The sequence below is a fragment of the Schistocerca americana genome, chromosome 2 (genome assembly GCF_021461395.2).
Source record: "Schistocerca americana isolate TAMUIC-IGC-003095 chromosome 2, iqSchAmer2.1, whole genome shotgun sequence".
NCBI lineage: Eukaryota > Metazoa > Arthropoda > Insecta > Orthoptera > Acrididae > Schistocerca > Schistocerca americana.
The window spans coordinates 188,312,621-188,384,709 of NC_060120.1; positions in this window are offsets into that span (position 1 = coordinate 188,312,621).

Consider the following 72,089-nt stretch of genomic DNA (forward strand, 5'->3'; position numbering starts at 1 on the left):
ACGGTGAGAATGAGTACCAAATTTCACTCACATCCGATCATGTGTTCTGGGTGCTTCACCTTTTTTTACCACGCAGCGTTCTGGTCGACTCCAAATTTAAACGGTCTGGATTTCGTACCACACTGGATTCTTGAAATTAGAGATAATGGCCAGTTCCATAATCATACTCAACGTGTATTCTTGTAATTTAACAGAAACTCCAGGTTCAGTTCTCGATAACCAACTTAGATTCCTTTTGTAAATTTGTTGAGGCCAATTGTGAATCCCGGTGACAATAAGTTTTGAGACTCATACACAAGGTGCCGAAGTTGTATCAAACAACAAGCTCTTCACACGACATGAGATTCATTTATCTGTGACCAGTCATGAAGCTAATATGCAGGGTGATTCACGAAGATATGCAAATGTTATTCTACAAGTAAAACTAAAGAAAAAAGTTCATATAAACACAGGTCCGAAAATGTTTAGGTACGGCTAGCAAAAGATTTTGCCCGAAATTTAGCAACTTCACTAATATGAAGCCATCGCAAAACTGTACGAGGTTAAATTAAAGCACGATTTCCATTTATTTTGTTGTTATTGTTCTGGTAAATTTAATAAAATCTGTCCAAGACGTGTATCTGCAGTAGTTTTCCGCCCGCATCTCGTGGTCGTGCGGTAGCGTTCTCGCTTCCCACGCCCGGGTTCCCGGGTTCGATTCCCGGCGGGGTCAGGGATTTTCTCTGCCTCGTGATGGCTGGGTGTTGTGTGCTGTCCTTAGGTTAGTTAGGTTTAAGTAGTTCTAAGTTCTAGGGGACTTATGACCACAGCAGTTGAGTCCCATAGTGCTCAGAGCCATTTGCAGTAGTTTTCCAGAACATGCAGAGAAGCGAAGATTATTGTAAAAGTCAATTTGTTTACTTTCCATTAAGAATGTAGAAATGTTTATGTCATTGTTGGCAACCGTTAGTGAGTTCTTTCAGTCGTCTCCTAACCTTGAAACGACTTAGTTTTCTGTATTGTATGTCCACTGTACAACTTCCTTAACAGTGAGCTTTGTTTTTTCCGGTTTAACATGAATTCACTTGTGCTATGGTATTAATAAGAGCGGGTTATCTGACACATTCATACATTTCCGTTAACGTTATTACAATAACTTTTCCGAAATTAAATTTTCTATAACTCCTGTTGAAAACTTGGTGCAATTCTCTGGAATTTAAAAAATGAATTGGGCAAAGTTGTTAATAAATTAAAATTGTTACGAAATCTTTCTTTGCTTCTACATCTACATCTACATTTATACTCCGCAAGTCACCCAACGGTGTGTGGCGCAGGACACTTTACGTGCCACTGTCATTACCTCCATTTCCTGTTCCAGTCGCGTATGGTTCGCGGGAAGAACGACTGCGGGAAAGCCTCCCTGCGCGCTCGAATCTCTCTAATTTTACATTCGTGATCTCCTCGGGAGGTATAAGTAGGGGGAAGCAATATATTCGATACCTCATCCAGAAACGCACCCTCTCGAAACCTGGACAGCAAGCTACACCGCGATGCAGAGCACCTCTCTTGCAGAGTCTGCCACTTGAGTTTGCTAAACATCTCCGTAACGCTATCACGCTTACCAAATAACCCTGTGACGAAACGCGCCGCTCTTCTTGGGATCTTCTCTATCTCCTCTGTCAACGCGACCTGGTACGAATCCCACGCTGATGAGCAATACCCAAGTATAGGTCGAACGAGTGTTTTGTAAGTCACCTCCTTTGTTGATGGACTACATTTTCTGGAAAACTTGGATGTTCTGGAAAACTACTGCAGATACACGTCTGGGACATGTTTTGTTGGATTCACCAGATCAATAATAACAAAATAAATGGAAATCGTGCTTTAGCTTAACCTCGTACAGTTTTGCGTTGGCTTCATATTAGCGAAGTTGCTAAATTTCAACCAAAATCTTTTATTAGCCGTAACTCCGTAACTAAACATTTGCGGACCTATGTTTATCTGAACTTTTTTCTTTAGTTTTACTTGTAGAATAACATATTAAAATATTTGCATATCTTTGTTCAAAATGGTTGAAATGGCTCTGAGCACTATGGGACTTACCTGCTGAGGTCATCAGTCTCCTAACTAACCTATCGCACACATCCATGGCCGAGACAGGATTCGAACCTGCGACCGTAGCGGTCGCGCGGTTCCAGATTGTGGCACCTAGAACCGCTCGGCCACTGCGGCCGGCGCATATCTTCGTGACTGACCCTGTATAGTACAAAGTTTTCGACTTCACCTTTACCTTTCTGCAAATGAATTTTTCACAATCGTTGGTGCACATACAACGTACAACCAAGAAGCTAGCTTCGGTCATAAAGTTCACTCCAATCACTTTTACTGATGTTGGTGCTATGATTTTTACAATCGTCGCTGGTAGTTACTTTTTTTTCAGGTCCCCAGTAAACCTACCCTTCGTGGTCGCCATCTGCCTGAGGCTTCGCTATAAGCGCCACTGACACCGCCCGTCTGGGCCTGGCTCTGGTCACCTGTATACAAGGTTGCGCAGCCAGCCAGCCCAGAATAGCGGAACGGCGGGGGCGTCGGCTGCGGGCGCTCCGCCGGTTGGCGAAGCAAGGCGTCTCGCCTTGGGGCAGACCCGGAGCGGGCTCAGTCTGTCGGCCACGCTCCTGAAGACGGGACTCGGGGCGAAACATACCCTTCTAGAACTGCGTTACAGACCTCTCAAATCAAAAATCCCTAGTTCACGGGGCTGAGTCATAGACCCCGGCCGCCAGCAAGATCGCATGAGATGCCGACGCACAGGCCTAAAGCCGAACTGCCAGCCACTCATCCTGCACAGCACTCGATGCGCAGTCATTCTGTCAGCCAACAGTTTCTCTAGTAATTTTGCAAACAAATCGAACAAGCAGATCAGTCTGTATTATTTAGTTTCAACCGGGTCTTTATCAGTACCTTTTTTAATGATTACAACATTTGCAACTTTTCAGATCTTAGGGAATTTTTGCTGTCTAAGACATTCCGTAAAAATATTGGAACACGTGAGGCAATACTGACCTTAGAAAATAGATTAAGGAAAGGCAAACCTACGTTTCTAGCATTTGTAGACTTAGAGAAAGCTTTTGACAATGTTGACTGGAATACTCTCTTTCAAATTCTAAAGGTGGCAATGGTAAAATACAGGGAGCGAAAGGCTATTTACAATTTGTACAGAAAACAGATGGCAGTTATAAGAGTCGAGGGACATGAAAGGGAAGCAGCGGTCGGGAAGGGAGTGAGACAGGGTTGTAGCCTCTCCCCGATGTTATTCAATCTGTATATTGAGCAAGCAGTAAAGGAAACAAAAGAAAAATTTGGAGTAGGTATTAAAATCCATGGAGAAGAACTTTGAGGTTCGCCGATGACATTATAATTCTGTCAGAGACAGGAAAGGACTTGGAAGAGCAGTTGAATGGAATGGACAGTGTCTTGAAAGGAGGATATAAGATGAACATCAACAAAAGCAAAACGAGGATAATGGAATGTAGTCGAATTAAGTCGGGTGATGCTGAGGGAATTAGATTAGGAAATGAGACACTTAAAGTACTAAAGGAGTTTTGCTATTTCGGGAGCAAAATAACTGATGATGGTCGAAGTAGAGAGGATATAAAATGTAGACTGGAAATGGCAAGGAAAGCGTTTCTGATGAAGAGAAATTAGTTAACATCGAGTATAGATTTAAATGTTAGGAAGTCGTTTCTGAAAGTATTTGTATGGAGTGTAGCCATGTGCGGAAGTGAAACACGGACGATAAATAGTTTGCACAAGAAGAGAATAGAAGCTTTCGAAATGTGGTGCTACAGAAGAATGCTGAAGATTAGATGGGTAGATCACATAACTAACGAGGAGGTATTGAATAGAATTGGGGAGAAGAGGAGTTTGTGGCACATCTTGACAAGAAGGAGGGACCGGTTGGTAGGACATGTTCTGTGGCATCAAGGGATCACAAAGTTAGCATTGGAGGGAAGTGTGGAGGGTAAAAATCATAGAGGGAGACCAAGAGATGATTACACTAAGCAGATACAGAAGTATGTAGGTTGCAGCAGGTACTGGGAGATGAAGAAGCTTGCACAGGATAGAGTAGCATGGAGAGCTGCATCAAACCAGTCTCAAGACTGAAGACCACAACAACAACAAAAAAAGACATTCATTGCATAAATGCGTGAGTTGTGTTACCAGCTGAGGGGCTAAGAATTGCACCACCTCCGTCACAATGCCGTCTGGCCTGGGGGCTTTTCCTTTCTTTAGCGATTTAACGTTGGCAGCCACCTCCTCTTCAGAAAAGGGTTAAACTGCCCTATCACTAATATATCTCTCAAGATCATCATTTCTTAATTGGTGCTCGCTTTCGGTATCCCCATACACATTGTCGTCAGGCAGTAGGGTCCGGAGGAGGACCTCAGCAGTTTCCTGCTGGGTTTCCGTCATCCTGTCCCCATGCCTGACTGTGTTAATATCACCATTGGAGAGCAGATTTTTTTCTCCCTTGGATCTATAGCTAATTGATTTAGTACATAGCTCCCCAGCTCTGTACCCTTACCACACGAAGTTCATTTTGGAAACTTTCCTTTGCCTCCCGGTATTGCTGCAACCATCTTTGCCTCTCCCACCAGACGACACTGCTCTGGTAGTGCCGTCTCAGCCTTCTGACAGAATGGCATATATCCTCTAATTCAGCTGACCATGATGGCGGAGAGGCCGCCATGGCCTTCCTCCTAGTTGGTACGGCTGCCTTCGCCGCTCGAGTTATCGCACTCACTAGCTTTTCAGCATAATCGTTCACGCCTATGTCATGGTGTAAGTCACCTTCTGGTTGTGCACTGTCTCGCTAAGCGCTCCCAACCTGCTTTTTTATAGTTAAACTGAACCTCCCACCCCATGGCCCAGTCGCACTCTCTGTCGCCTAAAGTGAAAGTGATGAGATTATGATCGCTTGTGCTGGCGTTATCTTCGACCTTCCAATTTTTTATGATGTTGACGGTGTTAGGTGTAGTTAACGTTACGTCGACGTTTGTACCTTGTTCCCCTCCCGCTATGTAGGTGGGACGGTTACCAGGCTTGTTGGCCACCACAAGTTGCAATACCATCATCGATTCTTCTCATTTTCCTCCATTTGTGTCTCTTGCGCCACTGTACCATAGTGGGGACTTCGCATTTATGTCTGCGGTTACAATTACTTTTCGTCCCTGCAACGCCGTGATTGTTCTTGTGAGATGGTCTAAGTGTAGCTCGATATTGTCTACATGTTTTAGAAAGTTAATACTGTTGTGTTGGCAGAAGAGCCAACACCGTGTTACTAGTGGAGGCCGAAATGCACGCGTTTTAGCTCACGCAGGCTGTCGTGAGGAGGGAAGGACTATACTGACGTGAGGTCTGGAACATGACAAGGAATTAGAATTCAGAAAGCGGACGTAATTAGTTTGATACTTAACTTTAATCCATTAATGATGAACGTCGCTCTTGACGGTACATGACTCACAATATTATCTGTTCAGACTACATTCATAGAAGCTCAATATGGCGCCTTGCTAGGTCGTAGCAAATGACGTAGCTGAAGGCTATGCTAACCTGTCGCCTCTGCAAATGAGAGCGTATGTAGACAATGAACCATCTCTAGCAAAGTCGGCTGTACAACTGGGGCGAGTGCTAGGGAGTCTCTCTCGACTAGACCTGCCGGCGCTCGGTCTGCAATCACTCATAATGCCGACACACGGGTCTGACGTATACTAACGGACCGCGGCCGATTTAAAGGCTACCACCTAGCAAGTGTGGTGTCTGGCGGTGACACCACAAATACTACTGTTGGAGGTTGCATTTCCACGATGTTGCAGTGACTGTTAGTGTACTGTGAGAGAGTCGTTACTCGCAATGATTTATTCGTGATTATTATTGCCGCTTTTGGGTCATCCCCGTTGCTGACAATTTGCCATGTTGCAGCTGTGAAGGCTGTTCTCGCAGCTTGAGAGAACGGCTCCTGCAGGCAGAGTATGTCTAGTCTGTTCTCCTCCACCACCTTACGTAGCTCCTGCATCTGCTGTTGCGAGTGTTTAGTTGGCCAATGGCTAGTCTAGGCGTTATGGGAAATGTGTGTGTATTTGATCATCTGGCCAGTTCATCCTCCAGCCGAAGGCGATGCGACCATTTGCCAAAACTGACTGTGTGTAAATGTCATCGAGATTGAATTTTTCGCCTCGGCTTTAAAAGAGTTTCTTAAGGAGATCCCGCATGGCTCCGAAGTCGGTGGGGAGATTCATCGACTTGAGCTGTATTCTGTCTATAGCCTCCATTACCGAGAAGGTGACCTTTTTAGCGTATTTATGCCCCACCCAGACCACATGTCGCATAGCAGTGGTCAGGGTAGCCAGCTGCTAAAACCTTGCCAATTGCATGGTGTGTTCTATATTTGGATACACCCTTACAGGGTCAGCAGGCTGCATTCTGACCATGGTGGTGTCCTGTGTACATGGAAGCACATTTGTGCTTGTTACTGTGTTTTCTTGGACTGGATGTTGTTCCGCTGTGCGCTCTGTCACTGGTGGGGCCACAAACAGAGGATGCCCTTGCCACTTCAGGTCTTTTGTCGACCTAATTCTCCGACTTTGGGAGGAAGGAGCTGCAATCATCAGGGGGAGCTCCGTTTGTATCCAGATATCAATCATTTAGATTTCATGGGTGCTCGAGAGCGACCTCAAAAATTCACTAGACGTACTTGCCCTCATAGCGTCCCTACTCCTTTTGGTCGGGGATTTTCGCTTTGGCATCCTGTTCCTATTACCGTTATCAACCATAATCTATTCTTGAAATAAGCCTTTGCTCAAGCATCCTGTACGTCGGGCAATTCCGACCAGTGGCTCCCCATGATTGTTTGCCTCTTTTCTTACGTGGGATACATACCCCTGCAGCCTTGCAATCCTTGCGGGTATAACCTTCCTCACCACATTTGGAGCACGCCAAACCCCTGGTACAATGCTTGAGAATGTGGTCAAAGTCACCACAGTTGTGGCAACGAGGTACCACGAGATAATCCCTAATACTGACCGTGTGGAATCCTATATAAAGTTTGCCCATTGTTATGACTTTCTTCCACATTGCCCCGGTGACCTCCGCAACGTGATGGAAAACATCACGTTCCCGAGGCTCCGTTTTGAATCTCAGCTTAAAACTCTTTTTGAACTCTTCATCTTCCATCTCTTCAAAATTTTGTCGTTTCTTTGTCTCAACAGCTCTTCATCTTTCATTAAAGTAGGTACACAGTACAGTATACCTAAGGGATTTCTTTTCTTAGGTGGCTCACATTTTACTACCTTGCTTAGTGTTTGATTATTTAGAAGTTTTTCTTTGTCTTTCTCAGTGGCTACGTCTACAATTATAACATTTTTGGCAGGTTTCACTTTATTAATATTTATTTTGTCTTTAACAGGGTTGACAATAGTTGTAAGAAGTTCTTGGACTTTTTTGATGTCTTGACCAACCAGGGGCTTGAGAAAGGCCGCCTTGTCGGGCCGCTTGGTTACTTTTGCTGTTGTATCTTTAGTGGTCTGTGTCTTGGATGGCGCTTGCGTGACCACTCTCACCAAGATCTTAGTCAGATGTTTTCTCAGTCTCTCGTTTTCTTTCTCTAAGTCTTCAATGCAGCCTTCGAGTTTGGCAATGGCAATAGCCCATACAGCCAACTCGTTTTTAATAGCAATGCCGCTTGACTAATTTTCCCATTCCAGAATGAGATTTTCACTCTGCAGCGGAGAGTGCGTTGATATGAAACTTCCTGGCAGATTAAATCTGTGTGCCGGATCGAGACTCGAACTAGGGACCTTTGCCTTTCGCAGGAGAGCTTCTGTGAAGTTTGGAAGGTAGGAGACAAGGTACTGTAGGAATTAGAGCTGTGAGGACGGGGCTTTTGAGTCGTGCTTGGGTAGCTCAGTTTGTAGAACACTTGCCCGCGAAAGGCAAAGGTGCCGAGTTCGAGTCTCGGCCCGGCACAGAGTTTTAATCTGCCAGGAAGTTTCATAATTTTCCCATTTTTGATATTCTGCTCCAAGAGCAGCGTAATCCTAGCATGCCTCTGCATAACATTTTCATCTGTCGCCTGTCCCAGCTCGTGCTACAGAGAGGGGTCAGACATCATAGATGCCCATGAAGGTGCACTCACATCACCCATTTCTATTTCAGGCACGAGTGATAAATGGTGGTAGCCCGTCTCTTACTCCGGACTGGCTCCTCTAGCATGAGGGGGGGGGGGGGCGGGGGGGGGGGGGGGAGACAGACAGATGCAACTCGCCCAGTTGCCGACTTGACAGAAAATCCTAGGAAGCTCTGGTCTTACGTTAAATCACTAAGTGGCTCGAAACAGCATATCCAGACACTACGGGATGATGATGGCATTGAAACAGAGGATGACACGCGTAAAGCTGAAATACTAAACACCTTTTTCCAAAGCTGTTTCACAGAGGAAGACCGCACTGCAGTTCCTTCTCTAAATCCTCGCACAAACGAAAAAATGGCTGACATCGAAATAAGTGTCCAAGGAATAGAAAAGCAACTGGAATCACTCAATAGAGGAAAGTCCACTGGACCTGACGGGATACCAATTCGATTCTACACAGAGTACGCGAAAGAACTTGCCCCCCTTCTAACAGCCGTGTACCGCAAGTCTCTAGAGGAACGGAGGGTTCCAAATGATTGGAAAAGAGCACAGATAGTCCCAGTCTTCAAGAAGGGTCGTCGAGCAGATGCGCAAAACTATAGACCTATATCTCTGACGTCGATTTGTTGTAGAATTTTAGAACATGTTTTTTGCTCGAGTATCATGTCGTTTTTGGAAACCCAGAATCTACTATGTAGGAATCAACATGGATTCCGGAAACAGCGATCGTGTGAGACCCAACTCGCTTTATTAGTTCATGAGACCCAGAAAATATTAGATACAGGCTCCCAGGTAGATGCTATTTTGCTCGACTTGCGGAAGGCGTTCGATACAGTTCCGCACTGTCGCCTGATAAACAAAGTAAGAGCCTACGGAATATCAGACCAGCTGTGTGGCTGGATTAAAGAGTTTTTAGCAAACAGAACACAGCATGTTGTTATCAATGGAGAGACGTCTACAGACGTTAAAGTAACCTCTGGCGTGCCACAGGGGAGTGTTACGGGACCATTGCTTTTCACAATATATATAAATGACCTAGTAGATAGTGTCGGAAGTTCCATGCGGCTTTTCGCGGATGATGCTGTAGTATACAGAGAATTTGCAGCGTTAGAAAATTGTAGCGTAATGCAGAAAGATCTGCAGCGGATAGGCACTTGGTGCAGGGAGTGGCAACTGTCCCTTAACATAGACAAATGTAATGTATTGCGAATACATAGAAAGAAGGATCCTTTATTGTATGATTATATGATAGCGGAACAAACACTGGTAGCAGTTACTTCTGTAAAATATCTGGGAGTATGCGTGCGGAACGGTTTGAAGTGGAATGATCATATAAAATTAATTGTTGGTAAGGCGGGTACCAGGTTGAGATTCATTGGGAGAGTGCTTAGAAAATGTAGTCCATCAACAAAGGAGGTGGCTTACAAAACACTCGTTCGACCTGTGCTTGAGTATTGCTCATCGGTGTGGGATCCGTACCAGATTGGTCTGACGGAGGAGGTAGAGAAGATCCAAAGAAGAGCGGCGCGTTTCGTCACAGGGTTATTTGGTAACCGTGATAGCGTTACGGAGATGTTTAATAAACTCAAGTGGCAGACTCTGCAAGAGAGGCTCTCTGCATCGCGGTGTAGCTTGCTCGCCAGGTTTCGAGAGGGTGCGTTTCTGGATGAGGTATCGAATATATTGGTTCCCCCTACTTATACCTCCCGAGGAGATCACGAATGTAAAATTAGAGAGATTAGAGCACGCACGGAGGCTTTCAGACAGTCGTTCTTCCCGCAAACCATACGCGACTGGAACAGGAAAGGGAGGTAATGACAGTGGCACGTAAAGTGCCCTCCGCCACACACCGTTGGGTGGCTTGCGGAGTATAAATGTAGATGTAGATGTAGACCCCACCCCTAGGCCAAGGGCACTGGGGCACTTCCGATCTGCTGGTTTCAGCACGTCGTCACCAACGCACTGGTCCCCTCGGTGGCCCCGTCATCGATGGTTTCACCCAGCGCTCCTCGGCAAGTGCACCCCGCACTCCGGAGAAGTGGAGGCATTCCACCGCCTGCTAGCCCGAGCTTCCACCTCTAGGCCAGGGACCCACTCCTAGGCAGATAGTGGCCCAGTCACCCAGTCGCTCAGCGGTCTGGACCCATTTAAACTGGCCCAGACGATGTCACCACCTCCTTGGTTTGGCAGAACACGCCCCGGTTACCCAAGGGCGCGGCGAAGCGTCCTTGCCGACTCGCGCCGACATCCCACGCCGACAAACGAGGTCGGCGGCATGGAGAGCAACTGGTGTTCGGAGCTCTGCGCAGAGAGGGAGAGGAGCAGCAGCCGCCCAGCGCAGAGGGGTCGCACACAGAGCGAGCAACACACCCCGCGGCCTAGCAGCCCCACTCAAATCTCGCCCCCCCCCCACCCCAAGGGACAGATCTTCGGTCCCTGGACACATGTACCCTTCGCTTTTGCATCGGATTGAGTCGCAGCTCTCCCTTTTGACGCAAGGCAACATCCGGGTGGGCCTGAGAAATGCCGAGCTTGACGTCTGGCACCACAGGAAGGAGGAAAGAGCCATTTGGAAAGGAGAGGCTATGTATGGCACATCACTCTCCCAAGTAAGGTCTGTCGTGGGCACGCCCGACCAGAAGCGATACGCCCTAGTGCGAGACTCCGTGCCTTACGGCGCGCCGGTGAGGGGCTGGCACGCACCAAGCGCACCGTCAAGCATCCGAGGAACTGCGAGCTTGCACCCGTGCTCAACTCATTCGACCTCACGCCAGACGAAGAGCTGTTTATTTGAAGAAGGCATATATTCAAACTTCCTGGCAGATTAAAACTGTGTACCGGACCGCAATTCGAACTCGGGACCTTTGCTTTTCGCGGGCGAGTGCTCTGCCATCTGAGCTCCCAAGCACGACTCACCCCGCGTCCTCACAGATTTACTTCTGCCAGTACCTCATTTACTACGTTCCAAACTTCACAGAAGCTCTCCTGCCAAGAAGTGGCGCTGTGAGGCTGGGGCATGAGTGAGTCGTGCTTAGGTAGCTCAGATAGTAGAGCACTTATATGACTACGAAGTCTTTCGCGATGGAGTCCTTGCATAACAAGTTCTCGGTTTACTTGCCGCGTCAAATTTGGATAAAATCCCAAGCTTTCAATGACTACCTCCGTCATCTTCGTCAGGGGTAAAACTGACTGTCGTGGACCGGTGAGGCTTCCGCTTTTATAAGCAGTGGACGGCTTCTCATTGGCTGGATGACGTCACGGTGAAACCGATACGTACTGAGGTGGCGGCCTCTATATCCATAGATTTTGTTTGCGCGCTTTATCCAGCTTTGCTTGCAGCGCCATCCATCGCAACAGGCGGAGAACTGCGAGGAATGTAAGAAGTCTCCCTCTGCGCTCTTTCTATATCAATTGCGCGCTTCCATGCATTGCTGAGTGCATAACCGGAATCTGGAATATGGATTTTATATGTCTTTCAGCAGTTCCGTGGTATGCTCCTCCCAAGCGAACTTATTATCAAATTGTAATCTGAAGAATCTGGCACTCTCAACCTCTTCTATTTGCGCTTCTTCATTCATATATCATACATGATGGATAGATCACCTGATTCGAGGGTTGGATTCCCTCACTTCCTCATCGAGGACTCACACTGCCTGGGCTACTCTCAGGGTGTATCTTCGACGTGGAAGAGCCCCACCCGTGCTTGTCGCGTTGTTGCCCGTCTGCACGCCGTCACTGCTGCCCGCCGCCGCCGCCGCCGCCGCCGCCGCTTGGTCGCCGTCTGTAGGTGCTCGCCGCTTCCTCTTCTGCCGCCGCCACCTGGTCGCCGCTTCTTCAGCCGCCGCCGCCGCCGCCGCTGTCGCTGTCTCTTGGTGCTCGCCGCTTCTTCTGCCGCCGTCTCTCGGTGCTCGCCGCTGCCGCCGTCTCTCGGTGTTCGCTGCCGCCTGCGATCATGGACGCCCCAACTACCACCATCATCTACACCTCTCCTTCACCTGCCCCCACTGTAACGTCATGGAGTGCTTCCTCTGTGATTCACCCGTCTCATGCACCTCCCCTACTCACAGTCTCCTCCCCATCTATCTCCTCTCCATCGATGTATCCCCACCTGTACGTCACTCCTGCTCCTCCCCCTGCTACTGCCCCTGCTGCTTCTCCCGCTCCTGCCTCTGTCCCTGCTGCCCAACCCCCCTCCCGCTCCTGTCGCCCGCCGAGACGACTTTACCCCTCTCCCCCCCGCGACTACCGCTGCTTCCCCTGCCAGAGTCTCCGCCCACCGTGCCACAGTCGCCGCCACAGAGCGCCCTACCCTCTCATCCGGTGCTACTGCCTCACAGGAGGGCCCTGCCTCCCACCACCTCCCCATCCATCCAGTCCCTCATCCCTCCTCCCAGGCAACACCCGCCAAAAAACCTTCCAAACGGCCCAGTGGCGATCTCTCCTCGACTCCTTCCTCCAAAAAGCCACTGCCCGCCCCACCTCCCACTGACCCCGCTATGGATACCACCCCACCTCCCTCCTCTCCAGCCCCCTCCCAGTATACCTTTGTCCTAGCCAACCCTGATCCGAAATTCCTGGATGCCCGCACCCTCACCTTTGAAATCCGGAAGTACATCCCCAGTGCACCCATCACCCAACTTATCCCTCGCAGAGACTCTGTCCTCATCAAGTCTCCCTCTCCGTCCTTCCATACTGATCTCCTCCGGCGCCTTCCCCGCATCACCTTTGGGCCCCACGCATCCCTCACCCCATTCCTTACATCCTCCTCTCCTCGTCAACCCCAACCGCCTCGTCGTCCGCCGACCCTCACTGCCGTCATCACAAAACACAGCCCTGTGGTCACGGAGGCTGAGGTGTTGGCGGAACTGAATGCCCACCCCTCCCTGGAAGTCCCCGCCGTATTTACAACTCCTCTGGCCCTACTTTCCTCATGCGTATCTTTACAGAGTCCGCCTCCTCCATTGACCACCTCCTCATTCAGGGAGCCCTGATTTTCAACCGCCGCCACCCTGTTGACCCGTCCCGTTCCCCTCCTCAATCCTACCGCTGCCAGCGTTGTCTTCTGTACAATGACCACCTCACCCAAAACTGCAAGAACCCACCCACCTGACCCCATTGTAAAGCCTCCCACTTCCTCAAACAGTGTCCCAACCTCACCTCCCCCACATCCTGCAACACCTGCAATGAACCTCACCCCACCTATTCCTCCAAATGCAAAGCCAAGCCCCCTCCCACCACCCCTGAACTCACTGTCCCCGTTCGCCCCATTGACCCCCCTATCCACCCTAACAATTCCCTCCGCCCTCCCCCTACAGCAGAAGACATCATCCGGTTCCTCACCGTCGTCCTGCAGAACATTCACCCCTTCCAGCGCCCCCACACACTCCAGCAGATTTCCCTCGCTGCCCGCTCTGTTTTCCACTTAAACACCTACGCCACATACTCCCACAACCAGGCCCACTTTACCTTCACCCGCCTAGACACCCTCGTTTAAGCCCCTCTCTCCCCTGCCCGCACCCTTCCCACACCCATGGCTCGTCAACAGTATCGTCTCCTCTACCTCAACATTCGCTCCCTCCCTGCAAACAAATACGTCTTCATGCATACCCTCTCCCAGCACCAGGTTGACTCCTTCATCCTTAATGAAACCTTCGCCGGCCGAAGTGGCCGTGCGGTTAAAGGCGCTGCAGTCTGGAACCGCAAGACCGCTACGGTCGCAGGTTCGAATCCTGCCTCGGGCATGGATGTTTGTGATGTCCTTAGGTTAGTTAGGTTTAACTAGTTCTAAGTTCTAGGGGACTAATGACCTCAGCAGTTGAGTCCCATAGTGCTCAGAGCCATTTATTCTTTATTTTATTTTAATGAAACCTTCCTCCAACCCCACCATGTGGTCCGCCTCTCCCCTTATCTCCTTCACCGCACTGACAATCCCCTTCCCCTAGCTCGAGGCGGGGCCGCTGTCGGCCACCTCAGGCATCTCCCTGTCCGGCCACAACCCCTCCTCAATGACCCAACCGAACACTTTCTCCTCAGCCTCTTTTTTCCCTCCCTCACCGTCACCTGTGCCACTATCTATATTCGCCCCGCAGCTCCTCTCCCCTTTGACTTCATTTCCCATGTTGACCGTACCTTCTCCACCTATGTGATCGCCGCTGACCTCAACATCCACAGCCGTGACCCTGCCACCCTTTGGCGGTGGCATCAGTTCCTTGCCACCCTCCATGGTGACCTTGTTCCTCTCCCACAGCACACCCGTCCTGAAAGTAACTCCACCCCCGATGTTATCCTCGCTTCCCCCAACCTCCTTGGTCGCATTTCCGTTGGTGTCCTCGATCCCATCGGTAGTGACCATCTCCCTGTCCTTCTCACCATCTCCTCTACCCATCCTGCCACTGCAGCCACCCGCCCACCTGCCCCTCCAAAGTCTGTCCATGACTACCACCGTGCCAATTGGGATGCCTATCGGGAATCCATTGCCTTACAGGTCGAAAGCCACCCCCTCACTTTCCACCACCCTGATGACATCACCCATGCCTCTTCCTTCCTTCAGAAGACCATCACTGACGCTGTGGAGGCTCATGTCCCTACCAAACTCATCCACCCTCACCGCCCTACGCTTCCTCCACAGGCCGTCCTTCTTCTGCATGAATCCCGCAGGCTCTACCGCTCCTTCCTCCGCACTCGTGACCAGGATACTCTCACCCGCCACTGGCAATTACAGCGACATATCCGGAACCTCCTTACAGCAAAGAAACGCCGGGACTGGCGTCAGACATGCACATGCCTCAACTCCACCCTCCCTGTCAACTCCTCCAAGTACTGGTCAGCCTTCCACTGCCTACTGGTAGCCATCCCACCCCACATTACCCCATCCTCCATGATGATCGACCCTTTCCTGACAACCTCAGTAAGGCTAACCATTTTGCTTCCCACCTGTCCGAGGTCTTCTCCATTCCTGCCGATCCCCATTTTGATTACTCCCTCTTCCCCACTGTCCTTGACCGCACTGACACCTCTGTCCCCCCGCTCGCCCCTAGCTTCCAGTACTTGGATCAGCTACCCCCCTCCGACATCAACGCTCCCATCACCATGCAAGACATCACACTCGTCCTCCGCTCCAAATGCAACACCTTCCCTGGTCATGATGGCGTCACCTACCGTCACCTCAAGGAATCCCCTCCATCCTTCCTGTCTGTCCTTGCTACCCTGTACAATGTCCTCCTCTCCACTGGATTTTACCCTGACCTGTGGAAGACTTCCCGTGTCCTGCTGTTCCCTAAGCCTAACAAACCCCCCTCTGCTACCTCTTCCTACCGTCCCATCTGCCTCACCTCCGTGTTCAGTAAGGTCTTTGAGGCCATCCTCTCTCGCCGTCTCCACCGCCACCTTAACCAGCACCGCCTCCTTCCTCTTACCCAATGTAGCTTCCGGCCTTCCTTCTCTGCTGACGACCAGCTCCTTAACCTTACCCATCTTCTTTCCCTCCAACTTAACTCCTGTCGCTCTGCTACCTTTGTTTCCCTTGATCTCCAGAACGCCTATGACCGTGTCTGGCATCCCGGGCTCCTTTTCAAACTTCAGACCTATGCTCTCCCCATCAACTTCGTCCGTCTCGTTGCTTCCTTCCTCTCCCATCGTCCCTCCTATGTGACTATCCACAATTCCAACTCCCGTACTTTCTACCCCTCTGCCGGCGTGCCCCAAGGTTCTGTCCTTTCCCCTCTCCTCTATCTCTTGTACACTGCTGATATGCCCAAACCTCCCCCTCCTGTTCATCTTCTCCAGTTCGCTGATGACATCGCCTTCCTAGCCCTTTATCCTACCCTTCAACGGTCCCAACGTACCCTCCAAACCCACCTTGACCAATTCACCGCTTGGTGCAACCAGTGGTTCCTCCGTGTTAATCCCTCCAAGACCCAGGCAATCATCGTAGGCTGCACCACCCGCTCCTTCCGCCTCCATGATTTCTACCTCACCATTTACGGCCGTCCTATCCACCTCACTCCTACCCTCAAATACCTTGGCCTCACACTCGACCGCCACCTCACCTGGACTCCCCATCTCCTTACCATCCAAAACAAAGCTCACAACCGCCTCCGCCTCCTGAAACTCCTGTCCGGCCGGACGTGGGGTCTGCATCCTTCCACCATCCTTCACACCTACAAATCCATGATCCGCCCCATCCTTTGTTATGCCAGCATCGCTTGGATTTCCACCCCTCCCCGGTTCTATAAAGCCCTCCAAATCCTCGAACGCCATGCACTCCGCCTCGCCTTCCGCATCCGCCTTCCGTCCCCCACGCGCATCCTCTATGACCTCATCCCCTTCCCCCTTCTCCTTTTCCTTGAACACATCTGCACACTCTATATTGTCCGCCGCCTTGATCCCCCTCACCCCCTGGTGTCTCCCTTCCTCTCCACTCCCAACCAGTTGCCGCGCCTTTACCTTTGTGTCCCTCCCTCTCTCCATCTCCACACCCTCCATCTCCTTTCCCAACACAACTTCCACTGTCTACCACTCCCGGATGATGAGCTTCGCCCTGACATCTACCCTTCCTACCAACTCTAACCCCCTCTTCCTGCCTCCTTCTCAGGGCTCCCTCTCCTCCCCCTCCCTCCTTCTGAGCGGATTTCCCCTCCTACTCCCCGTCCATCTCTTGTGCCTTCTTTCAGTGTCTCTGCGCTCCCTCCTGCCCTGTCTTCCCTTTTCCTCTCCCGCCCCATGTGTCTCCTGCCTCTTCATGAACCCACGGTTGCCCCTCCTCTCTTCATCCCGCCGCTTCCCCAGCTGCCCCATGCTCTCCCCTCCTTTTCCATCCTCTCTGACCTTTCCCTCGGCAGGTCCCGCCTGGTAGTTTTATTCTTCGTCGTGTGTGCTCCAAGTGAGTTTTAAGTGTGTTGTTTCGGAGTGTTTTTAATACTGTGGCCAACTTTTAACCTGTGCATGCGCATCCAGTGTCTTCTGTGATTTAAGAATCGCCAACTGTGTTTTTTAACTTTCTGGTGACTTTTTAACTGTCCCCAATGAACGTCTACATGTCAGTGTATTTTTACCTCAATTTTCTCCCCTTACTCTGTTTTATGTTCCCCTTTTTTACCTCCTTATGTATGTATTATTTTATTCTTGTTTTAGTTGTCATGTCACTCGGCTGAAGAGCGGCGGATTGTGCTGCTGACAGCCCTCCCCTGCCCATATAGGGCAGGGGCATGAAATCACAATAAAGAAAAAAAAAAGAAAAAAAAAGATAGATCACCTCTGCAGAACTCTTACACAAATCATCCGATCCGCATCGTCGTATCAAATCAGTTCCCATCTGTGGCTAGGCAAACGAATGCACAGCTTTCGAGAGTATGCCGCTGTTGTGCCTTCACATACAATTCGTGTCAGCGATTCCAAGCCTCACTGGTCCACGACAGTCAGTTTTACCCCTGACGAAGATGACGGAGGTAGTCATCGAAAGCTTGGGATTTTATCCAAATTTGACGTGGCAAGTGAACCGAGAACTTTTTATGCAGTAGAGCACTTGCCCGTGAAAGGCAAAGGTCCCGAGGCGAGTCTCGGTCCGATACACAGTTTTAATGCGCCAGGAAGTTTCATATCAGCGCACACTCCGCCGCAGAGTGAAATTCTCTATCTGGAAAGATCTCGCAGGCTGTGGCTAAGCCATGTCTCCGCAATATCCTTTCTCCCATGAGTGCTAGTTCTGCAGGTTCGCGGGAGTGCTTCTGTGAAGTTTGGAAGGCAGGAGACGAGTTACTGGAAGAAATAAAGCTGTGTGGAGGGGTCGTGAGTCATGCTTGGATAGCTCAGTTGATAGAGCATTTGCCCGCGAAAGGCAAAGGCCTCGAGTTCGAGTCTCGGACTGGCACACAGCTTTAATCTGCCAGGAAGTTTCACAGCAGTGCACACTCCACTGCAGAGTGAAAATCTCATTCTGAAGGCATATATTGGTTACAACAAATTCTGCTGAGGGATAAATATACTGAGAAGCAAGAGTCAGTATATCCAGTTCCTTGAACACACTTTTATACGATGTTCGTGAATACACACGCAAATAAGGCATGTTACCCACTTTTTGGCTTGGAAAACTTCTTACTTGAAGAGTACCACATGAAATTACGGAAAGAAAGTAAGCAAAATACAGCAGCTTTCTTATTTTATGTCACTTATGTCTGATAACATTGGCATTGCAATTATGGATTTTATATGTGTTTCAGCAGTTGCGTGGTATGCTCCTCCCAACCGAACTTATTATCAAATTGTAATCTGAAGAATCTGGCACTCTCAGCCTCTTCTATATGCGCTTCTTCATTCATATATCATGCATGATGGATAGATCACCTCTGCAGGCGCGTCAGAACTCTTAGACAAATCATCCGATCCGCATCGTCGTATCAAATCAGTTCCCATCTGTGGCTAGGCAAACGAATGCACAGCTTTCGAGAGTCTGCCGCTGTTGTGCCTTCACAGACAATTCGTGTCAGCGATTCCAATGAACTGCACACGCTTATTGACGTTTGTCGCATAACAAACGATATGCATACCAAGTACTTGCAATGTGAGTTAAAAATGTGGAAAGATGCTTTATCCACTGGTATGTGTCATTTATTTGTATGTTTTGTAGTTCGCGTAGTCGCCATTTGGAACCCAGTGATACTTGTGAACAATGCTGTTTATCCTCATGAGTTCAAAAATGTTCAAATGTGTGTGAAATCTTATGGGACTTAACTGCTAAGGTCATCAGTCCCTAAGCTTACACACTACTTAACCTAAATTATCCTAAGGACAAACACACACACCCAAGCCCGAGGGCGGACTCGAACCTCCGCCGGGACCAGCCGCACAGACCATGACTGCAGCGCCGAGACCGCTCGGCTAATCCCGCGTGGCGATCGTCATGAGTGTTACATCATAGTTATCCGCCTTTGATAAGAAAACCAAAGTCACAGACCCCATTTACAAAATCTACCTACAGCCCAAATATACAAGACAGTAACATTAGCCGCCTTCCAGTGAAATTAAATGTTACTACTTTAGTCTACTAAAGTCGACGTAATCATCTTGAGAGATTCAGCAATTGCTTAGATAATTAAGATAGCTCTCATTTATTCGTCCGTCTCAGTTGCACATTTTTAATTAGATTACATGTTTCGATCACTCTGGATCATCTTCAGATCCAAGCAGTTGGGCTAGGAACCCGTCTTCTCTACTCAGAACCACATATTGTATGTTTCCCACAGTCGTCTTCTGAGACCACAGAGGTACTTATGAGGAACCATGTACTTTTGGCAACTATTGGTACACAGCATTAGTACACATTTCTTTTATCATCAGATGGTGCTTCAAATGACACTATGGCAGCAACGAACTAGTGACAAATTTAACAATAAGATGAAACCCTTCAAAAGCCTCAAGTGTTCATTTAAGTGTCCATTCATACCCTCGAAACAAACAGTACAGCAATATTGAAAACCAGCACTAGGCAAACCTTTTTCGACACAAATTAGGTTTATATTATAAGTAAAGTTTAAGCACGTGACAAAGGTGTTACAACAGTCATTTGAAAATTGTTCGTAGTGATATTTTCTGCTACACAGTTAAGTAACTTTAACGTTATTTCACGCAAATTATGGAACCAGACAAAACATTGTCATTGGAAAGTTCATTAAACTGAAGGCGTGTAGTCTATTCAGCTTCCAAACGACAGACTAATAAGGATATCTTCATTAACAACAAATCATCTGCGGTGTTCCACTCTTTTTTTAATTTTGGGAGGTTCATCAGTCTTCTGAATGGCTTGATGCGGCTCGTCACGACTTCCTCTCCTCTTCCAACCTCTTCATCTCAGAGTAGCACTTGCAACCTATGTCCTCAGTTACTATTGTTGGATGCCATTCAATCTCTGTCTTCCCCTTCACATCCCTCAGGTATCGTCCACGTTATTCTTCGGAGTCTTAACATGCTGTCCCTTCCTTTTGTTAATGTTTGCCACCTGTTCCTCTTCTCGCCGATTGAGCGGAGAACCTCCATTTCCTATCAGACGCCCTGCAGCTCGAGTTACGTTACTTGGCATTTGACAGCGGGAGGATAGGGCTGCAACCGCCAGCAATATACCAGGAGCACCCTGGCTTAGTCCGATCCCACACTGTGCGCGAACTACGGCCCTCTGAGGTGTAGCGCTTCATATCGCGCTTATGCTAAGTGACAGACGGTAGCGGGCACACAGTTTCAGACAATGAGTCATTTGTTATTGCGTGGCAGATGCGCTCTGATCCAGTACCTAGCTGCAAGTAGTTAAAACAGTGGCCTACAGGTATCAGCTCCTTACGGACCATGAAATTATGGTTCAAATGGCTCTGAGCACTATGGGACTTAACAGCTATGGTCATCAGTCCCCTAGAACTTAGAACTACTTAAACCTAACTAACCTAAGGACATCACACAACACCCAGTCATCACGAGCCAGAGAAAATCCCTGACCCCGCCGGGAATCGAACCCGGGCGTGGGAAGCGAGAACGCTACCGCACGACTACGAGATGCGGGCATGAAATTATTTAGTAGTTAAATTTAAACAGTGGAAAATCCAGCATGGAATAATGACAATATTATGAAAAGGATAGTTACTACTCACCATACAGCGGAGATGCTCAGTCTACATCTACGTCCACATCTACATAGATACTCCGCAAGCCGTGACGGAGGGTACCATATTCCACTATAATCATTCCCTCTCCTGTTCCACTCACAAATAGAGAGAGGGAAAAACTACTTTCTATATGCCTTGTATGAGCCCTGATTTCTCGTATCTTATTTTCTTGGTCCTTACGCGCAATGTTTGTTGGCGGCAGCAGAATCGTACGGCAGTCAGTTTCAAATGCCGGTTCTCTAAGTTTTTCCAATACTGTTTCTCGAAAGGAACGTCGCCTTCCCTCCATGGATTCCCATTTGATTTCCCGACGCGTCGCTGTAACACTTACGTGTTTTTCGAACCTACCAGTAACAAATCTAGCAGCCCACCTCTGAATTGCTTCGATGTCTTTCTTCAATCCGACCTGGTACGGATCCCAGACACTCGATCAGTACTCAAGAGTAGGTCGCACCAGCGACCTATATGCGGTATCCTTTATGTGTGAGCCACTCTATCCTAAAATTCTCCCAATAAACCGAAGGCGACCATAGTTCTCACACGCTGGTTCCATTTCATATTGCTTTGCAGCTTTACGCCCGGATATTTAAACGACTTGACTGTCAAGCGGGACACTACTAATGTTGTACTCGACCATTACAGGTCTGTTCTTCCCACCCACCCGCATTAACTTACATTTTTCTACATTTAGAGCTAGTTGACATTCATCACACTGATTAGAAATTTTGTCTAAGTCGCCTTGTATCTTCCTACAGTCACTCAACTTCGACACCTTACCATACACCATAGCATCATCAGCAAACAACCGCACATTGCTGCCCATCCTGTCTACCACATCGTTTATGTGCATAGAGAACAACAGCAGTCCTGTCACACTTCCCTGGGGCACTCCGGACGATACCCTCGTCTCTGATGAACACTCGCCGTTGAGAACAACATACTGTTACTTACGAAGTCTTACACACACACACACACACACACACACACACACACACACACACACACACACATACAACGCATGCGCGCGTGCGCAACTCACCAGTCTGCCAAGACTGCCTTGGCGACCAGATGCTGTGGTCTTTTGTGTGTGTGTTGTGTTTGCGTGAGTGCGTGCGTGTGTTGTCTAATTCTGATGAAGATCTGTTTGGCCGAAAGCTTTGTTTGACGGTGTTATTGTTGTGCCTATCTGCGACTCAGTATCTCCGCTATATGTCTAGTAGTTAAAACGTATTTTGGAAACGAAACTGTAGTTATCGCGAGTATTATGACTCATTAATTACTGATAATTTGTTTACTACTGTGAGTGATGATGTGAATGGAAAGCAAGATATTAAATGAATTTTGTTATGTCTATCAACTGAGAACACGTCAGTGTGAGAACTGAGACTGTACAGGAAAGTGAATCATATTCTCAGGGGAATTTTGTAATGTACAACTAGCCCATTTAAGTGCCTGGTGAAACAAAAAACATTTTACAATAATTGCGTTATTTAAAGAGGGAGTTATTTTGATATTTTTGGAGTTTTTAAATTTGTTCCTTTAGTAAACTGCGGGCCGTTGTGGCCTAGCAGTTCTAGGCGCTTCAGTCTGGAACTGCGCGACCGCTACGGTCGCAGGTTCGAATCCTGCCTTGGACATGAATGTGTGTGATGTCCTTAGGTTAATTGGGTTTAAGTAGTTTTGAGTTCTAGGAGACTGATGACCTCAGATGTTAAGTCCCGTAGTGCTCAGAGCCATTTTAACCTTTTTTTGTTTAGTAAATTGTTCATAATAGCTGTTAAGTTATGATTGGTCAAATGTAAAAGACGATGGATAGCGTGGTTTAATACTAATATTGGATGGGCTGTGATGTGTATCAGCCAATCAGAGGACAGTACGTTCACGCGAATTTTGTGGGCTAAATAACCGCTTTGTGAAGCCTGCAGTTCATCATGTTCGGATGCGGATATAAGGAGCTGTGAATAGCTGTGATAATTTTGCAGAACGAACGAGTGAGAGAAAACGAACACGTGGAATTCAGGCTTTAATATGTAAACTGTGAATTTTGAATAACCAAAATTAGCATGGCAGGTTATACAAGTGGTGAACGCAAACTGAACGTTCCCAGTGATCAAGTTGTGGAATGTCTGAGCACACATTCTGTCACAGGTAATCCATTTGGTAATCCTTTTGGTAACGGATTCGGCTAGTTACCATAAGCAAGGTATTTCGAGTAAGTAACTGTGATTATGTGTGAGTGTTGAAACTATAACTTAGGTTTTTCGCAGGCTTGGCAGCGTTTTTATATAAAAAAAGTGCAAATATATCAAAGTTTTCACTCACAAACAACCTTTCAATCAATCGCTCAATTAACCTGATGCTGAAAACATTTGTTGCAGCTGTTGGGTTCGTATAATGCTACTATTTCTACTAATAGGGGAGACATATGGACCAGAATGCAGAAGAGGAAATCATGCCAAGCTAAGTAAACATTATTTCAGTAGGATGAGCACATAGAAACCGCACGGTTGCACCTGCGTCATAGGCCATGAGTGTTTATTACATGTTTATCGTGCTTTCCTAATAAGTGACGGTGCCAGTCACGGCTACAAATTTTATTTGCCTCTTTTATTAACTTCTAGGGGCCAGATCAGCATGATGATGAGCATGACAATCGAAATCGGTCACCGAATGAAGCAGCTATCATAGCGTTTGATTTTTACGTACTGTGAAACACTGAATCGCCATTATCTTCAAGGTGACCATGTCATCCCTACTTAAGTACTGAGGAATGATGAGGTGCGTTTGAAGTTCTCTAAAGCTGTGCATCCAGCGCTAATGAATACCAAAGTAGGCAGACGAGTCGAAGAGGAATCGACATTTTCATAGTATGAGGACGTTATTTAAAGATTCGATGAATATCCGTCTTGATAGTTGTATCTTAAGCCAAAGAGGGTTGCAGAGTCTGTGTTTGGTTGTGGCTCTTGGCTCTTGGTGACGTCTATGGACAGTAGATGGCTGGCAGACATATTATTTTGTCAAAAGGCTGAAGAGAGTTTGGGAAGTGTTTGGTATATGTTTGCATAATAAATAACAACATCAAGAAAATCAACACAAAAAATTTCTAAATTTATTTGCTTCGTGCCTGTCATTAGTGAAGAATTCGTATTTCAATTTGAGCGCCGCAGAAGAAAGTTAACATGCCTTTTGTGAGGTCTTTTAAATTATTCACATTGTTTGTACGAGGGTTTCCCAGAAAGTAATGCAGCGCATTTTTTTCTTCAACAGTTCTTTATAGAACATAGTGAGAATTACACACACGAAAGAATGGTGTTTTATCTACACAACCTGTTTTTCCACGTAATCTCCATCCAGTTGTATGGCCTTCCTCCTGCGCGAAAGAAGGGCGTGTATGACATGTCGGTATCCTTATCCTGGTGGCGTAGCCAGTGCTTCACGGTGTGAATCACCTCCTCGTCGTCCTCAAAATGTCTTCCGTGATTGGCATCCTTTATGGCCCAAACAAGTGGAAGTCCGAGGGGCCTAGTTCACGTGTATCAGGTGTGACAGCCGTGGATGGTCTCCCCTGCGCTGCAAATCGTGGAGCTCCGCCGAAACGCCTTCTCCGTGCCCATCGACTAACTGTGCATCTGTCGACAGCAAATGCTCCATAGACTTTGCACAAGCATTTGTCAATATTCCCCACAGTTTCTTTCTCTGGAATGATAAATTCAATGATGGCACGTTGCTTGTAACGAACATCCTCTACAGACGCGATTTTGAAACTGTCTTGCAGCTACGCTGTCTGTCGAAAGTGACGGAAACTTGGCGCGCTCACTCAGGAGACTTCAAATATTTATCGAGATAATTCTTAGTTACATAATTACGTAGTATAAATTTAATAAAAATATTTCAAGTTATACAAATCAAACATTACAATTTTAAGTTGAAGCTTACATCTATACACAAATTCTGGTCTACCCGAGACTTAAGTATTTCACTATTTTATTGGTAGAGAGGGTTAGGCCCGCTCCTTAATTATTTCATGAGTTACCTAGCTGTTCACTCAATTTCGCGTTAGGCACGAAGCTTATATAATTCGACTTATTGCTAATATCCGCGTTAAGCGCGGGAACCTAAGTATTTCCGACTGTATTACGGTTCCACGTTAAGCGTGGTTGTCTTAATTATTTCAGGGGATGTATTGAGTTATTTTTTTTTTTTATCACAAGAGGTGGAGCCCCTCCACGCCCACACCGGCATGATGGCCAACACAAAAGGTCTACTGCCATCTCTGCATAAGGGTTAGTATTCACTAAAGTGAGGTGTCGCAGGATGTGGGTACTGCGATGTTTGCGTACGTCTGGTTAGGATTAACCATTAATACGCGCTCATCTGGAGATAGATTGGTCGAAATCTGACGAAGGGTAGCGGTTTGAAGGGCAGAGGAAAAAAAGTGCCAAGGCAAGAGCCAAGGGAAAAAAACCTCTGCGAAAGTTATACTACTTGGGTTCTATTTTGTTTTTTTTCTCCCATGTCGCCATGACCACCATTACATACGTAACGTTTCGCATTTGTTTTCAGCTGAGAAACGAAATGCGGTGTAATACTTTCTGGGCTATCCTCGCACTACGTGGCAGGGCCTTACACAAGGGCGTTTATGTGTCTACAACGTGCGGAATGGAGGGGCAAAAACAAACATGGAGCGGGAAGCGTTTTTGCTGGAGATGCATTTCTGACTACAGAAAGATTTTCGGATCAGGAATTAAATAGTTTTTTCTCTCCCTCGTGGAGAGGGTTAGACCTCTTGTTGTTTACGTGGTAATATCAGGGTGAAAAGTATTGGATAGACTACAGTAATTCAACAAACGCGCGAAATGCATGATAGTATACATTTACCTGTTCCAATTTTAAGTTATTCAGGCCAACACAAAACTAACACTGTTTTACAAGAATAAATCCATCTAGTACAAACGTTGGATTATAGTATTAATTAGATTACTCATCAGTGTGGAAAAGCACGTACAGTAAAATCGTTCTGCTACTGTGCGGATTGTCGGATTAATGGATGTGTCGAGGCCGGAGGGATGAAGGATTACGGAGACTGTGCGATGTTCACGCTATCTCTTTTTTTCTTTTACGTCACTCTATAATTTCCGGCCGCTCGAGAGCGCTGTATTGTTCTGAGAGAGTTGCTATGGTTGACAACGACTCGCTGGAAATATCATTTCCAGTCGCACAGCTCTGGAAGCAGTTATGAACGTGTCGGCGGTTTTAATATTTAGTGCTACTTATTTGCAAGCCAAAAAAATCGCTCCACTGAGAGGGATCCTACGGAGAAGCTTGCAGCTACTTTTTTAAACGAGTGTTTCTATCGGTTCCGTGGTAATCATGCGACATCATATCACTTGCCTTGTTAGAAGGGTTGTCTGTAGTATCTTAGGTAGCAATCAGTTCAAATGGTTCAAATGGCTCTGAGCACTATGGGACTTAACAGCTGAGGTCCCCTAGAACTTAGAACTACTTAAACCTAACTAACCTGAGGACAGCACACACATCCATGCCGGAGGCAGGATCGAACCTGCGATCGTAGCGGTCGCGCGGTTCCAGACCGAAGCGCCTAGAACCGCTTGGCCACAGCGGCCGGCTGCAATCAGTGGTATTTGGCGTAACTAGACAGCGCAACTCAATTACAGGGTCACTTTTTCGAAACACCGCAAGTGTTCGCTATTGAGAGGGAGAAGTTTGAAATTTGGCTCAAATGTCCTTACAAGCTTCGTCTGTAATGTTGCAAAAGCGTGGCGCCCTAACAAGTCATATACGTTCAAATGTGTGTGAAATCTTATGGGGCTTAACTGATAAGGTCATCAGTCCCTATGCTTACAAACCTAAAAAGGACAAACACACACACCCATGCCCGAGGGAGGACTTGAACCTCCGCCGGGACTACCTGCACAGTCCATGACTGCAACGCCTCAGACCGCTCGGCTAATCCCGCGCGGCCCTAAGAAGTCAACCTCGGAATATCGTGACTATTACGTCGTTTACATTTTCTTGAATGTCAGAGACAACTACCAAGAATCAAAACATATGTTTAAGACAAAATGTACGTATTTTTTACGTAGAATCTGATTCTGCAATAAATAATGGGAGTTCCCACTTGAAATTTTAAAGTGCCTCCCGCCCCACTTCCAAGGTGCTGGGGTGGCGGGCTAATTTCAGCACCAGCAGATGTCCCCCTCGAAAATAATCAACTTTGGATTCTACACTTTTTTCGTGTGAAGCTTATTTTTCGAGTTATTCTGGTTTGTCTACTTAAAATTTACACCCTGTGTATGTATATTTGCCGTTGACTGTAGAAATTATTTCACTACTGCAGTTTCGGCTTTTGGGCCATTTTCAAGTGGTACTGGAAAAGATTTTGTTTCAGCACACGCAGCAGGATGATAAAGTCTGACATGTGCTGAAGCAAAATCTTATGCAGTACCACTTTAAAATGGCCGAAAAGCCAAAATTGCAAATAGTGAAATAAATAATTTCTACAGTCAACGGCAATTATGATATCCCTTAAAAAACTGTTAAGAACGTCGTGCTGTAGCTCATTGCACTTCGAACTGTCGTTGGTGACCGCGAAATGCGAGAGAGTCAACGCACCAGACGGAAGGATGGTTTCATTGACTCCCTTTACGCCACCCCCTGGGGGCTTTTCGTGTCTATTCTGAGCGGCGGTCTATCTGAAATGTTTTCCTAGGCCTCTCAGACGAAAACCGCTTGCTTTAAAAGCTGGACGTCGCAGTTCTGACTTCCATCCGAGAGGCGTAAAAAAAGGCCGAAATGTGGGTTACAGGAGGTGTTATGAACTTCCCATCGGTGACGCTTCCACAATTCAAATGGCTGTAAGCATTATGAGACTTAACATCTGTGGTCATCAGTCCCCTAGACTTAGAATTACTTAAACCCAACTAACCTAAGGACATCACACACATCCGTGCCCGAGGCGGGATTCGAACCTGCGACCGTAGCAGCCGCGTGGTACCGGACTCAAGCGCCTAGAACCGCTCGGCCACAGCGGTCGGCCCCTACCACTGTGGCGTTGAGCACAAATCTGGTGAAATTTGGTGAGAATGTGACAGCATTCACCCACGTTACACCTCAAGTGATCTTGTGCCACGCTTTTGCACCATTGCATAGGAAAGTTGGAGGCACCTTTCAGCGAAATTTCAAACGACCGCGTCGAAATGGAATACAATTACGAGCTTCCGAATTTTTTTTTCCGCAGTGCAGTAAAGTTACCTGCTCGTAGTGCAGCGCGCTATCTTATGGTACTGTTAGACGAACCACACACGAATGAGTTCTGCGCTGCGGATTACCAACAGTGAGCAGTGCGTTGACAAGGGACGGGAAGAAAAGGACCGATTAAAACCGACACCGATATTTTAGTTGTGGATACCCTGCATTTGGGAAGCGACCTCCGAGTTTCCTTTGCTACCGTGAGACCATATCAAATGAAGTATTCACTGAACTCGGAGTTCTGTTATAAATTCCCCCAATGCGATTCTTATGTGCTTAATGACATCTGACTATGCAGCACAGGCCTCTGTTAAGGAATCAGATTGGGTGAGGTCGCTTGCCCCAAAGAAAGTAGTGATGCTGTAAACTGTTAACATCTGGTTAAATCCACCGAAAGTTTTGACTAGGTTGTAGGACAGGGTTAGTGTGTCAAAATGTGTAATGTGAAATATCGGGAAGCATAATCAGATTTATTGCATTTGACAGTTCACACTCACAAATCGCGTTAATGAGATGATACCTCTAGCTTAATATCTTAATAAAGAGAAAGGTTCAGAATGGTTCAAATGGCTCTAAGTACCATGGGACTTAACATCTGAGGTCATCGGTCCCCTAGACGTAGAACTACTTAAATCTAACCAACCTAAGGACGTCACACACATTCATGCCCGAGGCAGGATTCGAACCTGCGAGGGTAGCACGAGCGCGCTTCCGGACTGAAGCGCCTAGGACCGCTCGGAAAGAGAAAGAAGTAGAACACATATCTACAAGTCCTAGCAATGCGGACTGGCACTTATCATTAACCGAACAAGAGCACAAGATTCTAGGTCACGTTCTTTCCCTCAGTATCTAGTCACAGAAATAATGCGAGAATCTGCTGTAATACTCCATGGGTAAGAGCCCGCGCATTTAACTTCTATGAACTGCAATGCTGATATTGCTGTGGCCGGAGCCGCGTATATTACCTATTCTACTCTTCTACTCCAGGACACGGTCCCCAGCCGGCTTTTCTCATCGTGCTGTTTCGCCGATCAGGTATGATGTCGCCGCAACCACAGTGCCGCGCGTATACCACACAATTCCGCGAAATTATCCGGAGTTCCTGGTAAGGTACGCAACTACTCCGCACTACATCCGTACCGCCCGGTACAGAGTACTGCGTCATTGTTGGACAGACGCTAAAAGACGAGTGTCTCTTTTCTATCAAAATCCAGCGCGGTTTGCCACTCGCAACATTTTAACAAATTTTTCACCAATGATCTCTGCTCCCGCTCGACTATGAGTGCGCGGGAAACAATGCTTGCGTCACATCGATCTGGCCAATCGTGGTAGCCTGTTAGAGTCTCCGTTCGTCTGAAGAACTTCCCAGACGCTCCCTTGGCTGCAGTGTCTGAAAAGACACATTCCGCTCCTCTGTCCCACGGTCAAGAAATATGGAGTGGGGGATTCGCAGACGTACATTCCTTGCTGGTAATGTCACCCGCGACGATTTTGTGAGCCCAGGGGGACAGGTGCCGAGGGGGAGGCAGCGTCTCCGTGTGTTATTCACTTTGGGGAGACATTCTGCTAGCCTCGCAGTGCTCTGCCGAAAGCGCCGCCTGCTGTCTGGCTGCATAAAAGTCCGGGCTCTGGAGGCCGGCCTGACGGGGCCAGCACCTCCAGGGTTGCTGCAGGTTGTAAAATTCGACCTTCCGGCTAACGCGCTGCTGGCTTCATGCCTCGGGATCGACGAGTAAAGGCCCGTACTAAACTCTGTCTGCAAAAATTATTTGCACTTAACACAATCCAATTGCTCATCACTTAGCCACAGCTGTTGGCGTAGCACGATCAACAGCCAATTTGTTCACAGCATTGCTGCTACTTGTCATTGCTACCCCAAGTAATTATTCATAAAAGCAAAGTTGCATTTGTTGTGGATCTTGCAGTCCCAGTGCATGGCCCATATAGGTTGCCACCTTGAATATTTGTTTGGTCTCGGTTATAACAGGTTTTTCAATATTTTTGCTAATCACCGGGTAAAAACCCTTATATGAATTTGCCACAGCAGCAGAGCAAAAATATTTTTTTCGTTTTTAATGAAACTTCTTTTTACAAACGATTAATGTTTATCTGCAAAGTTTTGAACATGGTTGCTTGATTGAGTGACCGTTTACGAATTAAAATTGAAACAAATGAGCCCTCGGTCACAATTTTCTACTCTTATTAACGAGGTTTCAACACTTCTAAGAGTGCCTTCATTAGAATTTAGACATTTAAGGTGGTCTATAACATAGTTACAAATTTGTGGGAAGAAAAAAAAATTTATATAAAAAAGTATAAGTACTGACTAACGATACAATACAGAGACAGTACTTACATGTCACGTGTAAAATAAATAACAGGACAGAAGGGCTTTAGTCACAAAATATTTAAAAGAAATGTGTGAAGGCGAGCCTCTAAGGGCTGCTCATACCTGTACAGCCACAGGTTTATATAAAAAAGTTTTTCTTCCCACAAATTCGTAATTATGTTATAGACCACTTTAAATGTCTAAATTCTGATAAGGCACTTTTAGAAGGGTTGAAACCTGTTTAATACCGAGCGAGGTGGCGCAATGGTTAGACACTGGACTCACATTTTGGAGGACGACGGTTCAATCCCGCGTCCGGCCATTCTGATTTAGGTTTTCCGTGATTTCCCTAAATCGCTCCAGGCAAATGCCGGGATGGTTCCTTTCAAAGGGCACGGCCGACTTCCTTCCCCGTTCTTCCCTAATCTGATGAGACCGATGACCTCGCTGTCTGGTCTCCTTCCCCAAACAACCCAACCCAACCCAAACCTGTTTAATAAGACTAAAAAATTGTGACCGAGGGCTCATTTGTTTCAATTTTAGTTTATTTGCAACATTTCCATTGCTTTGAAATATTGGGTTATGATAGAAAATGCAGAAATCGATCAGAGCTATTTTAGTAACAGTGCCAGTTTTGACAGTGACACACGTACAAACCAGTAACAAACACATGACATAAGGAATGGTACGGCACTGCAGAGACAGTAATGCACCTGTTGACATCTGGCACGTCTTATTAGATGGCACGTGCGTACGTGCAGTGTGCAAGCCCTGCCTCGGCCCAATCTACATGGTAATTTATCGCTGACGCTCTCGCAACATCGGTTGTATTGCACAACAGCAAAGTTTGGAAGTATTTTCCGAAGTGTGGTAGCAACGAAGTTCAATGACAAACTGCCTATTGGCTTCTGTCTCGGGTTCTTCGGCCGACGTTCATCTAATGATTTTTCTGACATTTCGCCAGCACGAGTGGCTGGCATTGTCAAAGCTTCACCCTCCATTGCCGGTGGTGAACTGGAGCCGAGCTCGCGGGCGCAGACTATATGTACCTGGCGCGCCAGTGTCCGAGGGCTTCTCCGCGGTCATTTCCGGTGCGGTTCTCCTCTTGCTACCTGCGACGGTCGTTCGCTGCAGTACGGGAAGCCAGGTAGCAAGAGGAGAACCGCACCGGAGATGACCGCGGAGAAGCCCTCGGACACTGTCGCGCCAGGTACATATAGTCTGCGCCCGCGAGCTCGGCTCCAGTTCACCACCGGCAATGGAGGGTGAAGCTTTGACAATGCCAGCCACTCGTGCTGGCGAAACGTCAGAAAAATCATTACATGAACGTCGGCCGAAGAATCCGAGACAGAAGCCAATAGGCAGTTTGTCAACAAGTGGCCACGAAAGCCTTAACAATTTTGTAACGAAGTTCAATGCTCCATTTCCTCTAAATGATTAAAAATGGGACGACGCACAACAAATTTGCGACGTCATATAGCAATTTATCCAGAATGTCCTTGGAAGGGAAGGCGAATTTGATCGCTATACCTGTAATTTTATTGGCGTGCTAAAAAACGCTGCATAATAACTGCATCCTTAATTCTGTGGTCGCTTCAGGGTGAAAAATTTATATTATCCAAAACTAACGATTCAAGGAAGTCAACTTGTAATCTTTCACTCTCACTGTCACCGGGCCTGTCTCCTTCATCTTCGTCACCTATATTGTGGACAGTGAGACCGATTTCTGCCACATCCTCAACCTTTTATTGATCAAGTTCCACAACACTTTCACCTTCATTAGAGTTTTTCAATTTTTGTTCAAAGTCACCATTTATTGCTGAATACAACGTCAATAAAAACCGAAGATAGGTTATTTCAGAAACCGGTTATTGTGAGTGGTTTTATCACGTTAAACTGGTGACGACAAAAACCGGTAGAAACGAAAACCAGTTGTTTCAGATATAATCGCCATCCCTAGCGCTGGCTAGCCTGCATGCGGTTTTTAAGCAGTTTCCCATACTCGTTTAGGCAAACGTTGGACTGGCTCCCAAATTCTGCATCAGAGAATATGATACAACAACAGTGCCGCGCGGAATTTGCCGAGCGGTCTGAGGCGCTGCAGTCATGGACTGTGCGGCTGGTCCCGGCGGAGATTCGAGCCCTCCCTCGGGCATGGGTCTGTGTGTTTGTGCTTAGGATAATTTAGGTTAAGTAGTGTGTAAGATTAGGGACTGATGACCTTAGCAGTTAAGTCCCATAAGATTTCACACACATTTGAACATTTTTTTACAACAACAGTTAAAATACGATAACACACAGAACAAGGTTAACGATTTTCAGACGGCGCACACAACTTCCCACCCTTTAAGTTTTTTGATGACTGTGGCGTCAGGCGTTCGGTGCCAGAATTAAGTAATAAAATAAAAATTATATAATTCGTCAAGAAACAGACACCACACTAGACGAGATAAATGATAGTGAAAAGAAAGACTAAAGTAACACCGCTTTGTATTGAACCTATTATAATATATTCCCGCTGAGTCCTATTAAAAGGTTAGCAGAGTAAGATGATCACCTAAAAAAATTAGATGTGTATTTGCGTCACAAGTGATATCTCACTTCATCCCATTGCAAGATAGCTGCCAAATAAACTAACACCCGCAAAATCACATTCAGCAGTTGGCAACACTACAGCAAGCAAAAGCCAATAATTCGTTTACAAAGCGAATATATCCGTGCTTGCTGCGGATCATGACCACCCAAACAAACTTGTCGAAGACAACAACATGGTGGAATTGAGCACATACAGTCTGTACGTAGTGCTGACATTTGTTTGTAGCGCTGGAAGTAGAACAGCTCCATCAGCAGAAAAGTAAACTCGCATACAATGCAGCAACAACATACACCGCAAATAAGAATATATATATATATATATATATATATATATATATATATATATATATATATATATATATATATATATAGTCATAAACTGCAATACTACGCACCTTCTGTCTACGTGTCCATTTCTTTATTCCTTTGTAGATACTTTCAGTTGATGATCGCTTGGAATTCCTAAAATGGTATAGAATCGTCATATTCTTTAGAATTTGTATACACTCTATTCTCAGTCATCCGTTATCTTGTGCCTTTTTTTATATAAAACAAAACTTGGTAATCAGTCTGTGATTCCTACTAATCTTCGGTATAGTTTTTAGTTTTTATGTTCCACCAGAATTTCATGTTTGCTCTATTTCTCTGTAGTACTACATATGTCCTGATTTTAATTGTATGTCGTCTTTGTTTTTTCGCTGCAGTCCTTATAAACCTGCGGTATCACATCGGATCTTATTTAATCTATCTTCGAACTCCAACAACCTCTGTTCACAGAGATTTACGGTATATTCTCCTTAAATAATAAGCAGTAGAAGCAATCGGATTTTTGCCAAGGATAATGTAACTTTTTTGCAGTGAACACACAGTGCGTACTGGGGCGATCACTGTTGTAGAAATAATTCAAAAGCCAAGATCGCTTAAGGAGAGGTTTACTATCTTTGGCCCGAAAAAAGTATGTTCTTTGAGAATTTTTTTCTCAGTATATATTATAGATTTCAATGTAAAATTTGGTCAAAATGTTTATTGATATTTCCTCTACAAGCTGGAATTTTTTCGACCGGAAATGTCGAAGAGCAAAGACGGAAGTGCCGTCGGAACGAAACAAAATTTCGATGTAGACCTCCATGCGCGGTAAATCACAGGCAGCCGGCTCGTCTGAAATCAAAATTGAATTGACGTTAGCGAAGTATGTAAGATTCTTTAGGAGTTGTACCTCGCTTAAGTTATTTGGACCATAGGAAACAAAATGGCGACCATTTGAAAAAAATAGGGTTTTTTCATCGATTTTTCGAATTCGTCGGCCAAGTAAAAATATTTATAGTTGATGGATCGGAATAAAAGTGGTACAGCTCCTAGACAATTTAGTTAGCTTCATCGGAAACAGAGAATCAGAAAAACGCGTTTTAAGTTTTGACTACATATAAATGCAATATTATGCAACTTACTTTCAATCTGCTATTCCGGGGCCATAAACTAGTCCTTCCTCTTCCTCATAGAGGGCGTTCTGCTCGATCTGGGCCATCCTGCGCTGCTCCAGAGCCGCTTGTACGGCCAGTGACAAGCGGTTTTCGGGCGCTCGAATTCGTTGGTCGTCCGAATGCTTAACGAACTGCGTCGAATAGAGTCCCAGGGTAACGTCCATCATTGTCATGGTTTTCAGAATTGCTGAATACCCTTCGTTGAAGCTGCTCACTGCCAGGAAAGTCGCTATCTCCACAGTCTTCGCGCCAGAATGCAAATGCTTGGGGGCTAACTTCCAAACACACGCGTTCAAACTTTCATTTGTATTTTGTGTGTTCCTCCCAAGCACCGGTACAATAACTCGTCCTCTGAAAGGGCCTCGTAGATCGGATGAATCACTTTCTGAACTTCTTTGGAGAGCGGCTGGTCGTATTGATATTTGTCCAGATATCCGGTAGCCTCTGCAATGCTCCACTTGCACCAACTAGTTTCCCCAGCCGGACAATTTTGGTGTTGTGGTTGGCCATCCGTCGAACACTTGTGGAAATACGTTGCCCAAATTGCCTTATTCATCTGTTCCACCGAATTGGAATGCCGTCGGATTTCCAAGCAGTAGTACGTCGTAAGCTCCTTGATCACTTTACGAGTTTTAGTCAGGGAAAGCACATAGAATAATTTTTCGCGGCTACAAAGTCGAAATTCCCCAAAAAAACTGGTGCGTGAGAAAGGCCCCACTCTTGATGTAAGAGGTTCATTTTTTTGTTCAACCGCGAATAACAAACATTTCCGTTCCTTATTCGGAAACACCGTTTCAGCGGTGGATTTTAAACACTTTTATGGATCCAAAAATGCAATTTAAAAAAAATCGATTTTTGGAACCAAAAGATAGCAAACCTCCCCTTAAATACTGTTTGCTGGATAAAGGGTTTCAACACACTAAAGAAAGGTACCATCATTGGATCTGAATGTAGATTAACGTTTATAAACCACTTGGATATAACGATACATGAGGCAGACCAGCTGAAATAAAATCATTCTCACAAAAATTAAGAAACAACTGCTCTCCTGGTCATTCTTTTCCATAAGATATGTAAACCCGTCCCACAAGATACAACTAGGTACATGACCGCTGCTCGACTGACAGCGGTCGGCATCACTCCTGGATTGCTAGTACTCCAGTCAATGTAGGAACATCAGCGGGAAAATGGCGTAGTCGCAGATTTTTGCCCAGTGCTAGGAGGGAGAGTCATGAACAAGATAGTATTCTCACCGGAGACGTGTGAGCGTTTAGGTTTTTAAGTTTACTTGAAGCTCCCCAAAACAGAGGTTTCTAGCGAAAGCGTTCCCCACCACATTAAACAAAAAAGGTCTTACTCATTTTTTTCTCTAGGACTAATAGTTTCCACGTTCATGCCGTGACACAATCATAGATTATTAAAAAAACCGTTCTAGCGGTATAAAATTAACGTTTGTCTTAAAATGAAGCGGGTTAAAAACAGATATTAGATACGTGCACCACATCTAAGTGCAGTACAGGCATATTAAGGAATAAATTGCGTTCCAGGGGTGTAACAGGTTGCAGGGGGAAGATGTGTGGAGTGTGAGGGTAGGTAAGATCCCGGATTCTTTTAATGAACTTTACTACTTCATAGGTCTGCAAACTGAAGGTCGAGCGGCTGATACCCCACACTCTCTGCTCCACTGGATCGCAAGAAGCAACTGCAAGGTCATTCACAAAGTCATATGAGCCGCCCACAGCTGTCTGTAACCTGAAAACAGAGAAGTGCTCGTGGTGGGTGAAGTTGCCTTTCCTGGAAGAACACTGCAGTTGCCGTACAGGATGACGAAGAATCGGTTTCACCTCTAGCAGTGTAGAACTGGCCATTAAAATTGCTACACCAAGAAGAAATGCACATGATAAACGGGAATTCATTGGACAAATATATTATACTAGGACTGACATGTGATTACATTTTCACGAAATTTGGGTGCATAGATCCTGAGAAATCAGTATCCAGAACAACCTACTCTGGCCGTAATAACGGCCTTGATACGCCTGGGCATTGAGTCAAACAGAGCCTGGATGGCGTGTACAGGTACAGCTGCTCATGCTGCTTCAACACGATACCACAGTTCATCAAGAGTAGTGACTGGCGTATTGTGACGAGCCAGTTGCTCGGCCACCATCGACCAGACGTTTTCAATTGGTGAGAGATCTGGAGAATGTACTGGCCAGGGCAGCAGTCGAACGTTTTCTGTATCCAGAAAGGCCCGTACCGGACCTGCAACATGCGGTCGTGCATTATCCTGCTGAAATGTAGGGTTTCGCAGGGATCGAATGAAGGGTAGAACCACGGCTCGTAACACATCTGAAATGTAACGTCCACTGTTCAAAGTGCCGTCAATGCGAACAAGAGGTGACCGAGACGTGTAACCAATGGCACCCCGTACCATCATGCCGGGTGATACGCCAGAATGGCGATGACGAATACACGCTTCCAATGTGCGTTCATCGCGATGTCGCCAAACACGGATACGACCATCATGATGCTGTAAACAGAACCTGGATTCATCCGAAAAAATGACGTTTTTCCATTCGTGTGCCCAGTTTCGTCGTTGAGTACAATATCGCAGGCGCACCTGTCAGTGATGCAGCATCAAGGGTAACTACAGCCATGGTCTCCGAGCTGATAGTCCATGGTGCTGCAAATGTCGTCGAACTGTTCGTGCAGATGGTTGTTGTCTTGTAAACGACCCCATCTATTGAAAAAATGGTTCAAATGGCTCTGAGCACTATGGGACTTAACATCTGAGGGCATCAGTCCCGTAGAACTTAGAACTACTTAAACCTAACTGACCTAAGGACATCACACACATCCATGCCCGAGGCAGGATTTGAACCTGCGACCGTAGCGGTCGCGCGGTTCCAAACTGAAGCGCCTAGAACCGCTCGGCCACGGCGCCCATCTATTAACTCAGGGATCGAGACCTGGATGCACGATCCGTTACAGCCGTGCGGATAAGATTCCTGTCATCTCGACTGCTAGTGATATAAGGCCGTTGGGATCCAGCACGGCATTACGTATTACCCTCCTGAACCCACCGATTCCATATTCTGCTAACAGTCGTTGGATCTCGGCCAAGGCGAGCAGCAATGTCGCGATACGATGAACCGCAATCGCGATAGGCTACAATCCGACCTTTATCAAAGTCGGAAACGTGATAGTACGCTTTTCTCCTCCTTGCACGAGGCATCACAACAACGTTTCACCAGGCATCGCCGGTCAACTGCTGTTTGTGTATGAGAAATCGGTTGGAAACTTTCCTCATGTGAGCACGTTGTAGGTGTCACCACCGGCGCCAACCTTGTGTGAATGCTCTGAAAAGCTAATCATTTGCATATGACAGCATCTTCTTCTTGTAGGTTAAATTTCGCGTCTGTAGCACGTCATCTTCGTGGTGTACCAATTTTAATGGCCTGTAGTGTAGATTCTGTTCATATACCTTCCTTTCACTAGTGTAATTTGTAACTGACATCTGCGTTCCACGTAGTACTAATGCATTTTGTACAAAATAAACACATCTCCGGCACGTGTGCGTAGTGCATCGCCAGTGTGTCAGGCGGTTGGGAAGGGGTGGGGGGGGGGGGGGAGCGGGGAAGGGGTGTTGGGCATATATAGTTCTGTGAAACACCCTCTGGTTGTTTCTTCTGATACACTGGAGTAGATAGATTCGGGAATAACCTGTCTCGACCCCCAGTTTGCAGGTCTATGAAGGAGGAAAGTGCATGAACGCAATCCAGCGTTCTACCTTCCCTCGTGCTTCTACCACACACATCTGCCCCCTGCAACCTGTTACACCCATGGGAGTTAATATATCATTTAATACGGCTCTGCTGCACGTTTAATATCTGTTTTTAACCTACTTCTTTTCAAGATAAACATTAATTTTACGCCATCAGAACATAATTTTTAATAATTTAGGATTTTTTCGTCCACTGAATGCGAAGTCCTAGAGAAAAATAAATAGGATCTTTTCTGTTTAACGTAGTTTAATTTTTTAGTGCGGAACATTTTTGCTAGAAGACGCGGTTGGGAGTTATTCGAGAAAAAAATTGAAAAAAGTGACCTTTAAACCAACCCACACCCAAACGCTCACACCCCACCGATGAGGATTTCTAGTATCTTGTTCAAGACACTGCCTTCCAGCACTGTACAACAATTTATGACTACATGGTTTTTCCCCCTGACCGAGCGGGCTATAGTCGCGAGAGGTATGGAGTGAAGTTGGAAGGTAGGACAGAGGTGCTGACGGAAACAAACCCGTCAGGACACGTCATCAATCGTGTCTGGATAGTTCGGTCGGTAAGAACGTTGATACGCACATTCCACCAATTCGTATAATTCGATTAAAATAACTTTGAGGCAGCTGGTTATAATGTGCTACTGTGCTACAGCACACTGTAAATATCTCATTAAACTTACGCCGTTTCCTTTCGAAAGCGTGTTAATATGCAAATAAAATGGACGAAGACATGTTCTGTAGCGCTCTCTCTGTGGTAACTAGTGACCAGTGTCAAGAACTGACACGATGGTCAACTGCGCTACAACCAGCACAGGGCAGGAAGGCAGCTGTCTGTTTCCTGCTGTGCATGCTCTGGTGTGATGACATCCCTTCTGGCAATAAGAGGGTTACATTGCTCACAGCACTAGGTCCGTACTCCAAATACTAATCTAACAGCAATAGGGCGTGGTACGGTGCTCACCAATTTTGCTCAAACTATGTGAGTAGAAGCGGGTAGATGTCCCTTTGAAGTTCGTATAATATTTCGCCTGAGCGAGGCATAGAAAAAGGTAAGACGCTCGCTAAAGATTTACACGTAGAGTATGAGGACTATTGAGAACCAGTTCACTTACTGGTGTGGGAGGCCAATAGTATTATGGCTTACTGCGTTACGATGGTTTATTTGTGATTCGAAAGCTGATGTCGTGTGTTCCCTGGGTATTCTACGTTTTCTAATGTCGCGCCGGAAAGTTCTACTGGCATGGCAGAGCTTTATAGCGACGGTATTCCGTTGACGGATTTTTAAGCACTGGACGATGGTCGGGATATAGGTTGCCGTTCTTATGATTTTGCCTTAATTTTTCTTTATGCTCTATCTGGATCTGATCGTACAAATGACGGCCCGCGTTTTCATAAGGAAGACAGCATTTATTTGCTTCGTCAAAATCCGCTGAAAATTTTGATGGCTGCAGATTTTAACTGCGTCTTACGTCCTCTGGAGCAGTCTCCCAGTTGTAATTCTTGTTGTGAACTTAATGACGCAGTGGCGGCGTTGAGTGTACAGGGTGCTTGGATCTGCGTATTTCCGACATTAGAGCGGATTACATACTTTACAGCTGGTCTGAGTAGTAGGCTGGGCCGTTTTCATTTGTATGCTTCTCTACGTAGCCAGCTTTCGTCAGCTGATGTTATTCTTGCCATCTTCACTGACCACTGACCGTTTCGATTACTTTTAACCACGTCCCGCAGATAGTCCACCGTCCTCTCCCCATTTGGAAACTAAATGTTTTACCTCTGGCACGTCCGTCTCTGGATGATTTCGCCGCCCCGCGGAGGCGGGCATGCCGTTCCCAAGTGCATTATCGATCATTTATTGAATGGTGGGTTGCCATTGTCAAAATTCGGATTCGCCCTGCACTCTTACGTTTTAAAGTTGGTAAAGAGGCTGAAATGATGAGGAGTCGGGAATGTTATTATGTTGTCTTTTATGGATCTTTATGATAGTGCTCGAGACGTCCGACGTCCCATTACGATTTACGGATTTTCACCGCTTGAAGGCGAGACAGCTCCAACTGAAAAGATGGTCTTCCTCTGCGTTCCCAACCACATTAGATTCTTCAGAATTAGTTGGCGTCTCTGTGTCATTTAATGAAGCATCGAAGGAGATCTGAAAGGACGTGTCTCACTCCCATTCGTCCTATCGATGGACGTGAGTGGTGATCCCAACCTGACCTAACGCATGAACTTCTCCGGTATTTTTCCTATCTTTACAGTGGAGCGGAATCAGGCGGTGTACCGTCTGCCGATTTTACTTCAGTAGTTGATAGTGTTGTTACGCCGACCCTCCATGAGGAGTTTCTGGCAGCTTTCTACTGTGATTATCTGACATTGTAGTTCCCTCCCCTTCCCGCATATCGGCGCGTTTGGATGGTTCCCAAAGAATTTTATGTTCGCTTTTGGCCTCCGATAGAAGATACGATAACATCTATGGTGAATGAAGTGGTGCAGGGAGCACACATCCCGCCCTTCTTTAAGGCAGGAAAAATTGTTTTAATTCCGAAAAAGACGCAGCGTCTGTCCGTGAATCAGGTGCCATCGATAACGCTACTCAACTTTGATTACAAAATCGTAGCATGGGCGATAGATAACCGTTTGTCGGTTTTGCTTGCTAACACTGTCGCACTTTGTGCCTTTTATCAGTTGTTAAGGCTCACTGAACGTGGCAAAGGATGACACGCTATCGTGCAAGTTTTCGAAAATCGTCAACGGGTCCTCGTATTTTCCTCATGGTCCCTCAAAAATGTTCAAATGTGTGTGAAGTCTTATGGGACTTAACTGCTAAGGTCAGAAGTCCCTAAGCTTACACACAACCTAAATTATCCTAAGGACAAACACACACACCCATGCCCGAGGGAGGACTCGAACCTCCGCCGGGACCAGCGGCACAGTCCATGACTGCAGCGCCTCAGACCGCTCGGCTAATCCCGCGCGGCCTCATGGTCCCTTTTCAGGTGTATTGCTACACAGCGTATTTAATTCCTGTGGCGCTGTTTGTCTTTTTTAAATTAATTAATTAATTACTTAATTTAATTAATTAGTGAATTAGATGGGTAGATCACATAACTAATGAGGAGGTATTGAATAGAATTGGGGAGAAGAGAAATTTGTGGCACAACTTGACTAGAAGAAGGGATCGTTTGGTAGGACATATTCTGAGGCATCAAGGGATCACCAATTTAGTACTGGAGGGCAGCGTGGAGGGTAAAAATCATAGAGGGAGACCAAGAGATGAATAGCCTACACTAAACAGATTCAGAAGGGTGTAGGTTGCAGTAGGTAATAGGAGATGAAGAAGCTTGCATAGGATAGAGTAGCATGGAGAGTTGCATCAAACCAGTCTCTGGACTGAAGACCACAACAACAACAACAATTAATGAAAAATAAATAAAGACAAGGTAAAGACTGGAACTCTTTTACTTTTTACTTTTCTCATTGGCGGAAGCCATGTAGGATTGACTCCCATTTTGTTTCTTTCGTTTTTGAGAAGCATGTTGTAAGATTTCAAGGCAAATAAAATAGGAAAAAAGGGACCATCACAGGAACCAGGAACAGGGACAGCAGGGCGGGGGGGGGGGGGGGGGGGGAGGGGGCCAGGTTGGGGGGTTAGGCATCGTGGCCAGACCTCGGGATTCGACCTCTTGCCGACCTTGTCTCCATCCAGCCCGAAGCTGACTGCGTCCGTTCTTTCCTGCCGTACTAGGGAACAAGGGAAAAAAAGTTCATTGGCTCGGGTGCTATTTCCATAGGTACTATCGCCTTTTCTTTCATTTTATTTTATTCTGTGGAATGTTAAATGAGTAATTATAAAATTTCAATATACTTACTTTGTTTATCGTAAAATTAATGTATTCAGTTTAGCTACTATCCCTACCCTTTTATGTCAAAAGGCTATAGCCCACCAAATTGTACAATATTGGTAAAATTTTTCATGTACCGCCGCTGTTGGCATCACAAAATGCGCCAGCTGCCTGCAGCCGTAATTGTGCCTAGAGCAACACGAGCTCGCTGTGGAAGTGCGGCTTCGCTTATCCTCGCCTCATTAACTCGGATCTCCGGTTGAACCAGATTGATTTCTTTTCTTCGGTACAGCATGCTTTACTCCAGAAGTTGTGGCTATAACAGTCCACGACGACGATCATTAAATTTAAATTCAGCTAACCAGCGTACACAGGTCCTGGAACGGTGTTAGTTAGTTAACACTGAGTTGTACAGCAGTGAACTGGCCCCGTCTGTTGCGAGGTGCACCTGCATAGGACTGGTTAAAAACGAGTTGTTGAAAATCGTTGATGATGTATTTGATTTGAACTTGAGAGGTGCCAGACTATAAGAATAACTTACGGCCATCCATTTTTGAACCCACCAACACAGTCTGCACACTGAGTAAAGAAGATGGTGACAGCATCAACACAGGGAAGTTCGCCGAAGTATTTGTGAGCGTTCCAGAATGCTCAAATATGGCTGCTGATGAAGTAAATTACTTTCTGAGAGCCGGCCGCTGTGGCCGAGCGGTTCTAGGCCCTTCAGTCCGGAACCGCGCTGCTGCTACGACCGCAGGTTCGAATCCTGCCTCGGGCATGGATGTGTGTTATGGCCTTATATTAGTTAGGTTTACATAGCTCTAAGTCTAGGGGACTGATAACCTCAGATCTTAGAGCCATTGAACTTTCTGCGAAACGCCAACGACGCTTACAGTAGTATTTCTGATGACTGAACTATTGCCATATAATACAGGTTTTCACAGCCGGTGTTTGTTTCTTTTTAAACTTGCGGGCTGAGAGGCCACGTTCAGTATACAAAATAGTTTTCCGCCGTTTTGTCGACGACTGCGGGAGGTATCTTCGGAGGTAAAATGGCAACCGCATACAACAACGGCAGCGTTGATGGATTAGAAGACGAAATTGGCGCTAAATGTGGAGACGTTGCGACATTTACATACGCAAATACATAGCTATACAGAATAATAGTTTATGACATTATGTATTTTTCCAGTCTCCCTGTGCACTGACCTCATTTGCTCGTTATTTACATACGACGATTTTCGTCCCTGCTATTACGCCATTTTCAAGTGATCGTTTTGGATGTCGTAATATGGCGCCCTGGAGTGTTTTACTCAGAGGTTTTCCTAATTTTTGTGCTGTCTGTCTTTGTCAGAACTGTACACATCGTGCTTCTTTTTTATCTGCGCCTATGTTAGATTGACATTTTCCTAAAAAGATCGCTTGAAAACGACATAATAGCCGAAACGATAGTCGTCGTATGTTAATAACGAGCATATAATATCACGAAATAACGAGCATATAAAACCACTGTGGAGCAGAAACCGAAAAACACGCTACGTCATTCACTGGCTTAATGCATGTTACGGGCCCACCAGAAAAGATAAATAATAATTTATTTGGAACGCCAGATAGAAAGAGCTATGCTCGACCTACCGCAGATGAAACGACTGCGTGCCCGTGCTGTACATAAACAGCCTATGAGACTAGCTCGAAATAAAGTTACTGATTACGTCAGAGTATACAACTCACTGCGTTTCTTTTCCTTTCTTTATTGCTGAAAATGTAAGTGAACATTACGTCTAATTCGTGTGTTTACGTGGAAATAAAAGTACCGAGGCATTTAACTAAGGTCATTACACTTTTTCCTGAATTTATGTATTATCCAGATTTTCTATAATCGACAGGACCTACGACCCTACCCAATCTCGGTGAACGAGGTTCCACTGTACATCTAGAGCATCGACAAGAGTGGCTGCCTACGCGCCAGAAACACTGTCTCTCGTCACTGCAGTCTGTCAAAGTTATTTTATTAAGGATACCTCAAAAGAAATTCTCGTGATGGCTGCAGACTTTGTCACCGGAGTTCCTTATAAAAACATATGTAAGACACTACCAGAGGCAGCTCCGCTATTAATCCGTCGTCGGCCCGTGTCTACAGGAGCAGCAGTACAGTTGCCAGCTGGCTTACGCTCACCCTTGGATGTGACCGCCAGGGCCCACAGCCAGATTGTCACGTGCAGCACACGTGGGCGTGTCTTACCTTCAACCTAGGGAGTAAAAGAGATGGCATATATAAGTGAACGGCATACTGACAAGAAGGAAAGAGACACAACGAAAGCTCTAAGAGCTTTATTCAGCGGTTGGACAAAGATATGAAAAAGATGTGAGAAAAGGATGCTTGAAAATAAATGCAGATGCTGGCCAAGCCTGCAGGTTGCGATTTTGTACGGTGTGTTCATAAAGTCTCTCCGCAGTGCCGTATGATACTAGCCGCGCGTGCCGCATGATTGTTCGCCTGCCTGGGTTACTTCCCTTCAAGTGGATTCTCCCAACATTTCACTCTTTCGTTTATCTCAGCCAGCGTCAGTAGTATCGTTGGTGGGTGTCGTTACGTGTTGATGTGAACTTTTAAGTTTGCTTCCTTTGTTCGTTTGTTTCGTTTTTGTCACTGTTAAAATGCTAACCATTGAAGAACGTGTGTTTTTAGTCGAACACGTGTTCAAAGCTGGCGGTAAATATACAGTTTCAGTTCGTCAAAAATTTAATTCCGTTCTCCAGGAGACAACACTCCCGCATCGCGATAATGTTCCGGATTTTATTAACAAATTTCGAAGTGCGGGTTCAGTGACAGATGCACCGAGAAGTGGTCGCCCTAGCGTTTTGTCTGAGGATAAACTACTCTATATTTCCGATAAAATGGCCATGAGTCCGAACAAGACAGTAAGAAAACTCGCCCAGGAAATCGATGTTATTGTCGGAACGGCCCACACAGCTGTAAGGAAACAAATTAGAACTTTTCGCATACAAAGTGACAGTCGTGCAAGAACTGAAAAATACTGATCATGGCAAGAGACTGCATTATTGTCAATGGTTCAAAAATTTCGTTCAACGAAATGGAAGGGGTATTCTTAATGAAACGTTTTTCATTGATGAGGCGTGATTTCATTTAGCCGGATACATGAACTCGCAATATTATCGTATGTGGAGTACTGCAAATCCATTGTGTATTCATGAGGAACCACTTCATTCTGTGAAAATAGAAGCTTGGATTGCAGTTTCTAGATCTCGGATTGGGGGTCCCATATTTTTCATCGAAACGATATACGCACAACGATATTGCAGTGATACTCTGTACCCATTCATAAGATAACTTGTGTTAATTGAAATACTGAACGGTTATTTTCAACAAGATGGTGGAATCGCGCATACAGCTCGCGGTCGAATGTCACTGCTTGTTGATGTTTTTGGTGATCGCATAATTTCACAGGGACTTTGGCCTCCACGATCGCCTGACCTAACGCCAACTGACTTTTTCTTCTGGGTTGCAGCGAAAGCAACTGTCTATAAAAACCGTCCAAAATCCATCGATGAATTGAAAACTGCAATACCCACTTCCACTGCTTCCGTCACAGAAGAAATGTTACAGCTTGTGTTTGGAAACATGATTAGACGAATTGAATTGTGTGTTCAACAACAGGGGGACACTTTCAACATTTAATGTGAAAATTAGTAAGTAAAAAATGAATATTCAATGAATTAATAACTTGTATTTCACTGAATTTCATTTCGGTATATTCACTGCGGCATACGGCACGAGCGGCTAACAATATACGGCACTGCGGAGACACTTTTTGAACACCCCGTATTTGACTACGAACGGCCCCTGTGCAATGTCGTCGATACTTTGCAAGCGGCAGTCGTGAACACAACAGTGTTCTGTGTAGTGGTGAGTGGGTTATGTCGCAGCTAAGCGCTTGTGGTCGTTTGGTGGGTCGAGAAACATCACACGCTGACAATGCGGACCAAAGTGTGTGTTGAGTGATCGTGACGAACGGTCTTGAAGAGGACTGTGACGAAAAATAAGACGACAACAGCCGGAAAGGACAAAAAAATGCTCAAATGTGTGTGAATTCCTAAGGGACCAAACTGCTGAGGTCATCCATCGCTAGTCTGCCGCATTGCGCCGGCCAAAGTGGCCGAGCGGTTCTAGGCGCTACAGTCTGGAACCGCGCGACCGCTACGGTCGCAGGTTCGAATTCTGCCTCGGGCATGGATGTGTGTGATGTCCTTAGGTTAGTTAGGTTTAAGTAGTTCTAAGTTCTAGGTGATGACCTCAGACGTTAAGTCCCATAGTGCTCAGAGCCATTTGAACCATTTTTTTTTTCTTCCGCATTACTTAAACTAACTTATGCTAAGAACAAAGCAAACACCAATGCCCGAGGGAGGATATATTATCCCTTCCTATCTGTGGTTATTAATTATGATTATTATTAAGTGAAACACATGAAAGGGATATATATATATATATATATATATATATATATATATATATATATATATATTGTAGGTGGTCAAAGATAAATTTTAAATTATGTTTCCAATGAATGCCAGGCTCCCTACAAATTATTTAAAATGCTTTCGGCAAAATGTAATGCAGGCTAAGTTCACTGACCTAGAATAAATCGTATCTTTGTTAAGTATGCATTTTTTGACGAAATAAAATTAGTGAAGCTTTGCACTTTAGTTAATTGAATAACTTGAAATGATTCTTTCTGCTCCGGCTGTGGTGATATGATACACAAAAGAATAAATTTAAATACGCCACGTAATGGCGGCCAGTTGTTGCCAGTCAAACATCACTGCTGCTCGCTTCGCAGAGACTGAAAAAATGCTAAATAACTTCTTGCAATTATTAATTCAGAAGGAATTGTTTGCATGGGTTCTTTAAGTAGCACAATGCACTCACTTTTTGTAAATATATTTCCACTAAGTACAGAATACACACTTGAATTATTCGCTAAGTACGAGAAAAAATAGAACAACTACTGCCGCTTTACAATAGTAAGCGTACCTTATGCACAGCAGAAGAAATGATCTGACTCGAAGTGATTTTAAATGTCTTTTTTCTCTTATGTTTAATGACAAAGATAGTAATGTTAGTTTCGAGAACGTTATGAACTACGATCTCATCTAATATAAATAATGTCTTTTTATTACATTGCAATCGATATAGTCTTTCTTTGAAGCTAACTTAATACATTTTCATAATTAATTTGTCTTTTATGTCCATATAATATTATTCAGAGTCTTTATATTATTTACTTCAAATATATTTCAAAAGGGACACTATAAGGACTCGAACCTCTGGTGGCAGGGGCTGCGCAGTCCGTGACATTTTGTTTTGCATTTTGTTCGTTATTGTTTGTTGTATTTTGATCGTCGCGGACATCACATGACATCCGTTGAAGTTCGTTGTTGGTTCCTTCACTCAGTTTTTTATTACAGAGACCAGCGAGCTCTCTGATCGAACACGCTGAGCTACCGTGCCGGCTAAGATATTAGACAAGCTCAGTTCCCATCATTCTTAGTGCATAAGAACCGCTTTTTTCTATACTGCAAACAAGCTTGTAACTAAAAGAAATGATACGTCGTGTGGCGAGGGCCTTCCGTAGGGCAGACCGGTCGCATGGGGCAAGTCTTTTTTTGAGGTGACGCCATTTCGGCTACTTGAGTGTCGATGAGGACGAAATGATGATGAAGACAACAAAACGCCCAGTCACTGAGCAGAGAAAATCTCCGACCCAGCCGGGAATCGAACCCTATTTTGGATCGTTATTGTTGGTTGCATTTGTTCAGTGCGGAAGTCCCATGACATCCGTTCAAGTTCATCGTGATCCATTTACTCAGTCTTTTTGTTACAGAGGGCAGCTAACACTCTGACCGAACACAGTGACCTACCGTGGCAGCGTGCCCTAAACTGCGCGGCCACTCTGCGCCGCCCCGGAAAGGACACTGTGAGATTGGATGTCTCACAGGCGAACCCTGTCAGCAGCAAAAGAACACGAAGGGACCTCCATAAACAACTCGTCGCCGATACAAATACCCGTAACAGGATAATGCATCACTGGTCATTAAAACTGCTACACCAAGAAGAAATACAGATGATAAACGGGAATTCATTGGACAAATATATTATACTAGAACTGACATGTGATTACATTTTATGCAATTTGGGTGCATAGATCCTGAGAAATCAGTACCCAGAACAACCACCTCTGGCCGTAATAACGCCCTTGATAAACCTGGGCATTGAGTCAAACAGAACGTGGATGGCGCGTACAGGTATAGCTGCCCATGCAGCTTCAACACGATACCACAGTTCATCAAGAGTAGTGACTGGCGTATTGTGACGAGCCAGTTGCTCGGTCACCATTGACCAGACGTTTTCAGTTGGTGAGAGATCTGGAGAATGTGCTAGCCAGGGAAGCAGTCCAACATTTTCTGTATCCAGAAAGGCCCGTACAGGACCTGTAACATGCGGTCGTGCATTATCCTGCTGAAATGTAGGGTTTCGCAGGGATCGAATGAAGGGTAGAGCCACGGGTCGCAACACATCTGAAGTGTGACGTCCACTGTTCAAAGTGCCGTCAATGTGAACGAGAGGTGACCGAGACTTGTAACCAATGGCACCCCAAACCATCACACCGGGTGATACGCTAGTATGCCGATGACGCATACACGCTTCCAATGTGCGTTCACCGCGATGTCGCCAACCACGGTGGCGACCATCACGATGCTGTAAACAGAACCTGGATTCATCCGTAAAAAATGACGTTGTGCCGTTTGTGCACCCAGGTTCGTCGTTGAGTACACCACCGGAGGCGCTCCTGTCTGTGATGCAGCGTCAAGGGTAACCGCAGCCATGGTCTCCGGGCTGATAGTCCATGCTGCTGCAAACGTCGTCGAACTGTTCCTGCAGATGGTTGTTGTCTTGTAAACGTCCCCATCTGTTGACTCAGGGATCGAGAAGTGGCTGTACGATCCGTTACAGCCATGCGGATAAGGTGCCTGTCATCTTGACTGCTATTGATACGAGGCCGTTGGGATCCAGCACGGCGTTCCGTATTACCCTCCTGAACCCACCAATTCCATATTCTGCTTACAGTCATTGGATCTCGACCAACGCGAGCAGCAATGTCGCGATACGATGAACCACAATCGCGATAGGCTACAACCCGACCTTCATCAAAGTCGGAAACGTGATGGTACGCATTTATCCTCTTTACACGAGGCTTCACAACAACATTTCACCAAGCAACGCCGGTCAACTGCTGTTTGTGTATGAGAAATCGGTTGTAAACGTTCCTCATGTCAGCACGTTGTAGGTGTCGCCACCGGCGCCAACCTTGTGTGAATGCTGTGAAAAGCTAATCATTTGCATATCACAGCATCTTCTTCCTGTCGGTTAAATTTCGCGTGTGTAGCACGTCATCTTCGTGGTGTACCAATTTTAATGGCCAATAGTGTATGTTGCCGAAGCCATAAAACCTGGACTATGGAGCAATGGAAGGAAGTAATTTTGTCGCAGGAGACTTGCTTCCCACTGTTTCCAACTTGTGGCCGAGTTTACATCCCGAGAGCGAAACATGTCGGAGTTCGGTGATGATCTGGGCGCCATATCGTAGAATTCCGCGCCCGCCATGGTTACTATGTACGGTCGCATTCAAGCCAACGATTATGTGACCGTTTTGGACGGTCAGGTGAATCCCCTGGTACAATATTTTTTACCCAATGGCGATGCTGTGTTCCTAGACGAAGGGCGCCTGTTCAGATAGCTCGCATCGTACAGGACTCGTTTTGTTACAACAAGCATGAATCTTCACATCTACCCTGACTACCACAGTCACCAGATCTCAATATTATTGAGCGTTTCTTGTCTACTTTGGAGAGAAGTGTGCATGATCGCTATTCACTACCATTATCGTTACATGAACTTGGCGCTATTTTGAAGGAAGAATATTATAACTATCTATCTATGTATCGCTTGCGCCTTGTCCCGCGACTACGCAGGGTCGGCCATGGTTAACCAGAATTCACATGTTAATTGTAAGGGGTGGCCGGATGCCCTTCCCGCCGCCACCCCACACCATACCCTCGAGGACAGAATTAGTGTACCCCAGCTGTCTGCGTCTAGTGTAAATCGTGAAATAGTGTGAATGTGTTGCAAATGTCTGTGAGTCGTGTAACTGAGGCGGGACGTGGGGACCAGCCCGGTATTCACCTAGTGGGATGTGGAAAACCGCCTAAAAACCACATTCAGGCTGACCGGCACACCGGCCTTCGTCGTTCGATCCGAGGCCAGTGCGCCTACCCGAGTCCAGGAAGCAGCGCGTTAGCGCTCTCGGCTATCCTGACGGGTCAAGGAAGAATGTTATAACATTGCCCTGAAAACCTTACAGAAGCCATGTTTGTACATTACGAGACGACTGGAAGCCGTTTCGAATGCCAATGCTATTTCTAGAGCGTATATAGGCATGACAGTGTGTTGTGTCTGCGGTATTTTCACGTTTATGTCCATCCCCTGTACAAATGCTCTAGATAAAAAAGGTTGAGAAATATTCCTTATAAGGAAAGTAGCCCATCTCTAAACAGAACAAAAATGATATCAAAATACGAATGCGTGTCTGTTCTACGAACCATCAGCGTAATTTGCGAGGGTCGTTCAATAAGTAACACCCCACATTTTTTTTCTAACAACATGTTTATTGTTAATAGTCAGAATTTGGTGACAATATACATCAACTTGTCCATGTTCTATTTTTCTACGTAGTCTCAATCGCGTTCTAAGGCGTGCGCCAGCGTTGTGGAAGAGCACGTATTCCCAGCTGGTAAAAGCTCTTGCCCTGCAGGCGTAGCCATGTTTTCATTGCATCCGTGACAGAAAGGCCTCTCCGTCGGTCTCAAAACGCTCCAGCAATTTAGATGAAATGGCCATTGTTTCAGTCTTGTGGTCCGCAGTGAGCATTCGTGAAATCCATCGAGAGCACGTCTTTGAGTATCCGAGACAGAAACGCTTTTCCGTTGGTTTCAAAACGCTCCAGCAATACAGATGAGATGAGCTTTCTTTGAATCTTGTGGTCCGCTGTGAGCATTCGTGAAACCCTTCGCGAGCACCTCTTTGAATATCCGAGAGTCTCGATCATTGCAGAAGCACTTGTAATTCTGACCGACAACTAATAGAGAAAATTGTCAAGTTGTGATGGGCCGGTCGGCACGAATAACGGCATCCGCACCATTCAGCATGTCTGGAGCAGTGGCTGTGACAGGACGTCCCGGGCGAGGCTGATCATGGATCTCTGTTTCTGCATTTCCTGAGGCTGTAGGTTTCTTTACCCATCTCCCAACTGTACTATCAACTGCAGCATCGCCATATACTGCACACAAACGTTTACGGATATTCACCACGGTTGCTCTTTCTGCACACAAGAATTCAATAACAGCACGCTGCTAGTAACGTGAGTCATTTGCAGACGCTATTTTGACGCTGTATTACGGTTCTGCCATCTACCAGAACAGTCCGAAACTTCACCGGCGAACAGAACAAACATCAAATGTGAAGCACCAAGCCGGCAGGAGTGGCCGAGCGGTTCTAGGCGCTACCGCTACGATCGCAGGTTCGAATCCTGCCCCGGGCATGGATGTGTGTGATGTCCTTATGTTAGTTAGATTTAAGTAGTTCTAAGTTCTAGGGGACTGATGACCTCCGATGTTAAGTCAAATAGCGCTGAGAGCCATTTGAAGCACCGACAATGACGTTTGTCTTCTCTTTTTTTTTTAAGAAAAATGTGGGGCATTACTTATTGAACGACCACCGTTTGTGTAAACCGCTACATTTGCACACCGTGTTTCAATATTAAAGGATCTGAAGACTACAGGAACACAGTTTACTAAAGAAACAATATCCTTTTTTGAAACTTCCTGGTAGATTAAAACTGTGTGCCGGACCGAGACTCGAACTCGGGACCTTTGCCCTTCGCGGGCAAGCGCTCTACCGACTGAGCTACCCAAGCACGACTCACGCCCCGTTCTCACGGCTTTAATTCCGCCAGTACCTCGTCTCCTACCTTCAAAACTTTACAGAAGCTCTCCTGCGAACCATGCAGAACTAGCACTCCTGAAAGAAAGGATATTGCGGAGACATGGCTTAACCACAGCCTGGGGGATGTTTCTAGAATGAAATTTTCACTCCACAGCGGAGTGTGCGCTGATATGAAACTTCCTGACAGATTAAAACTGTGTGCCGGACCGAGACTCGAACTCGGGAGCCGAGTGAAACGGTCTAGACTTGCTTGGCATAAGTTGCCAGTGCAGCGATAATGCACGGCACAGGCAAGTCCATGTCTCCATCATCATGAGGGTTTTGACGGTGTGACAGAGCACGTGACCGTCGACCGGAGTGGCCGAGCGGTTCTAGGTGCTTCAGTCTGGAACCGCGTGACCGCTACGGTCGCAGGTTCGAATCCTGCCTCGGGCATGGATGTGTGTGTTGTCCTCAGGTTAGTTAGGTTTAAGTAGTTCGAAGTTCTAGGGGACTGATGACCTGAGGTGTTAAGTCCCATAGTACTCAGAGCCATTTGAACCATTTTTTTGAAGAGTACGTGACCAGGAGTGGCGCGTTGGCACAAGTGCACTGCTATATGGTATAAATAACTGTTGATTTTGTAGCAGGTTGATTTGGAGTCCTGCAGTACCAATAGGACTCGGGGGCTATTCCGAATGAGCAGACGATATGAAGCTGCTAGCTGTTGCTACAGTAAGTCTGCCCACCGGACTTGGTGCCGTAGCGCCGTGGGCCTGCCATTACACTTCACCAGCAGCCATACTCCTGCCAGGAGGCAGTCGGCCACACCCCGGACACAGCAGCAGCCTTCTGACAATTCGAAGGGTACTTTTATTGCCGCCCGCATCGCCTCAGTCATTTGGGTGTGGTTATTCGCCGAAGATGGGCTACCTCTGCAAGATATTCCAGGACTCGCTACTGACGTTTGTGCTGTGGCTCACGCAACATAGGTGCGGACCCGGCACGGATCGCAGACATCAGCAGAGCAGAGTGCCAGCACATACTGCAGCCACCTCTACCTAGATGGTTTCTAGCTGCAGGATGACCGACTACTTGCCCTCCCCTGTTGGGTGAGAGCATGACAGCTTCCTACCACGGCGCAAAACCAATAAATAAGTTGCAAATATATTAATTTTGATAGCCGCTTTTTCCTGGCCTTCACCGGCCTGCTATGCAGTTCAGCTCCTGACAATCACCCCACGCGGTCCAAGAGGGTCGGATAGAGCTCGCACTGATCCTTGGGGGCGGGGTGGGCAGGGGGGGTGGGGTTGCTTGCAATATATACACACAGTCCGAGAAGCTGCCTCATTCCAAACTACCCAGGGACGGCAATGAACTGACTTTAGTGCACCAAGACAACACCATATGTCCCATACTTTCAACCCTTGAGACCACACCCTCCTACAGTCAGCCGCCAGCCACCATCAGTCTTCCCAAGCACACGCTCCCAGATTCTATGGGGGGGGGGGGGGGGGGGGCGGCGTCAGGGTCGGGAAGTGGGAGGGGGCCGGATCAGACACACCTGATCGCTGACGCGACCCCCCCCCCCCCCCCCCCACAGCCTCCACTGGAAGTCAGGAGGTTACTACCCAGTTTGTATCACGAAGATACTATTTGGTGCAGCAGAGGGCAACACTGGGAACTGGGAAGCCCACATAGGAACCATCTGCATCTTGGGTACGAGGTCACTTATGTTGCAGCACTTGAGCTTCAGCATGGGTAGATGACCGCGCAGAATCCGTCTTCGGTTTTAATGAGGCAAAATTGCCCGTGGATAAGCTCAAATCGTGCTATGGACTGCCACTAAAATCAGCACCAGATTTACTACTGTCAGTTTATGTCACTGCGAGAGAATCTCAGAGAACAAAGATCTTCTTTGGCCAGCTGAGGAGTTACTGACCACTCTCATTACATAAGAAACATGTTCCAAACTGACCATTACCAGTAACATGGATCTGATAACCACAAATCTGAAGATGTGACAGAATGTTCTGTTTTATGTACATCTAGACAAAACGTATACCGCTATAATACTGAATGCGGTGTTGACTCGGCCATCGTCCCAGCGAATGTCCTTAACATCACCAAATTTGAGCACAACATCCTTAAGATAATGATCATCTACTTCCGGTGGAAGTTGAAAACTCACACATTGATATATTCAACATCAGCATTCGCAAGTAATAAAACACTAACTGGTCCCTCTCTACTACGGAAACAAACCTGATTGACGTTTTTAACTAACAACCTATCTATTTGAACGGAGTTCACGAATTTTATAAAGAAGACATAAAGCTCGGTGACAGAATAAGCAGTGTGAACTCGATCTGAAATAAATCCAAACCATTCCACTAACTAACCGCGAATTTCGAGGGAACTTGGCTCCATATTACTCGCAGACTTGGCAAAAGCAAAACTCTAATAGTGCCTTTAAGTGGGATCAACTTGAACAACACGTTGACAACAAAGCGGTCGGAACCTCTACCAAAATCACACTTAAATTAACACAAGAGACGATGCAAAGACGAATAGTCATTCACAAAATTCACAAAACGCCACGTAAACAAGCAACTGCTACGACACGAAACGCTGAGACGGGCAGAACAGTAAACACATCCGGCCTATTCGGCGCTCCAAGCGGAACTGCGCACCTCTTGACCACCAGGTCCAACATGTATACATGTACCTAATCAACAGATTTTGGAGAATGAGTTTGTGCATATCAAAATATAGTACATATATGGGGCATATCTTTCGATTGCATTGACTTCGAAGTTTAATTTATTTACATTGGCAAGGAATCTTAAACTTAGCATTTGACATATATTTGAATGTGATACCTCTAACATTTCTGAGAAGTTTTCTTTACAGATGGCCGTACCTTTTGATTTTTCCACCGTCAAGGGGCCGATGACTCTAGTACCTAACATGAATTTCATCTTGATAGCTCTAACCGTTCCTGAGAAAAAGAGTTCTTAACAGATGGACAGACAGATAGACGAAGGACAAAGGGCATAGACAGACAATCTGCGGATTTTTTCCTTTACTTCTTCTGTGATACTTTGCTTGTTGCGAAACTTTACGATTCTAGGTCAACGGGGGGTACCCAGTAGCTTCTGATGAGTGAGTTTGCTAGTATCGAAATGTGTGACATAAATGGCGTATCTTTTGATCGCATTGGCTTAGATGCTTAAATCTTTTACACCACCTGGAACCATAGACCATGGTATGTATCATAAGTTTCAGCTTGACCCCTTTACCAATTCTTGAGAAAATTTGGTGATACCAGTCGACAGATGGCGGACAACAAAGCGATCTTATGGCTAGGCGCGCACAGGCGCTACTGAACAAAACGTATCGCGGGATTACATAATGGCGCGCAGATAGCGACAGGAAAATAGCAACTACTCTCAGAAACGTCGTGGATTTCATCGAAACAGCTTTTACTGCGAAGCAGAGTGAGAAAAAAGAGAAAATATCATTATTGGGGGCACACAATTGTAAGTCAAAGACTGATGAAAGGCCAATTTTGCAAATTACATGAAGAGTTACAAACTCGTCCCAATAAGTTCTTTCGATACTATCGAATGAGTAAGAACAGTTCTGACGCACTGATTCAGCCAACAGGGCGAGAAATAACAAAGCAAGACACTACATGGAGGAAACCAGTATCACCTGAGGGACGCTCATCAGTGACACGTCATCTCAGCCATTCTTATTGCCCTATTGCGTTATTTATCAGATGCATCAAGAAAATCACTGCTACAAGTCGAAAATGGCGAATTTGTTTCCAGTGGAAACTGCACTGAATTGCACATGGAAGTTTCTGAGTTCGTGTTGTGGTTGTCAGCAGATGGTCGTAGTAACACAGTTTGTGGAGGTTCCGTTTCATTTAGTGACTGAAGTTGCTAGAGAATAAGTTGCTTGAGTGGTGGTGTTATGACGCAAGTTCGGATGCTGTGGAAAAATTGATGGAAGCTGATAATATCTGACGTTCATCATCACATTCAGAGTTTCTACTTTGGCGTAATGCTTTTTTTTCTGCGCTTAACCTTGCCGGCTGGGGGACAAGCATTAAAGTAAAACTTTTTTCCTCGTTAATTAATTCCTTTTGTTTCTCTTTTAACGTATTTCCTTGTATGAAGTAACCTTCTTGGCTTCTCATTTAGTAGGATGTCTTATTGCTGTGCTCTGTGCTGCAACGTAGATTTTTGTTTTTGTTTTATGAACAGTTTGTGGAGGTACCGTTTCATTTAGGGAGTTGAACATCCTTCCTTGTTTCCTCTATTTGCCGAAATCTCGATGTTGCTGGTTGTCAGTCTGTCTTCCAGCTGAGGCGGCAGAAGTAACATTGCATCGAAGTGCAGATTTGTTCCCCGTTTCCTTGCACTCTCGCCAGAGGGGAGGCTTTTTCTGTGAAGTCAGTTCTCTCGCGAAACAGTCCTTCAGATTCTTCCACATCTTTCTGATTTCTTTACCTGTCATGAATGAGATTAACACTGTGTATTCTTTACTGCAAATATGTATTCCTATGACTAAATGTTAGTAATGCTGTTACTGAATATTATTTCTTCCAGATACCTTGCAACTGAAAATAGCTTTCGCTCATTACATTACGAATCTCCGCTACGAACCACTAGAATCAGAGAAATTGTGTAGGATACATGCGAGCAGTTGTGGAAATGTCTACAGGCTCTTCATATGGCACAAAAAACTCAAGCCGGCTGGATGATTATTGCCTAGCAATTTTTAGACAGAACTTGCTTGCCAGATTGTATTGGTACTGTGGACGGAAAACACGGAAGACTGAAGAAACCTGCTAACAGTCGCTCACAGTTTTTTAATTAAAAGAACTTTTTCTTCATCAATACTTCTTGGGTGCAATGGACGCTGACAATTGTTTCACTGTGAGGGATTGGGCTAACAGAGCGCCAGTGGGCATTCTAATGTACTCAAGAAATCTGACCTCTACCAGAGACTGAAAGCTAATCGTTTTAACATTCCAAATTCTCAAAAATTACGTCTCGATGAAGAAGGAGAAGTTCAGCCTTTTAATTTAGTACAAGATGAAGTATTCGCACTATCTACACATTCAGCCGCAGTTCTCTAAGAGAAATCTGACAATAAAACAGCTTGTCGTGCTCGTACAATGGTGGAGTGTACACTTGGGATTTTGGATAAAAATGGAGAATATTTCATCGGTCTATCGATGTGGATGGTGGTTTTCAGACACAATCATAAAAGCTAGTTGTGGTTTGGTTTGGTTTTGGTTTGTTTGGGGAAGGAGACCAGACAGCGAGGTCATCGGTCTCATCGGATTAGGGAAGGATGGGGAAGGAATTCGGCCGTGCCCTTTCAAAGGAACCATCCCGGCATTTGCCTGGAGCGATTTAGGGAAATCACGGAAAACCTAAATCAGGATGGCCGGACGCGGGATTGAACCGTCGTCCTCCCGAATGCGAGTCCAGTGTCTAACCACTGCGCCACCTCGCTCGGTTAAAGATAGTTGTGTTCTACATAATTTCGCGAGAAAAAATGACGGTGGACGAATCGAGGACAAATCATACGAACGCCTTCAGCAAATTTGTGAGCCTAGACGGATATCATGAAGAAGCTTGCACAGGATAGAGTAGCATTTAGAGCTGCATCAAACCAGTCTCAGGACTGAAGACCACAACAACAGACGGATATCTGCTCCAACTGATTGTGGGTATAAAATTCTGCCATGCTTTTGATCGACGAAGAGAACGTGTTTCCCCGGAGTTCTATAAAACAGAGTAAAAATTTTGAAGGCTCCAGATTGACTGGTTTTATCATAGTAGATGTGAAACCAAGGCCACTCAGTATTCTGCTTGGAGCGGGGATGAGGGGTGATGACGGTGGAAGTCCGCCCCTTCAGGACGCGGTCTCTTTTTGCTAACGGAGTGGATGCAGGTGCTACTGCCATAGAGGTCCTTGTCCTCTTTTAAAATAACTAGCCCGAATTCGCCCTAAACGGTTTGCAAAATTCATGGGAAATCTGGTGTAAATCTAGATTAGTGGGTTGGTATGGCATTGCATGCGATCTCTCTACCTTGCGTACACAATATACAACAGCGTCTCAACTTTAACAACAGTTCTCCAATGGACATGAGAGGAATTCATAGTAATATTCCTAGTGCATTTTGTCACTTAAATATCTTACCCAACGTGACACATGCATGTACATGATGGTGCATTGCCTGAGAATGTTCGACAGAATAGCTTACTTGTTTTCCATGAAGGATTGTTTTTTTTCCCCCAACGATCATGATTTTTGCTTAATATCTGGTAATAAATTGAATCAAGTCATTGAAGTTCCTGGTGGTACGCAATCTTCTGTTCTGTAATACATCAGCGTACCACGCTGTTACTAAAATATAATTAGTGTAGTTATCGTGTCTTCCCTTCTAATTGCCATCTAAATTCTCTTACAGAAACATCTTGTTAGTGAACAGTGCACTTTGAAAAAATTCTCTTGTAGCAGAATGATAACATAGGAATGTTTCAGGTGTGCTTAGGAGGCAAAATAAAAACTAGAGAACAATGCGATATACAACCATTTACAAAGTCAACAGAGATAAAAAGTTAGTCGTCACCTGCACAAGAAAATCTCTATTTGGTCCTCTTTGCCGATTTCAACGGTTAAAGAGAAATATTCAGATCACTAGAAAGCCAACGTGAAGATAAGAATAGGACGGTAGTGTGATCCTGTAGCAAAGGACGCTATCGTCCGATCATTGGCTCTCCAATGATTTGAGCTTATTGCATTTCTGACGATGACAGTTTAAACTGTTGAAACCGCCAAAGTGAACCAAGTAAAGGTTTTCTTGGGCATCTTTGTTGTAACATTCTGCAGCTTCTGAGCTACAGTTATGAACAAAATCACAAATTTACAACGGTTTATACTTCTCCTGAAAAGTGTAAATCATTGATAACGGCTCTTATCGTAAGCAAATCTTCAATCGCTCGTGAATGTACTGTGGATAGTTGCAGAACACTCTCTGAACTTGCCTTGCGTCTAGATATTATGCTAAACAGAAGCGGCGTCCATAGTTTCTCGGGACTGTATTCTTACCACATCTTGTTCTTGATACTTTGCATATCTCGTAATGTGCAATTTCAATCTGCCTCACTTCGTAAAACTGCCAGAGTTGCAAAATATTCGTCTGCGGTTGGTTTCAAACCGCTTCGCTCCACTCCACAAATCTGCCACCACTTCCCCCCCTTTACGACTGCTAGTGCTTGCGGGAAAAACCGACACTTCTACGTTCGCACTTCGCAACAGCTTTAGCCGCCGTTATGAGGAAAACAATTACGTTGCCAGGCAACCGCGGACCTCCTTCTCTCGACCTTTCCCGGCTCTAAAGACATTTTCTGTTCTTTATCTCGGGTTTTAACGCGATGTCGACACATGTGGGCTTGGGCAAACGAGAATCGTGCACAGTGGCTTAATAAATGGAATAGGAGAGCCGGAACTTGGGACACTTCGCAGTGTTCCCCAAGGGGTGAGACAGTACCAGGGCCTGCTTACACATTAGTTGCTTCGCCTACACCTGACAACTGCTTAGTTCTATAGCATGTGAATAAATCAAATGAAATACTGATAATGCTAAGCCTGGGCTATGTTATGGTTACACAATCCTCTTGTAAATCTATATCTACGTCTAAATCTACATGGATACTCTACCTAGCAGAAGGTTCAGCGACCACCTTCACAATAATTCTCTATTATCCCAATCTCGAACAGAGCGAAAAAAAAAAAAAAAAACACGAACACCTACATCTTTCCATCTGAGTTCTGATATCTCTTATTTTATTATATTTTAAACATAGCTGCGCAACAGCAACGGTTTCACGTAATAAAATTATAAACAGCCGACCAGTTGCAATGGATAAATATAATAATAATGTAAAATTGTTACCTTCTGAAGAAGACAAATTTATATTTATCGAAACCTAGGTAAAGGATTTCTTTATCCATTGCAACTGGTCGGCAGTTTATAATTTTATTATTTTATTATGATAATCGTGTCCCTCTATGACGGTCGGCGTCAACAACAAATTTCCGCATTCGGAGGAGAAAGTTGGTGATTGAAATTTCGTGAGAATATTCCGCCCCAACGAAAAACGCCTTTGTTTTAATCATGTCCACCCCAAATCATGTACAATGTCAGTGACACTCTCTCCCCTATTTCGCGATAATACAAAACGTGCTGCCCTTCTTTCAATTTTTTCCATGTACTCAGTGAACCTATCTAGTAAGGATCCCACACCACGCAGCAGTATTCTAAAAGAGGACGGATAAGCGTAGTGTAGGCAGTCTCCTTAGTAGATCTGTTACATTTCCTAAATGTCCTGCCCATAAAACGCAGTCTTTCGTTAGCATTCCCCACAACATTTTCTATGTGTTCCTTCCGAATTAAGTAGTTCGTAATTGTGATTCCCAGGTATTCAGTTGAATTTACGGCCTTTAGAGTTGACTGATTTAGGGTGTAACCAAAGTTAAACGGATTCCTTTTGACATTCATATGGATGACCTCACCATTTTCATTATTTAGGATCAATTATCAGTTTTCGCACCATACAGATATCTTTTCCAGATCGTTTCGCGATTTGTAACACAAAGCGACGGAGTGCAGCTTCTACGTGCTATTCAGTAAACGTCAAAGAACTATGTCTCGTTGCGGCTTATCTTGCTTTTACAGGGTGAAATCTGCATCATATTATGACGTGAGACGAGCATAATTTCTTGTACATTCTCAAGATACTTCATTCGAGGTCTTCCTTACAGTTTTTCCAGTTTCTTCTCTTGAAAGCAAAACACTAACCAGAAGTGTATGTAATACGTGACTCATAAATATGATTACTTTTCTTTCTAGTTTTGATAGGTGATATCTTTGCATCTAGTACCTCTGATTTGTTTTCGTTTATACAGATGTGCTTTCCATCATTATTTTACACCTCGCCTCTTTTTTAACTCCCACTTAAGACGAACTGTACATAAGCCAAATATTACTTAACATGAATATAACTTAAGCCTAATACCACTTAACCAAATGATACTTACGTCCAACACTACTTTTGTCTAATGCTGCTTAAGCCCAATGCTACTTAAATCCATTGCTACGTAAGCTCAATGCTACTTACGCGCAACGCAGCTTAACCCTTCCAATACTAATACACAACTCTTAGTCAGCTGAACTCTTCGTCAGCTGAACTCTCCTTCAGATATCTTCTTCAGATGATATCTTCTTTAACTGAACTCTGTCGTAGCTGAACTCTATTTCAGCTGAGTTCTTTTTCAGGTGGGCTCTTTTTCAGTTGGGATCTGCTCCAGTTAAGCCCCACTTCAGCTGAAACCTGTTTACACTCCACACTGGTTAAGCCTGCACTTTAGAAATACTCAAAACTCAGTCCTACTCAAAACCAATCTTACCTAAGCTAAACTCCACTTTTAATGAACCCAACTTTTAATAAACCTACTTGAGAGAAACTTCACTATAATGAAAGCATCCTTGATGTCATACCAAAACTTCATTAGTTCAGACTGTAAAGGATCAGTTGCATCTGCTGAAGACGTGCATTTATTTGGGTACATCTTTCATTGGAGTATATCCTTTCAAGAAGGTACGGTATTTTATCGTGTTTATATGCCATATTTCTCATATTCTACTCGGAGGAATGATTATAGGAAGTGATCTGTGGGGTATGTGGTTTATTTAATCCGAACTTTCCCTCCACGATCAGCGACCACTATCTCATGAACACTCCCTGCCTTGCATAAAATCCAACCTGTTAGTTTGGCTATAGGTTGAGGCAAATTTCTGCTCTCTCCGGACTTATGAATGGAGGGCTGAACCGTTGGAATACGGGGGGAGAATCGAAAAACAAGGAGAGAAATGGTGGCAGAGGGCCCCTATCCTCTCTGTCTTGGCACGCATGACTTGGAGCGTGTAGGTGGAACGACCTTTCCCGCCGAATTCGTGGGCGAGTGTTTCCATTGGCTGCTGGAAGTTCGCAGTAGAATTTCGAGATCTTTCGATAAAATCAGTCAGTTAAAATGAGCGAACAAGGGAACGGCAGCATTTAAGAACATTGATTGTTACACGATTCAAATTTTCATCATGTAAAAGTAACTCTTAATAAATCCAAAGGTTTGAATTCCATATTTTACTTCAAGCTCCCAGGTCATTTTCAAATCCATCAGGCAATAAATTATCAAATGTATGAGGTACGAGTCAACATTGTGTTTGTCTCCATAAGGCCATACTGTGCTACTTATTGCCGTTGCGTTAGGTTAAAGACGTCGTTTTATTTGTTTTCAAAACAGAAATTTCTTCTACTTTAGCTTTTCCGAGCGTGATGATTGCACTTATGGGATACGACACCATCGCCAGTGGATGTGTTAAAACAGCAATGACAATCAGTAATTAAGGATATTACTGTTACGTTTTTGCCTATTATCTACCAGAAATACAAATTAAGGTCACTAGTTTACCATCAGATCACTCCAAACACAAAAACACAGCCGAAGCCTTATACCGTAGAACTCCCAACGTATTCGCAATGTTGAATTCACTTCACGCATCATTCAGTTTTATTAATACAGAGCTTCTGGAGAAGAGAATTCACCCATGCAAAGCCCATTTGATCCCTACTCTGTCCTGTGAATGACCGTGAGTGGATGGATGCAAGAATGGATGACTTTCAAATGTTCCTCTGCAACATTCAGAGTTAGCAGAGCAGTGTGTTTGTGTTGCCGACTTAATCTTGTAGGAGCAGAGAGTCCATAGAGCATTACTAAGCATTTTCTATAAACTTCTAGAGGCGTTGTTATACAACAGAATTTTCCCCCATTATCGATAAATTAATCATTCCAGAACAGGCTGGCTTTAGAAGTGCCGACCAAATTCTGACACAGACCTCATTTATACATACATCAAAAAGTTTTCCATTACCTTGGTTCCGAGAATACCGGAACCTGTACAGAAAATTGGAATAGAGATCAACATAAACATCATTTCTACCCTTTTGATTGCTCATGGAAACCACACATTGCATATTGTAACACCATACAGCGAGACCTTCAGAGGTGGTAGTCCAGATTGCTGTATCCACCGGTGTCTCTAATACCCAGTACGTCCTCTTGTATTGATGCATGCCTGCATTCGTTGTCGCATACTATCCACAACTTCACCAGGGCACTGTTAGTCCAGATTGTTCCACTCCTCAACGGCGATGCGGCGTAGATCCCTCAGACTGGATGGTGGGATGTTGTCCATAAACAGCCATTTCCAATATATCCCGGGCATATTCGATAGGGTTCATGTCTGGAGAACATGCTGGCCACTCTAAACGAGTCATGTCGTTATCCTGAAGGAAGTCATTCATAAGATGTGCGCAATGAGGGCGCGAATTGTCATTCATGAAGACGAATGCCTCGCCAATATTCGGCCGATATGGTTGCACTATCGGACGGAGGATGGCATTCACGTATCGTACAGCCGTTACAGCGCTTTCCATGAACACCAGCGGCTTACGTCGGCCACACATAGTGCCACCCCAAAACAAGAGGGAACCTCCACCTTGCTGCACTCGCTGGACAGTGTGTCCAAGGCGTTGAGCCAGACCTGGTTGCCTCCAAACACGTCTCCGACGATTGTCTGGTTGAAGGCATATGCGACACTCATCGGTGAAGACAACGTGATGCCACTCCTGAGCGGTCCATTCGGCATGTTGTTGGGCCCATCGGTACCGCTCTGCATGGTGTCTTGGTTGCAAAGATGGACCTCGCCATGGACGTCGGGAGTGAAGTTGAGCATCATGCAGCCTATTGCGCACAGTTTGAGTCGTAGCACGACGTTCCGTGGCTGCACGAAAAGCATTACTGAGCATGGTGGCGTTGGTGTCAGGTTCCTCCGAGCCATAATCCGTAGGTAGCGGTCATCCATTGCAGTAGTAGCCCTTTGGCGGCCTGAGCATGTCATCGACAGTTCCTGTCTCTCTGTATCTCCTCCATGCACGAACAACATCGCTTTGGTTCACTCCGAGACGCCTGGACACTTCTCTTGTGGAGAGCCCTTCCTGGCACAAAGTACACTACTGGCCATTAAAAGTGCTACACCACGAAGATGACGTGCTACAAACGTGGAATTTAACCGACAGGAAGAAGATGCTGTGATATGCAAATGATTAGCTTTTCAGAGCATTCACACAAGGTTGGCGCCGGTGGCGACACCTACAACGCGCTGACATGAGGAAAGTTTCCAACCGATTTCTCATACACAAACAGCAGTTGACCGGCGTTGCCTGGTGAAACGTTGTTGTGATGCCTCGTGTAAAGAGGAGAAATGCGTACCATCACGTTTCCGACTTTGATAAAGGTCGGATGGTAGCCTGTCGCGATTGCGGTTTATCGTATCGCGACATTGCTGCTCGCGTTGGTCGAGATCCAATGACTGTTAGCAGAATATGGAATCGGTGTGTTCAGGAGGGTAATACGGAACGCCGTGCTGGATCCCAACCGCCTCGTATCACTAGCAGTCGAATGACAGGCATGGCTGTAACGGGTCGTGCAGCCACGTCTCGATCCCTGAGTCAACAGATGGGGACGTTTGCAAGACAACGAGAATCTGCACGAACGGTTCGACGACGTTTGCAGCAGCACGGACTATCAGCTCGGAGACCCTGGCTGCGGTTACCCTTGACGCTGCATCACAGACAGGAGCGCCTGCGATGCTGTACTCAACGACGGACCTGGGTGCACGAATGGCAAAACGTCATTTTTTCGGATGAATCCAGGTTCTGTTTACAGCACCATGATGGTCGCATCCGTGTTTAGCGACATATCGATGAACGCATATTGGAAGCGTGTATTCGTCATCGCCATACTGGCGTATCACCCGGCGTGGTGGTATGGGGTGCCATTGGTTACACGTCTCGGTCACCTCTTGTTCGCATTGACGGCATTTTGAACAGTGGACGTTACATTTCAGATGTGTTGCGACCCGTGGCTCTACCTTTCATTCGATCCCTACGAAACCCTACATTTCAGCAGGGTACAGAAAATGTTCGACTGCTGTCCTGGCCAGCACATTCTCCAGATCTCTCACCAACTGAAAACGTCTGGTCAATGGTGGCCGAGCAACTGGCTCGTCACAATACGCCAGTCACTACTCCTGAAGAACTGTGGTGTCGTGTTGAAGCTGCGTGGGCAGCTGTACCTGCACACGCCATCCAGGCTCAGGCGTATCAAGGCCGTTATTACGGCCAGAGGTGGTTGTTCTGGGTACTGATTTCTCAGGATCTACGCACCCAAATTGCGTGAAAATGTAATCACATGTCAGTTGTAGTATAATATATTTGTCCAATAAGAATAATAATAATGAGCGTATGGTATTGGTGGCCGGGAGACCCCTCAGAGGGCGGTTCGGCCGCCGCTCCACAAGTTCTTTAACGCCACTACGGCGCCTTGCGAGGGAATGCGGATGAAATGATGAAAGACACACAACACCCAGTCATCTCGAGGCAGAGAAAATCCTTGAACCTGCCAGGAATCGAACCCGGGACCCCGTGCGTGGGAAGCAAGGACGCTACCGCAAGACCACGAGCTGCGGATACTCGTCCAATTAATACCCGTTTGTCATCTGAATTTCTTCTTGGTGTAGCAATTTCAATGGCCAGTAGTGTATATGAATGTGTGGTGCTTGTTCTTTCGGACTTGTACGGAGGCGAGTGGAAGTAACGTTCTGAGTAACAAATACTTCAGAGAATTTAGCGCTTCAGTGGTATGAGCACGTACAGAGAAGAGCTAGCCGTAGGTGGGCAAGAAAGATTTTAAAGTGGGAGCTGCCCAGAAGAAGTAGGAGTGGAAAGACAGTGCTGGGCTGGGAAAAATATACACAGGAAACAGTGGGAGACAGAAATCTAGAAGCAGATGACTGAAATGAAAGAGGCCTGTGGACGGCAGAAACGAATAACTCCTAGGAGGAACGCCGAAGAAATAGGAGAAGAAAAACAAGGGGTACGTGTGTCACATTGTATTTCAGTGCCTTGATCGCGTCAAAATGCACCCATTACTCCGAAAAATTAAATGTGGTTTATTGTTTTAGATATCTTGTATAGAACCTTCAGGTAGTTCAGATATCCCAACATCTCATGCACTAGGAAATTCCAGTCACCACTTGCTGCTTACTCCAACTAATTAAACATCTACCTCTGCACTATCTCCATTCGCGGTCTACTCAAATTAATTAAACGTCTACCTCTGCGCTGTTGGCTCCAAATGCTACACTTTTAAATAACATAACGTGTTTAGCTCCCCCTGTGCCTCGTGCATTGCGAGATTGCTAATTCCGCGGAGTGCTGGCGCTCAAGAATGTACAGCCACAGGTCGCAGACCTGGGAGCTTCTGGCTTCCTGTGTCTCACCGCAGGCGCTTTCGCTGTGAACTGCAGAAACGTTTCAGCGCCTCTGCTCCAGCTCCTGTCACAAGTATAACTCAGGCTCAACAAATAAACATTACATGAGAAAACTGCGAAAACTGGCTTACAGTTTTGAATTAAGCTTACTGAAAATGTAACGTTTTTGGTTGATAATCGCGTTGGATCATTCGACAACCAATTCTGGACAGAAACCTTGTGCACATTATGTAGTGTCGTCCACCTATCTTCAGTTAAGTCGTTATCAGGGTCTCTTCTCTCTTTTCCAGTGCCAAGACTGTTTTGCTGCGATTCTTCATTATTCAAGTCTTCTAACTGCTATACATTTTTCACCACTCCACACTTCCTTCAGTTATCAACATAACTATTCCTTGAAAGCTTTGCGAGTGTCCTATCAAGCAACGTCTTCTTTTGGTCTAGCTGGACCATAAATTTCTTTTCTTCGCGATTCGATGATCTATCTCTTCATTACCTATCCGATATACCTATCTAATCTCCATCATTCTTCTGTAATACATTTCCAGAGCTTCCTTTCTTTTCTTGTCTATAGTGTTTACTGTAGGTACACATCTCGTTTCCATATAGTGCGCCACTCTAGACAAGTATATTCACAAAAGAGTTGCCAACACGTATTTTACTTGTATACTCGATACTAGCAAAATACTATTATTCAGAAACACGTTTCTTACTGTACTAATGTGCATCGACTGCTATGCTACTGTATGATGGTGTCCATAAATGCCCGACTTGCACTCTTTAAAATAAAAAGCAGGAACGAAGAACAAGAAGAATGGAAAGATTAGTAGCGGTACGGAATCACGCAGAAACAGACACTTTAACTCTTCCTGACTTGTATTAGGGCTGTTGATAAAATATCAATGGTTTCCTCTAAGTATATACCGATATCAAAGTGACAAAATCGCGTGCCGATATATTTATTTTTAATTCTATTGTTCTCACAATTTCCGGTAAATATTTGAAGTTGTCCTTTTGAAACTGTAGTAGAATATAATTTCACTTTCACTGTAATAAGGAGACTTATTACTCCACAATCTTTCTCTTTGGCAGTGTGAAGCAAGTATAGGTGACACAAAAGAAGTCCGATTGTACTGGAGACAGACAGTGTGAATAGATTAACAAGATTTCCGATGTGATGAAATAATACATTATGTGAGTTAAAAAGCAATTTTTAATGCAACTAGTATGCAATTTCTTCACACAAGCATTCTTCAAAAACAGTTGCTGCAGCTGATGAACAAAAATCTAAATGACGAGATTGGTCTTTGCGGAGGGCGGAGACGAGAGGGGAAATGCTGACGTAATCGGCACTATGTACTACCAGCAGACATTGCAACGTTTATCTTAATTTATCTTAACCACGCAATTTTGACATTACAACTACTAGGTCGCTGGCGCTGGCAGAAATGAAAAACCAGGGAAGTCGACATGAAGAGTTCCTAACAAATCCGATATGTGACTAAACCGAGCAATTCACCCATTGCCGAGTGATAGGAACCTTCGACCATTCGATTCATTTGTATATTCATATTGTATACTGTACATTCAGCAGTATTTGGCTTGTAATGCGGCAACTACGTATCCCAGCCCCAAGTCAACGATACCAGTCAAAACTTATAATATTTCATCTTTGAGTCTGAGGGTACATAGTTGTGGGAGACAGGAGAAATACCCTGGGACATCAAGAAAAATACAGCAATTGCAATTCCAAACAAAGCAGATGGTACAGATGTGAATATCATCGAATTTAATACGTCACGGTTGTAAAATACTAACACGAATTCTTTATACAAGAGTGGAAAAACGGATAGAAGCCGATTTCAGAGAAAATCAGTTTCGATTCCGCAGAAATATAAGAACACGCTTGGCAATACTGACCCTACGACTTATCTTAGAAATAGGTTAAGGAAAGGCAAACCTATGTGTATAGTATTTGTAGACTTAGAGAAAGCTTATAACAATGTTGAATGGAATATTGTCTTAGAAATTCTGTTCACGACTTGTACAGCAACCAGACGGCATTTATAAGGGTCGAGGGGCGTGGAAGGGAAGCAGTGGTTGAGAAGGGAATGAGATAGGGTTGCAACCTGTCCCCGATGTTACTCAGTCCGTATATTGAGCAAGCAGTAAAGGAAACCGAAGAAGAATTTGGAGGAGGAATTAAATTTTAGGGAGAAGAGCTAAAAGCCTTGAGGGTTACAGATGACATTGCAATTCTGTCAGAGACAGCAAATAACTTCGAAGAGCAGTTGAACGGAGTGGACATTGTCTTGAAACGATAATGTGAGATGAACGTCAACAAACGCAAAATAGGGATAGTGAAATGTAGTCGAATTAAATCAGGTGATGCTGAGGAATTTGATTAGGAAACGAGACACTTAAAGAAGTAGACAAGTTTTGCTATCTGAGCAGCGAAGTCCTCTTCCACTAACACTGCTAAATCCAGATTAATGTGCCGACTCCTTGAAGATACAGTATAAATTCCAGGAAAAAAAAGACGGGAGGCGTCTTACTTGGTCAGTCTGCCTTTCGCCTGAAGTTATGTAGGGAAAAACTGCAGAGAAACTGCGTGAGGAAGGACAGACTAGAATGGAAACTGCTTCTGCGCCCAACTGCGAGTCCAATTTCTCAACGAGTGCGCCTCCTATGTTGTGTCCAGCTTGCGTACCCCATCATCTGATGTGTGTGGGTACTGTGGCTCAAGTTCATGAAGACACCACTTGGACCATCTCAACTGGACACCGATTCTCTCTTTTTCTTTAAAAATCATACGTCTACATGATATTTGCAGATTGAAAATGAATATCCCTGAATCAACTTTGCGTGTCTATTTCAAAAGTGTTCTAGTTTTCTTCTACTTCGTACAGTTTTTTCATATAGGAAGAAAGTTTAGTGTAACTTTAGGTATAGAAATTTAGTTAGGGTAACAAACTGGGTACAAGAAAATGCTTTCTTCTTTATGTAAAGGGGTTAGTTAGGCAAATTAACGGTTTGACCAAAACGGAAACATTTTGTGCTTGGGATCAAAAACACTATTCATGTACCACTTGTCGAACATAAAAAAATATTGATTACTTCACCATATGTAGAATCATGCTTGATGAAGGTGTTTGCAAGGACTCTTCCACAAGATGGAATCTTGCTTTATATATCTTTCTATGAACTTTCCCTTCTTCAGTCAAGAATAATTCTATGCTAGAAATATTTTTCTTTATTGGTCTTCCATCTCGGGAGCTGACGAAGGATCACGAACTTAACAATTCACAGATGGTTAGAAAAATGGAAGTATGGACTGTCTTCAAGTATGGTACTAAAAACATTTCAGGGGTCATCCAGATCACAGGAACATTGACTAGAATTAGCCCTACAGAAAGATATAGTAACGAAAGTGCAGTGTGTGGAAGAAATCAAGCAGGCACTGAAAAAACAACAACAAGCGAAACTGAGATTGAAAACAGTAATGTGCTTGTGACTAGGGCAGATAAAGGAAGGACTGTAGCGCTGTTAAATAAAACAGATTATATAAGCAAAGTAGAAGATTTTTCCAATCAGTGCAGCTACAAAAACTACAGGGAGACCCTACAGCTAGTTACAATGATCAGGCTAACCAGGTAATAAGCAAGTGCTCCAATATCTTTTCTGAATATTCCTGTAAGAGCATGTTGTAAATGAACCCTAGGGCACCACAGCTGTATGGTTTACCGAAGCTCCACAAATCATAAGTGCCAATCCGTCTGGTGGTATCTGAAATACACGCTCCAGTACACAAGATTGCCAGGAGAAACAACACCATCTTGAAGCAGAAGCTGAACTTCAAAGGAAAATATAGCATTAAGAACAGGTTCGATTTAATTAAAAAGTTAACAGAATTTCAGGTTCCAACAAATGCGAAATTAGTCTCTTTTGATGTGCATAGCTTGTTCACATGTATTCCAGTGAAAGACTGTATAGATACTGTGTCACAATCATTGTATTCACACAACATAAATCTACAAGAGCATTTGAGCATTGTTAGTACAGTGGAATCTTATTTAAATCAAAATTATTTCTGCTTTCAAGGGACATGTTATCAGCAAGCAGATGGTCTGGCAATGGGCTCACCTTTACCCCCTTACTAGCAGAAATGTCCACGGACAAGTGGGAGTCTGATTTTCAGAAAAGTGAACCACTGGCAAAACATTTTGCGTATTGGTAGAAACATGTAGACGATATTCTCTGTATGAGGAAAAGTCCCAGTAGACAAATCCATAAATTTGTGGAAAATGTGAACCAGTGGCACACTAACATAAAGGTTAGCATGGAGATGGGGGGGGGGGGGGGGGGAGAAACATAAATTTCATGGACATTAGCTTAAAAATAGAAGACAGTAACCATAAATTTAAAATTTACCGAAAAGATTCCTTCACTGACAATTTCTTTCCGGCTTCCTCCCAACATCATACAAGCTACAAACATGCAACATTCTATCACATGATCCACTGTCTTGTTTCTGTCCCTATGTCGCAAGAAGAATTTAACCAGGAACTTAACATAGTAAAAACAGTAGCCATAAATACTGAATTTGATCCCAAACACCATTGATAAAGCCGGCTAGAGGTGGTCGAGCGGTTCTAGGCGCTACAGCCTGGAACCGCGCGACCACTACGGTCGCAGGTTCGAATCCTGCCTCAGGCATGGATGTGTGTGATGTCCTTAGGTTAGTTAGGTTTAAGTAGTTCTAGGGGACTGATGACCTTAGAAGTTAAGTCCCATAGTGCTCAGAGCCATTTCAACCATTTCAACCATTGATAAAAATATATTGCGGTAAAAAGAGGAGAAGCAAGCCAGGTTCCTAATGTCTCCGATGAAAATCACAGACAAACGAGAAAATACAGATGTGCAGATTATCTTTTATGGCGAAAATATCAAATAGCATAAGTAACATCTTGAAGGCAGAAGGTTTCTCCATGCTTTTCTATGTCCTGCAGACAATAGGTAGTTTCTTGTTCAATGCGAAAGATAAACAATCAGTTGTCACAAAGAGTGGGGTTTATAAAATCACATGCTGTGAGTGTCAGTCTTGCTTCATTGTGAAACTTCTACATATAATTCTGAAACTTCTTGATGCAAGTGAACGTTCATAGTGAAACTTCTTAAACTGCTGAGTGAAACTTCTTAGTCTTTATCACGAGATGAAATTGCTGAGTGCAACTGAACCTTCTCAAACTGCAGAGTGCAACTGAACCTACAGTCTCTTTGCTTGTTCTAATTATTTCACTACTTGTCTACAGAATTTCCCTGACAGATACAGCTCAAACTTATTCTGTTCATTTATGATACAGAATATACAAGGATAACGCAATCTGATGGCTCAAATAATTAACACAACAGAATGACCCTGAATTAAATTCTAACAA